This window comes from Lepus europaeus, chromosome 13, assembly GCF_033115175.1.
Source record: "Lepus europaeus isolate LE1 chromosome 13, mLepTim1.pri, whole genome shotgun sequence".
Classification (NCBI taxonomy): Eukaryota; Metazoa; Chordata; class Mammalia; order Lagomorpha; family Leporidae; genus Lepus; species Lepus europaeus.
The window spans coordinates 47,328,099-47,400,187 of NC_084839.1; positions in this window are offsets into that span (position 1 = coordinate 47,328,099).

Sequence of the window (72,089 nt, forward strand, 5' to 3'; positions counted from 1 at the left end):
ATCAGAGTTAATATGTAACATTATCATCATTATAAGCACTGGGTTTCATTCAAAAACCAGAAATCATCAATTGAGTTAGAGTGAGCATATATTTTTGTATTTTCCATTACATTATTCCCTTTAGTAATTCAAGGAATTCTGACCATAAAAATTTACATGCATTTATAAAAATATCTCTAGGACTGGTGAGAGTGGGATTGAAAATATCCATGTTAGGGATTGCTCTGTGGCTTACGGAGTTAAGCCTCTGCCTGCAGCGCTGGCATCCCATTTGGGCCCCAGTTCGTGTCCCGGCTGCTCCACTTCTGATCCAGTCTCCTGCTAATGCTCCTGAGAAAGCAGCAGAGGATGGCCCAAGTCCTTTGGCCCCTGCACCCACATGGGAGACCTGGAAGTAGCTCCTAGCTCCTAGCTCTCTCTCTCTCTATGTCGCTCCCTCACTCCCTGTAACTCTGCCTTTCAAATAAATAAATAAATCTTTAAAAGAACAACCATGTCAAGAGTTATGGCCAAGATATTTTGAAATATTCTGATTGCTCATAATTTCTTTATAAGAAAGATGAGGCCAAATGGGGACAGGCACTATATCTAACTTGCCCGATTCTGTCTCCTCAGAATCTCACACACTGTTTACCACACGGTAGGTACACACTCAAGATTTGTTTAAGAAATGTATGAAAAGGAAACATTATACAAAATCTTTAAAACAAAATATTAATATTTTAATTCTGAGTAACATACGAGTAGAAACAGTACAAAATGTTTTTCAAAACTTCATGGAAATATATGTTATGAATAAATTGCATGAATTTCATAATCTTTTCACATCAAAAACAAACTTATCTTTCAATCCCATCTTCCCATTAACTTGTTGAGGAACCCTCATATATAAATTAATTTTCCCTTATTAAATTGCTAAAAAGATATAAGGCAAGAAGATTCTGTATCAAATGACAAGGAATTTCTAGAGCTTTGTCACTTGTTTTGCTGAAATAAACTGAATTTTTGATATCAGATATCAACTTTCTTATATTAGGATAAACTTTATTATTATATCTAATAGTTTATATATCACAGAAATTCCTAGGAAAAGTATTTTCTATAACACCTTGATGGAACCAACAAAGCTATTGAGAATTTTCTGTATGATTCGGTTTTTTACATTTGATAAAGCTTCTGAAATAACAGAATTATGAAGCTTGCAATGCCCTACAATAAATTTTGTGCCCTGTGTAAAACAATACCATTAACATTAATTATGTTAGTATGAATGTCAGTTTTAAAGTTTGTATAAAAGGCAAATACAGGCTGGCGCCGTGGATCACTAGGCTAATCCTCCGCCTGTGGCGCCGGCACACCGGGTTCTAGTCCTGGTTGGGGCACCGGATTCTGTTCCGGTTGCTCCTCTTCCAGGCCAGCTCTCTGCTATGGCCCGGGAGGTCAGTGGAGGATGGCCCAAGTGCTTGGGCCCTGCACCCGCATGGGAGACCAGGAGAAGCACCTGGCTCCTGGCTTCGGATCAGCGCAGCACGCCCGCCGTAGCAGCCATTTGGGGGGTGAACCAATGGAAGGAAGACCTTTCTCTCACTAACTCTGTCAAAAATCAATCAATCAATCAATAAAAGGCAAATACATTACTATAAAAATTGATGCAATCCAAGGCCTCATAATCTTTTTTTTTTTTTTTTTTTTTGACAGGCAGAGAGAGAGAGAGACAGAGAGAAAGGTCTTCCTTTGCTGTTGGTTCACCCTCCAATGGCCGCCGTGGCCAGCGCTGCGGCCGGCGCACCGCACTGATCCGATGGCAGGAGCCAGGTGCTTCTCCTGGTCTCCCATGGGGTGCAGGACCCAAGGACTTGGGCCATCCTCCACTGCACTCCCTGGCCACAGCAGAGAGCTGGCCTGGAAGAGGAGCAACTGGGACAGAATCCGGCGTCCCGACTGGAACTAGAACCCGGTGTGCCGGCGCCGCAAGGCAGCGGCCAAGGTCTTCCTTTTTGCTGTTGGTTCATCCTCCAATGGCCACCACGGCTGGCCCGCTGCGGCTGGCGCATCGCGCAGATCCAAAGCCAGGAGCTAGGTGCCTCTGCTGGTCTCCCATGCGGGTGCAGGGCCCAAGATCTTGGGTCATCCCCCACTGCAATCCCGGGCCACAGCAAAGAGCTGGCCTGGAACTGGGGCAACTGGGACAGAATCCGGCGCCCGACAGGGACTAGAACCCAGGGTGCCGGCGCCGCAGGCGGAGGATTAGCCTATTGAGCCGCGGCGCTGGCCAAGGCCCCATAAATTTATAACACACACAAAAACTTCCTTTCAAGTCTCTACCCCAAAATCTCCCCACTAGCATTAAGATGTGAAGATATTTTTGAATATTACATATTATTATGATATTTCATATGATTTTAAAGACAAAACAACTTCATTTTAGAAACACTACCACATTTTTTATAGGAAGTTAAAAGCACCTATATCATATTTTTAGAAATAATCTCTATCAACAAAATAAGAATGTCTCTTTTTGTTTGGCACATTTTCAGAAACTGTTACCATGTTTCTCTGTCAATAGGTCCATTTTCCTACCTCCACAATTAAAAAAATAAAGTTTGGCTCAAAAGGCTAACTTGGAGTTTCTATTTCAGCTTTCTCGTTACTTTTTGGTCTGCAAATCTATGCAATGTTTGAACAAACAGTTTTCAAAAGAGCCCTGCTCTGTGTAGGTTTCAAACAAGCTGTTTTCGTCTAGTAAAGACAATAGTGGAACCCTGCAATAATGAAAGAGCCCACATGACAAAATCTGTTTCTGTGAAATCTGTGTCACAACAAGTACTTAGTAAGCAATCAAATACTTGGCTGGATTTTCTTCTTGGTCATGGGAACTTAAAAGCTTTTTTTTTTTTTTTTTTTTTTAAGAAAAACTCTCCCATCCATTACATGGTAAGGAGGAAATACAACTTTTGAAGAAATTATTTATTAGTTGTTGAAGAGACTATTATTTTGTGAACTCTTTTTATTTATTTATTTATTTGAAAGTCAGAGTTACACAGAGAGAGGAGAGGCAGAGAGAGCGAGCGGGAGGTCTTCTAAGATCCACTTGTTTACTCCCCAGTTGGCCACAACGGCCAGAGCTGCTCCGTGCCTAAGCCAGGAGCCAGCAGCTTCCTCGCAGTATTCCCACATAGGTGCATGGGCCCAAGGATTTAGGCCATCTTCTACTGCTTCCCCAGGCCATAGCAGAGAGCTGGATCAGAAGTGGAGCAGCTGGGACTTGAACCGGCGCCCATATGGGATGCCAGTACTGCAGGCGGCAGCTTTACCTGCTATGCCACAGCGCCAGCCCCCCCTTTTTAACTTTATACCAAAACCTGGATACAGTTCATCATAATATTTTTCTTTCTCCACCTTCCCATCTTATTTAGTTTTTAGTACATTATTTACTTAATTTGAAAGCTGATTAGCCAGACTTATACTTTGGAGAACTCCCACTTCAATCTGTCTAGGAAAACCTAAGTTTAGTTGAAGTTGACTACAGTACATAATAATTGATCTGACTAAATTTTGAGAGTTTCCAGCCAAACATTTTTACCCAGAAAATGTAATTGGAAGGCAACAACCTACTGGAAGTTAAGCAAATTCTCAAGCAACTGTGGCTATTCCATTCCGCACAGTACACAGGGGCAGAACTGGAGCTACAATGAAACTACTGAAGGACTCAACTCTGTTGTGAAAATTCAGTTGTTACAAAACTCGGTAGTGAAGCTAAACAATTTAATGTACTAGCTAAGAAGTAAAATTAATGTAAGATAACCATGATGAATAAAAAATAAATCTTTTCATTAAAGACAAGATCAATATTGTATCTTATTTCAAGGATTATTTACTTATTACCTAATCAACTTCTGGTTCTACCAAACCTTGACACAGCAGTAACCTGCCTTTGTTTTTATTTTGTGTATATATATATATATATATATTTTATTTTTTTAAACTTTTAATGAATATAAATTTCCAAAGTACAGCTTATGGATTACAATGGCTTCCCCCCACCCCCATAACTTCCCTCCCACCCGCAACCCTCCCCTTTCCCGCTCGCTCTCCCCTTCCATTCACATCAAGATTCATTTTCAATTCTCTTTATATACAGAAGATCAGTTTAGTATATATTAAGTAAAGATTTCAATAGTTTGCACCCACATAGCAACACAAAGTGAAAAAATACTGTTGGAGTACTAGTTATAGCATTAAATAACAGTGTACAGCACATTAAAGACAGAGATCTTACATGATATTTTTTTAAAAATTGATTAATTTTCTATGCAATTTCCAATTTAACACCAGGTTGTTTTTTTTTTTTCATTTTCAAATATCTTTATATACAGAAGATCGATTCAGTATATACTAAGTAAAGATTTCATCAGTTTGCACCCACACGTAACACAAAGTGTAAAAATACTGTTTCAGTACTAGCTATATCATTACTTCACATTGGACAACACATTAAGGACAGATCCCACGTGGGACGTAAGTACACAGTGACTCCTGTTGTTGATTTAACAATTTGACACTCTTGTTTATGGCGTCAGTAATCTCCCTAGGCTCTAGTCATGAGTTGCCAGGGCTATGGAAGCCTTTAGGGTTCGCTGACTTCGATCTTATTCCAACAGGGTCATAGTCAAAGTGGAAGTTCTCTCCTCCCTTCGGAGAAAGGTACCTCCATCTTTGATGGCCCCATTATTCCCACTGGGATCTCACTCGCAGAGATCTTTCATTGAGGTCTTCTTTTCTTTTCTTTTTTTCTTTTTTTTTTTCCAGAGTGTCTTGGCTTTCCATGCCTAAAATACTCTCATGGGCTCTTTAGCCAGATCTGAATGCCTTAAGGGCTGATTCTGAGGCCACAGTGCTATTTCTTTGAGTCTGCTGTGTATCCTGCTTCCCATGTTGGATCGTTTTTTCTCTTTTTGATTCTATCAGTTAGTATTAGCAGACACTAGTCTTGTTTGTGTGATCCCTTTGACTCTTAGACCTATCAGAGTGATCAATTGTGAACTGAAATTGATCACTTGGACTAGAGAGATGGTATTGGTACATGCCACCTTGATGGGATTGTGTTGGAATCCCCTGGCAATTTCTAACTCCACCATTTGGGGCAAGTCCGATCAATAAATGGTGCTGGGAAAATTGAATTTCTACATGCAGAAGCATGAAGCAAGACCCTTACCTTTCACCTTACACAAAAATTCACTCAACATGGATTAAAGACTTAAATCTATGACCCGACACCATCAAATTATTAGAGAGCACTGGAGAAACCCTGCAAGATACAGGTATAGGCAAAGACTTCTTGGAAAAGACCCCAGAAGCACAGGCAGTCAAAACCAAAATTAACATTTGGGATTGCATCAAATTGAGAAGTTTCTGTACTGCAAAAGAAACAGTCAGGAAAGTGAAGAGGCAACCAACAGAAAGGGAAAAAATATTTGCAAACTATGCTACAGATAAAGGGTTGATAACCAGAATCTACAAAGAAATCAAGAAACTCCACAACATCAAAACAAACAACCCACTTAAGAGATGGGCCAATGACCTCAACAGACATTTTTCGAAAGAGGAAATCCAAATGGCCAACAGACACATGAAAAAATGTTCAAGATCACTAGCAATCAGAGAAATGCAAATCAAAACCACAATGAGGTTCCATCTCACCCCGGTGAGAATGGCTCACATTCAGAAATCTACCAACAACAGATGCTGGAGAGGATGTGGGGAAAAAGGGACACTAACTCACTGTTGGTGGGAATGCAAACTGGTTAAGCCACTATGGAAGTCAGTCTGGAGAGTCCTCAGAAACCTGAATATAACCCTACCATACAACCCAGCCATCCCACTCCTTGGAATTTACCCAAAGGAAATTAATTTGGCAAATAAAAAAGCCATCTGCACATTGATGTTTATTGCAGCGCAATTCACAATAGCTAAGACCTGAAACCAACCCAAATGCCCATCAATAATAGACTGGATAAAGAAATTATGGGACATGTACTCTATAGAATATTATACAGCAGTCAAAAACAATGAAACCCGGTCATTTGCAACAAGATGGAGGAATCTGGAAAACATCATGCTGAGTGAATTAAACCAGTCCCAAAGAGACAAATATCATTTGTTTTCCCTGATTGGCAACAACTAACTGAGCACCAAAGGGGAGACCTGTTGAAGTGAAATGGACACTATAAGAAACAATGACCTGATCAGCTCTTGTCCTGACTGTTGATGTACAATGTAATACTTTATCCTTTTTAGTATTTTTGTTGTTGTTGTTGTTCTAGTACTAGTGATTGAACTCTGTAATTAACACACAATTATTCTTAGGTATTTAAATTTTAACTGAAAAGTGATCCCTGTTAAATATGAGAGTGGGAAAAAGAGAGGGAGGAGATGTTCAATTTGGGATAATTTGTATATATTTTTATCATCTCTTAATATTTATGCCCAAAGTGAGTGCCTCCCTCACCTTTTCCTGCTCCTCACTCTGCTTTGAAGCCTTTCTTTACCACTCCTCTTTCACAGAGAACAGCCAAAACAACAAATAGCTGTGTTTGGAGGTGAGTGCACATGCTTGTTTTGTTCCGCTTTGTTAGGCTTCAGGAAATGACAATGTCTATATGTAGCAGATCTCAGTAAGTAAAAGTGTAAATTACACTTACGGATATCTGATATGCTCCCTATCCTATCATTAATTAGTATGTGTAAAGGTAGCTAGGAATCTGTAATATATCATAAGTACCAGATGATTCTGCTGCAAGTTGTCCTGGGATTGTATTTGGAGAACATTTGGATAGATTCTAAAAGCTGTTCATTATTGCTTATATCTTGCCCAGCAAAGAGTGTTCTTGAGAATAACATTTTTGTAAACTATGCCTTGTTATAGTCAAAGCAATGCACTCTCCCCACAAAAACTGGCATTTGTATAGCTCTTTAAGTTTCCATGAGACTTTCACAGGCAAACTTTATATTTTTTTTAAAGATTTACTATTTTTACTTGAAAGTCAAAGTTACACAGAGAGAGGAGAGACAGAGAGAGAGAGAGAGAGAGAGAGAGAGAGAGAGAGATCTTCCATCTGCTGGTTCCCTCCCCAACTGGCCACAATGGCTGGAGCTGTGCCAATCTGAAGCCAGGAGCCAGGAGCTTCTTTGGGGTCTCTTATGCTGGTGCAGGGGCCCAAGGACTTGGGCCATCATCCCCTGCTTTCCCAGGTGCATTAGAAAGGAGCTAGATCAGAAGTGGAGCAGCCGGGACTTGAAACAGCACCCATATGGGATGCCAGCACTGCAGGCGGCAGCTTTACTGGCTATGCCACAGCACCGGCCCACCACAGGTAAACTTCAAAGCACAATTTGGAAATTTAAATTGAAACATATTTGGCATACTGAAAATGATAATAATTTGTGAATAGTGTATAGTTGATCTGTATTTTAATTCTAATTACTTTGTGAGAAACTTACCATTTCAGCTCTTTTACCATTTTTGAAGATTTATTTATTTATTTGAAAGAGCTACACAGAGAAAAGGAGAGGCAGAGAGAGAAGTCTTCCATCCATTGGTTCACTCCCCAGTTGGCCGCAAGGGCTGGAGCTGCCCTGATCCAAAGCCAGGAGCTTCTACTGGGTTTCCCACATAGGTGCAGAGGCTCAAGGCCTTGGGCCATCTTCTACTGCTTTCCTAGGCCATAACAGAGAGCTGGATTGGAAGTGGAGCAGCCAGAACTCGAAACAGCACCCATATGGGATGCTGGCACTGCAGGCTGTGGCTTTACCCACTACGCCACTGTGCCGGCCCTTCTTTTACCATTTTGAAAATTAAACTGAATTATGAATGTATTGTATACAGGAGTAGGCATTTGGCCTAAATGGTTAAAAAAAAAAAATCCTCCATCCAAATATCTGGGTTTGGTTTGCAGCTCTAGATCCTTACTCCAGCTTCCTACTAATGCTGACACTAGGAAAGAGTTGTGATGGCTTAATGGGATTCCTGCCACTCACCCACTCACCAGGGAGACTAGAATGTGCTTCTGGCTCCTGGGTTTGACATTGTCCCAGCCTTAGCTGTCGTGGGCATTTGGGGAGAGGATCAGCATATAATAGTTGTTTCTCTCCCTCTCTCTCTCTCTTGTGTAAATAAAAAGTAAATGAAAAATTTAAAGATGGAATATATTGCATGCACTTAAATAATGTATGTGTATATACTTACCAAGTATTACAATCAATAGTGTTAATATTTTCTTAAAAATTCATGAGCAAGAAATGTGGGGATTTTTAACTTCTATGTTTCATAATTTGATATTTATTACAGTTTGATAATCATGTCCTAGTAACTGCATACATTGAAATCATTTGTGGAATATACTAAAATAAAGATAACTGATCCTACTGTAATAATTGATTCACTGAAATTTTCAAAAGGTAGACTCAAAGGTCTGTATTTCATTTTTTTTTTTTTTTTGATAGGCAGAGTGGACAGTGAGAGAGAGAGAGACAGAGAGAAAGGTCTTCCTTTGCCGTTGGTTCACCCTCCAATGGCCGCCGCAGTTGGCGCGCTGCGGCGGGCGCACTGCGCTGATCCGATGGCAGGAGCCAGGGGCTTCTCCTGGTCTCCCATGGGGTGCAGGACCCAAGCACTTGGGCCATCCTCCACTGCACTTCCTGGCCACAGCAGAGAGCTGGCCTGGAAGAGGGGCAACCGGGACAGAATCCAGTGCCCCGACCGGGACTAGAACCCGGTGTGCCAGCGCCGCAAGGTGGAGGATTATCCTAGTGAGCCGCAGCGCCGGCCCAAGGTCTGTATTTCAACTACAGTCTTCAAATAATCGTGCCACATCCTACTTAAACCTTGAAAACTGTTGCATGTTATCCCTTTTATTTGAGTTTGGTGTATACATAGTTCATATATTTTTATTTCAATAGTTTGGTGGGATGATCTAATCTTCCAAGGAGTTCTGCCCTTTTCCCAACTGTCTTCCAAACGTGGAAGAACATATGACAGTTCTTCTATATCACAAATAACAAAATAAAAGAAAAAGCATGATTGATAACAAGTCATTGCTGAGCAAAAATTGTAATTTTGATTTTTCTCTAATGCTTGTGTTATGCTTTCATAGCCATGAGTTTACCATATCATCTTGAAAGTCGTCATTCAGAGCTAGACCAACAATCTGTTTGGCTGTGTATGACAGTACTCTTGACATAGAGATTAAGCTGACAGAAGGGAATAGTCTTTTTTTTTAAGATTTATTTTATTTATTTGAAAGGCAGAGTTACAGAGAGAGGGGGAGAGAGAGAGAAATCTTTCATCTGCTAGTTCACTCCCCAAATGGCCACTACGGCTGGGACTGCTGTCCCAGGCTGAAGCCAGGAGCCAGGAGCTTTATCAAGGTTTGCCATGTGGGTGCAGGGGCCCAAGGACTTGAGCTATCTTCCACTGTTTTCCAGTTGCATTAGCAGGGACTGGATTGAAAGTGAAACATCTGGGACTCAAACAGGCACCCAGAAGGAATAGTCTTATTTCTTATCATAGTAGCATCAGTTACTTACTCATTTCCTCCAAGAAAATAACAATATTTCAATTGTGGCTAATCTTTACCAATACACAATACCAAGTTCAGTAATCGCATTGTTCATTCATGCACCTATAAGTATTTATAAGCTTTGATCGTGTCCCCTTCATTCCCATTCTTTATCAGTCTGTCTACCTAATCTATCTATACATCATCTATATCCCTAGTGATTTTTATAAATTTTGTGCTCTCAATCCCTATCTTTACCAAATTAAACTTTCTCTTTCACTATTACACTTCACTTATAATTCAAGTCATTTAACATTCTTCCAAATGCCAAAGTCTCACATAGCTCAGAGTTTAAAAGCATAATCAGGGGCATTGTCACAGTGATTAAGATGCACCTGCATCCAATATTGGAATGTCTGTGTTTAAGTTTTGGCTCCTCTGCTTCGGATTCCAGCTTCCTGTTAATGCACATCATGGGAGACAGCAGCTGATGGCTCAGGTAGTCTCCTGCCCACTTAGGAGTACTAGACAAAGTTGCAGGCTCCTGGCTTTGGCCTGACCAAGTTCTGATTGCTGTTGAGTATTTGGGGAGTGAAGAAGTGGATGGAAGATCTCTCTCTCTCTCTCTCTCTCTCTCTCTCTCTCTCATTGTGTGTGTGTGTGTCATTCTACCTTTGCAATAAATAAAACTTTAAAAAGCAAAGCTCAGTTAAAAGTCAATAAACATCCTTATTTCAAAGTCATATGTCTAAGGAGTAATGTCTTTCCCTGTGTAGTTCAAGTATAGAGAAATTAGCTGGATATTACACCCACACAAAAGTCTTATTTGCGAATCATAGCCTCTGTAGTTAAGGCAACAAGAACACTAATAAAATATTTAATAGCATCCCTTGCATTTTTTTGTAGGGAGCCACATTATATTTGTACTATTAAAATTCTTGTCAGGTTACCCCCTTGAAAAAGCTTAACAGCATAGAAGTAATAAGAGGATAGTGCTAGCACACAAATCTTACGACACAAAATAAATGATGTCATTTACATGCTAGTTCCTTCCTGAATGCTGTAGGAAATTAATTGTAGCAGAAAATGGTCACCATGTGTTCATCTCACTTCCTTGATTTGGTTTTAGTGGGTGATTCCTCTGCTATTTCCCAATAGCAAGAATTTTTTTATTATTAAAAATACAACTGTTCATGAGTACCTATTAACACAAATCATTTATAAAGATAAACAAAATGTTTGGTCATTAGACATGTAAATAATACATTTAGCCAAATTCATAAATTTAACCTCTTGAGTGATCTTCTTAAACAGTTGTTCATTCTCCTAGAAAGGAATTTTAAAGGGTAATTTGAGTTCTCTGTCCCCAAAGTAAGACTTATTTTTTGTCTCTGTTTAAATCACACTTGGTTTTCGAAAACTGCTGAATCTGACTTACCCACTTTAAGAAAAAACTATAATAATAAACCTATATATTCCTGGATCCAACTTCAACAGTTACCATTTCATGGACAATCTTATTGATCTGAGCAGTTTCTGTGGTATGGTTTACCACACTCTAGGTTTTGCAAATTACATCACATACTGTAATGAAATATTCTTCTCTTTCCCCTGAATCTCATATAAATAGGAGGTTAGATCTAAGTCTTGTTTGATTGCAGTCAGGAGGTTTAGAGGATATTATGTTATAGATGGCATTATGTATTTATTCAAGTGATATGTAATATTTGGTTTTCAGGTAATGTTAGTAATCAATGATTATTGTATAGATGTACAAATTGTAAAATGGTGATGCTCCATTTTTCTCAATCCTTCTCAATTTATTAACAAATATAAAAGGAAACTTTCTTTTATCAACTGTCTGATTACTATTGGTTACAGCCCATTTAGGGAAAGCTAGACAATGCCTGGCTTTTTCTCTTTATTTTCCTTTATTCAAGATGAGTTGGTTTCTTTTCATCATGGAAATGTCACCAATGTGGTATTTTTGTTTGATTGAATTTTGTGTTTGCTATCTCCAAAAATCATGCACTTAAATATTTTAATGGAGTTTGATAGTTTCTATTATTATCTTTATTGATAATCAATTTTCATCATTTTTGGCTGGTGAGGGCTTATTTAGGTTGATTTTCCATTGCTTCCTGACAACTCCAGTATTTAAAAATTTTTTTTTTTAGTTTCTTTCTCTGTAATCTTTTTTTTTCCTTTTTTTTTTCAAATTTATTTATTTGAAAGACAGAGTTGCAGAGAGAGGTAGAGACAGAGAGAGAGGTCTTCCATCTGCTGGTTCACTCCCCAGTTGGCTGCAATGGCTGGAGCTATGCCAATCTGAAGCCAGGAGTAGGAGCTTCCTCCAGGTCTCCCACGTGGGTGCAGAGGCACAAGGACTTGGGCCATCTTGTACTGCTTCACAGGCCATAGCAGAGAGCTGGATTGGAAGAGGAGTAGCCGGGACTAGAACTGGTGCCCATATAGGATGCCTGCACTTCAGGCCCAGGCTTTAACCCACTGTGCCACAGCACCAGCCCCTCTTTGTAATCTTTTACCTAATAGTTTCATCAAGCAATGACATAAAAGGTTAATACATTATAGGTGGTGAATGGGGATATTGTAATTCTAGAATATTCTTTTTTTTAAATTTTAGAATATTCTATAGCAGCAATAGATTATATATTATATGTGTTATATAATATATATTTATAATTATTCATTTATGTGTTTTTAATTGAAAGGTAGATAGTGAGAGAAAGAGAGAGCTTCCATCATCAGGTTTACTCCCAAAAACTGAAGCAGTAGGGGCTGGGCCAGACTAACTAGTTGATTTTAAGAGGCTTGTTGTATTTTAATCCATTTGCTGTTTAACAGAATATTCCCCCAAATCTCACTTTAATCCTGAAGGAATCACTTCACATTACCCCCTAAGTCCTCCTGTTTGATTTGCATAGTCTCTAATAACTTTTTTGTTTTCCAGGGTAACCAGATCTTCCAGGCTCTTGGTGCATTCCCTGCACCACACTTGTATTTAGCCATTTCTCAAAGCCTTGTTTCATTTTAGTGGGAAATATCACTTAATGGTTGCAATCTTGGTCTAGGAATAAAAGCTCTTGACACTGTGTCCATCCGTTTCTAGGCCGATTTGTTAGACAAACATGTTTTTGGGAGAAAACATGCAACCAAGAGATTTGATATTTTTGCTTAAGATGTATATATTTATGTTTATAAAGTTTTAATTATGTTTCAGATAAACATATTTCTTATACTTACAAAGCAAGATTTCAGAACAATACTGACGTTACTAAAATATGATTCCAGAGGGTACCTTGAGATTTGTTTTGTAGTTTATTTACCTTTATACTATATTCCTCTGGGAATATAAAGTCAAGTTACTACCTTGAACAATCATTTGTAATCATTTTTTGCTATGTGTTTAAAGCACCAATGATATATTGTTAGCTTTATTTTTTCCTTTTCAGTTTTTCTTGTTCTTAGAAATTGATTTTAGCATTTTAATTTTTCAATAACTATGTATAACATTAATTTAATTATAAGTAAAGTGTATGAAAAACAGTATTTTCTGTGAAGTTTGGCTTATAATTATGATTTCTCTAACCTATTTTTCCAGTTTTGTTGGTTTATTCTTCATTTTTAAAATGATATACTGTAGCAGATTAAGCTGCTTGTGACACTGACATCCCATATCAGAGTGCTGGTTCAAGTACTGGCTGCTCCACTTCAAATACTGCTTCCTGCTAATCCACCTGGGAAAGTAGCAGAGATGGGCCATATATATGGGCCCTGCCACTAATGTGGGAGATCTTTATAGAGTTCGAGGTTCCTGGCTTCATCCTGATCCAGGTCTGGCTGTTGCAGGCATTTAGTAAGTGAGTGAACCAGCAGATGGAAGATCACTCTCTGTCTTTCCCTTTCTCTCTGTTACTCTGCTTTAAAGAAATAAAATAAACATTAAAACAATACATATAGCTCTATTATATAAAGTTTATTCATAGTTTATTTACTCCAGTAAATAAAAGTGCATATATGCTTTTTTCCATGTTAATTTGTTTTTATTTTATAATATATATATATATTCCCTATTTGTTTAATAAATGTAGTAGTTCAATAAGCAGATGAACTGTGATTTCTTCAACAAGTACTCAGTTGATGCTATTTCTTTTTTTTTTAAATGATTTATTTATTTCCTTAGAGACAGAAATACAGAAAAGAGAGAGAGAGAGAGAGAGAGAGAGATTGAGAATCTTCCATCCACCAGTTCATGCCCCAAATAGTCGCCACAGCCAGGACTAGGCCAGGCCAAAGCTAAAATCCAGGAGCTTCTTCCAGGCCTTCCATATGGGTGCAGGGGCCCAAGCACTTGGGTCATCTTCCGTTGCTTTCCCAGGCACATTAGCAGGGAGCTGGATCGAAAGTGGAGCAACTGGGACTCGAACTGTTGCCCATAGGGGATGCCAGTGCTGCAGGCAGAGAAGCTTTCTATACTACAGCGCCAGACCCAGTTGATGGCATTTCAATTATTTCCAGTCTAGCTGTTACAATAATACTATAATGTATATTGTTCAATGATCATTTGTATTTTTTCCATTTCATCTCTGAATCACCACCTGTCTTATCCACTGTTAAATCTCAACAATGGAGTTGGGAGCTGAGAATTACACATTTGAGTAAAAGAAAAGGTCTTTTATGCAGTACTATTTAGGTAGCATCCGTTTTAGCACCATCAAAATTAAACTCTTAGAAATTGAGGATTTTGCATATTTTGTGGTTAAAAGAATATCTGATTGAATTCACAAAGCCAAGACATATTTCTTTCAAAGGAGCATGTTGTCAGTGATATTATATCTCTAGCATAGAGTCAAAGGCATTATTTCTTACGGAATTACAGAAAAGACCCTATTCTCAAAAGGTATAAAGTAATTTGAAAAGAACCATACACTTTAATAAAAAATAAAAGTGTAAAGCTTCTAGAAGAAAACAAGAAAGTCTATGCAGACTTGGTTTAGTAGAGATTTCCTGGGAAGCAAAGCACAAAGCACTAAAATTTAATTTTATTAAATTTAATATCGTCTTTGGCAGACACCATTAAGAAAATGAAATCATAACCCATAGCTGGTGAGAAACTATCCATAATATATTTATGCACAAAGGCCTTGTACCTAGAAACATGTTTATATATAAAACACATTTATAACTCTATTAAAACCATGACACAGAGGTTTGAATAGATATTTCACAAAATCCAATTAGCAAATGGAAAAATGCGTCACATGATTTTTTTTCACCTGATTAATCTTCAACGAAAACACAATTAAACGAAAATGAGATAGTAGATCACCTTCATTATATTGGCTACAATATCAAGAGTTGGAGACAATGTAGAGCAAACTGGAATCCTCACACATCACTTGTGGAACTATAAAGTGGTACAACCACATTGAAAAAGTGTTTGGCAATTTCTTATATGATTAAATATACTCTTACTGTATGATTTTAGAAACTTCTGGGCATTTATCCAAAAGAAAAATGTTTATTTACAAAACCAAAACATGCCCATGTTTATAGTAACTTTATGCATAATAACCAAAACCTAGAAACAATCTAAATGTCCACAGTCAGGTGAATGATGAACAAATTAAGCATTCATGCAATGGAAAATTCATCAGCAATGAAACGAAATGAACTAGAGTCATGCACAATAACACATTTGAATTTCTAAAACATTTTTCAGGAAAAAGAAAATACTTATTAAAAAAAGTTCTGCATTTCTTTAAATCTTTTAAAAAAATCTGCTAGAAGGTATTTCATGGAAATAGTGAACAAAAGAGAGACTGGGTGGGTCAACTAAGGAAGAAACAAGGTACACTTTAGGTCAAAAACTCCTATAAAGAAACATTACATATTGATAGAGTTAATTTGTCAATAAGATAAAACAAATATAAATATACATCTCTTAAAACAGAGCCCTGAAAATACCTGAAGCAAATTTGACATATTTAGATGGACAACTAGACTGTTCAGCAATAATGTGTGAATACTTTAATCACTCCCTTTCCATGATGGATAAGATACTAGACAGGCTATTAAGAAAATAGATTATTTAAACAACAATATAAGCCAACTGTAGCTAACAAAATTATAGACAATTTCACCCAACAAATACAGAATACACAATATTCTCAAATGCAGCTGGACCATTTTCTAGGGTGAACCATACGTTAAGTCACAAAGTAAATCTCAGGGGGCCGGCACCATGGCATAGTGGATAAAACTGACATTTGTAGCGCCGGCATCCCATATGGGTGCTGGTTTGAGTTCTGGATGCTCCACTTCTTATCCAGCTCCCTGCTAATGTGCCTGGGAAAGCAGCGGAAGAGGGCCCAAGTGCATAGACCCCTGAACCTGCGTGGGAGACCCAGAAGACCCAGAAGAAGCTCCTGGTTCCTAGCTTCAGATCAGCTCATTTCTGACTATTGTGTCCATTTGGGGAGTGAACCAGCAGATAGAAGACCTCTCTGTCTCTCTGTGTGTGTCTTTCCCTCTCTCTGTGTAACTCTGACTTTCAAACAAATTAATAAATCTTTAAAAATAAATAAACAAGTTTCAGTAAATTTATTAGGACTGACATTAGAGAAAGTTTCCTTAGACAACAATGGCTAATTGGCTTTTGTGAAATATCTATTCAAACCTCTGTGTCACGGTTTTAATAGAGTTATAAATGTGTTTCATATATAAACATACAAGCATATAACATAATATAGGATTCTATTTGCCTGGGATATCCAGAATAGCTAAAAACAGAGACAGAGTACATATTGGTAGTACCTAGGATTAAGTGAAGGAGTAAATGAAGAAAAATTACATAAGAGGGTGTTTAGTTTGGAGCAATGAGAATCTTTTGGAACTATATAGATTTTACAGTGTAAATAAAGGCATATTAAATACAATCAAATCATTGACTTTAAAATGGGTAATTTCATGTAATGTGAATTCCACTTCAATAAATTGTTTAAAAGGACCTACTTCTTATAATTATGAATCCAATAATTTCTAGTCAATTCTCATGTGCTTCTAGTAATATGCTGATAATTTGGTGTCTGTAAATTTGTTCATTGAGACTCCTATATTTTTCTTAGTATTTGTTGAACATCTGTGTTTTTTCCCTGAAATTGTGATGGGTCACATTATAGAGAAAGTACAGAGAAGAGTTTACAATCTAGAGAAATAGTTTGTACAAATATGTAAACCTCTGCTTCTGTACCTTTGTAACTGTTTCAAACATGTTCTTAATCTTTATGTGTAACTACGCTACTATTTCAAAAACATGACTCATGCAATCCTAGAATAAAAGAACATAGAGACTTTTAATAAGATTTGATGTAAGATTTCACCATTTATTGTTACCTGTTATTCTAAAATACTATAATCTGAAATATTCACAGAACCCTAGAACATTTGTAACTCCCTAAATCTCACTGAGACAACATTCAAAAATAAACCTTCAGTTGGACCAGGATTCTTAACTTTGGTTATCCTTTAATGTGAGAACAAAAAAAAAAATAATTTTATCAGTGCTACTCACCAAATTTTAGTTGCTTCTGAAGGAATTTGTTTGTGGCTTGTTCATTCAATTTTTAGGTTTCTTTGCATAAATTTATATTAATATGATATCAACTTTTTCTTAATGTTATATATATTAAATGAACTCTATCCTAATTCAGTAATATCATGCTAATAGAGAGCAAATTTAGTACTTTAGCAGAAAATTTAAAGGTATTTGAATAAGAAAAGTATTTTTTCATTTCTAAAAGAGGGAGTGAAAGAAATAGTGTAACTCTCAAAACAAAACAGAACCAGAGAAAAACAAAAAGAAAAACATAGCAGAAAATCTAGTTTGCTTAAGTCTAATCTGAAGTGGCAGGATTTTAAGTATGGTAGAGATGAAAGATTTCACACAAGAAGACACTGTCACCCACAACCTAGTGGCTTAGTCTTTCCCATTATCTCCATTATTGCTATGGACAGCATCTTCCATGATGATTTACTCCCATCACTCTACCTATTTTTAACTACTATAGAATTAGTACATGAAATTTTTTATTTGACAAACATGATTCAACTTTAAAAAAAAAGGTTTATTTAAATGGGGAGCTAGTCAACACAATATTTTAAGTGCACATTTACAACCTATTTTGAAGTAGATACTATCATTATATACACAGCTTATCTTCCACACGGTACATGCTAATTAAATGAATTTTGGATAGATTATCCTCACTGTGTAGATGAAGGTGCTGAAGTTTAAAAAGACCAATTCACTTGCTCAGGGTCTATATAACTGCCCATAATATGTAGAACCAGGACTCAAGGTCATATTCATATGATGCCAATATTCTTAGCTTCAAAGTCTAAGACCTACCACATAGAAATACCACTTTTTTATTTTAAACAGAGCTGTGTAATCAATTACAGGAGAATAATATGTTCATTTCTGTAAGAGAATATGCTGCTTTTTAGCATTTACTCTAAAACTGCCAGCCTTGCAAATAGTGTCACATATCATTTGGTCTCAAAACATTTCATTTGGGCTGTGCTGTACGTGCTTCATGAAGTTGTGCCTATGTTTCCTTCAGTTGTTAAATCTGTTGAGAAGGTAAATTAATAAAGCATCACCAAGGGGCTGGTGTTGTAGTGTAGGAGTAAAGCCACCACCTGTGACACTGGCATCCTACACGGGTACTGATTTGTGTGCTGGCTGTTCCACTTCTGAACCAGCTGTCTGCTGATGGCCTGGGATTAATGGCAGCTGAAGATGACCCAGTGTCTGAGCTCCTGCCACCTATGCCAGTGACCCAATGAAGCTTCTGGCTCCTGTCCGACCTGGCACAGCCGTGACCGTGGAGGCCATTTGGGGAGTGAACCAGTGGTTGGAATATCTCTCTCACTCTGTTCCTCCTCCTCTCTTTGTAACTCTGCCTTTCCATAAATAAATATATCTTTAAAAGAAAGCATCGCTAAATGATGCCTAAAGTGAGAAATGATTAAGAATATCTGTTTATTCCTGAGTGAAAGAGAAATCCATCCTGTTGAGGCAGCTGAGCCAGAACAGGTTCCTACAGTTCCAAAGCAATGAAGTGGGGGAAGGAGGAAGAAAGGACCACTCCATGTCCAAACTCCAGGTTTCCTTCTCATGCATGGTTTCCTTAAACAAACAAACAAACAAAAGCAAAACAAAACAAAAACCAAACCAAAACATTAAAAAAAAAAACACAAAACCTAATTGCCTCTTTCTAGTAAGAAAACGTGAAGTATAAGAATATTGCAATTGTGACTATGTAGTCTTTGGAAATCTCACTAGTTCATCTAGATTTGAAGCAGCTTAAAGATAAAAGATTATAGTTAAATAGGTAGTGATGGTTCTGGAGCCAGCCACAGCTTTTCCAAGTGAACTCTGTAACAAGATGTATGGAACTCTATTCCAGTTCTTCCATGTGGGTAGCAGGGGCTCAAGTACTTGGGCCATCTTCTGCTGCTTTTCCCAGGCACATTAGCAGGGAGCTGGATTGGAAGTGGGGGGAAGTGGAGCAGCTGGGACTCAGACCAGTGCTTATCTGAGATGCCAGCATTGCAGGCAGTGGCTTAATCCTCTGTGCTCCAATACTGGTACCTACATTTTAATATTAGAATGTAAGTTGACTATATTATTCTTTTTTCATCATTGAGTCACTTAAAGTACAAAATTTAATATGGCCCAAAATAATCAAGTCATCACCCCAAAATGGTGAGCGCACTTAATTTTGATCCCTAGTCCAGGGTTTCCTTCTGTAGCTTATCTTCTCTTCATTCAGGAAGTGGAAGGAAACTGGCAGTCTTCTCTACAGCCTGTGAAAGGTAACTGGCATCCTCACAAAGCAAGTCTCTCGCGTCTTAAAATGGTAAAATTTAACACCTCCACTTGTACCTACTTCAGACTCCAGGGAAAATAACATTCTACAATGAGATATTTTGCCTTTATTTCTCATGTTCATGCTGGATTTAAAAATGTGTCCTATGTTTGTTAAAAATTTCAAGATTTCAGGCATGAAATTGTAGGAAAAAAGCTGAAAGTTTCAGATTCGTGTCTTTCACTTAGTTCTTAAAACAAGTGAATCATCAAGGAAGATATTTTTCTTTTATTCCTCTGAATTCATAAAGATATATTTATATTAATAATAAAGTCCCAAAATATTATGGTATCTATCCTTTTAAAAGCTGTTTTCATTATAAAATACAATATTTATCCCAAAATCTATAGTATACCTGAGATCCATCTTTTATCACTGAATGATAAAAGTAAAAGTTTTTTGAGCACAAAACGTAACTACTAACTAGAATGGTGCAATACTAATCAAGGCAGGGCTTACTGAAGACTCATTTTGAATATCAAACATTATGCAAGACTTTTGAATCTCCAGGGCTTGATTTCACTGACTTGTTGTAGTTTATATTGTAGAGCTAGGATAAGTAATTTTTTTTTGACAGGCAGAGTGGACAGTGAGAGAGAGAGACAGAGAGAAAGGTCCTCCTTTTTCCGTTGGTTCACCCCACAATGGCCGCTGCGGCTGGCACACCGCGCTGATCTGATGGCAGGAGCCAGGTGCTTCTCCTGGTCTCCCATGCGGGTGCAGGGCCCAAGCACTTGGGCCATCCTCCACTGCACTCCTGGGCCACAGCAGAGAGTTGGACTGGAAGAGGAACAACCGGGACAGAATCCGGTGCCCCAACCGGGACTAGAACCCGGTGTGCCGGTGCTGCAGGTGGAGGATTAGCCTATTGAGCCATGGCGCCGGCTTAGGATAAGTAATTTTAATATGCATGAAGAAGTATAACTTTATGAGACAAACCATTAAACTCATCGTTGCTTAAAACCACACACACACACGCATACACATCCTGCTATTTAAGAATATTCTGGGGGCTGGCATTGTGACATAGCCGGTAAAGCCTCTCTCTCTCTCTCTCTCTCTTTCTCTCTTTCTCTCTCTCCTTCCCTCCCTCTTCTTTCTGTGTAACTCTGACTTTCAAATAAATAAAGAAATCTTTTAAAAAAGAATATTCCAGTTAGCAAGTTCAAAATTCATTCCAGATTGCATGTCCATCAATTTTATGTGTGTGTATGTGTGTGTGTGTTTTTGGCCTGGGGTTGGGGGTAAGGGGAGACAAGAAGAGTAGGAACCTGAATTTTAAAGCACTGCTCTCAGGTAATTAAGCGGAAGATCTAGACCACATTGTAAGAATCCTTGCCTTAAGGCTTTCTCTCCTTTTCCTTATGACTGTGAAGAATGAAATCGGTAGGCCACACTCTCCTGGGGGTTATTGCTCCATTTATAGAAACTGTTAAGGTTTATCCAGTATGTGACATGGCATAGTAAGGATGAAAATATTGAATCTCTGCACCGTCATTCCAAGTCCCACATCTTTTAAAGCAAACTAATAAATTATACACAATTCGTAAGAACTCCTTGACCTGTAATATTTTAAATTCAAGATCCAAATAAAAGAAGACCTCTTTATGGCAAGCTTATTTAATAATCACAGTGATCTTTATCTGAAGGTAACCTCACAGAAATGACATTTTACTGTCATTTCCACATATTTTACTAAAATTAAATACAAACACTAATACAGAGGTTTGCATAAATATTGTATAAAATTCTTATTTTAAACTAAAAAGCTCTCTTCAGCAGCAGTGATCCAAAAGAGAGGAAAAAAAATCTGAACCCTATGTCTAGTAAAAAAAAAAAAATCCTAGAATCATTTCAGGCACAAAAACATGTCTAGCTCTTAAGAAAAAAAAAAAGTGACATTAGCCATAAGGAGGGAAGTTAAACATATTTTTTCCCAAAAATATAGCTACCCAATTATAGCAGCTGAAAGACAGAATGGCATTTCCACAACTGCTTCAATGATTGTCATTCTACGTCATGCAGAAGCTACTTACTTGAATGAGGTACAATTCCCTGTAGCTAGAGATTAGTGCTGTGCCAAAAATATCTCCACTCGATCTGCCTACTAGAACAAATCATGGATTTTCCTGCTCAGCACAATGGTTCTGGAGAAACTCCTGACACATAATCTTTTTCTCAGGCAGTTTCTTTACCTGCAGTTCATCAACTCCTTCGTTTTCTTTTGGTGTGTACTTAAATGAACAACATTAAGTAGGATTTTAACAGGTAGATAATAATTCAGAAAAAATATTCTAGTGGTAAATAACATATGGAAATAGATTTAACAGAAAACTGGGTCCTAGTTATATCCACACACACACACACACACACATTATATGTGTATATGTAGTATATGTGCAGTAAGTGTATTAGTAAATGTATTACTATTTGGAATTTTTAAATTGAGGAATGACAAACCTGTAGTAAAGTACACAGTGTGACCTAATCTTAAATATTTGGTTCAAAAGTATTTATATAATGTAAGTTTTCTGACTTGTTTCATTATATGTTAGTTTAGTGTATATTTTATTTACAGATTTTTTTTTTTATTTGAATGGCAGAGTGAAAGAGAAAGAGGGAAAGACAGAGACAGAAAGAGAGAGAGTCATTCCATTTGCCAGTTCACTCCCCAGATAGGCACCATCCAGAAGCCAGGAACTTCATCCTGGTCTCCCACATGGGTGGCACAGCTTTCCCAGGAGCACTGGCTGGATTGAAAGCAGAATACCAGCACTCTAACTGTCACTTGATATGAGATCTTAACTTACTGCACCACAATGCCACTCCAGACAAACCTCCAGTTTTGTCTGCTCTTAAACTTTATAGCAATAGAAATCACACAATTATATTCTTTTATGTTGCTTTGTTTCACTCAGAAAGATATTTTTCGCATGCACTTATGTTGGTGAGTGAACTAGAAGTTCATTTTTTATTGTCACATTTTATGAATTAATCACAATTTATTCATCTCCCTGAAGAACACTTGGTTTGCTTCCTCTTTGGCATGATTATCAACATAACTGCTATGAACTTTTTGTTTTGTGGAAAATAAATACTCATTTTTCTTTGGATTTATACTTTACAATAATGGAAGTACTTGGCCTTTGGATTTACTTTTAAACATTTTTTTTCCTGAATATAGTACAGCATTGTAGAATTCATGTTTGCTCATCCCCTCCAACAGATGCTACAGTGGGACTAAAATTGCAAATACTTTATTAGGGAGCAACCGTGGGGAGAAACTGGGAAAGGCTGAGCAAAGTGTCATGAGCAGTGTAGGTTTGAATTTCTAGTGCAAGATGAGGAATTGGGAAATTGAGTGGCTGAATCTTAGACTGTCCTGGTGTCTCAAATTCAGGCCTGCCTTAGACTTTGCCATTTTAGTCACTGGCTGGTAGTGGCCTATGGGAAGCTTGTCCTCAGCACATATGTAGCAATGGATTTCAGAACCCAGTAGATGGAGGTTTATTAGGCATATTCTCATGGCCACCAAACACTATCAAGATTTGTATGAGAATTCTAGTTTCTCCTCAACCTCACAAACATTTGCTATTATCAGTCTTTTTAATTTTAGTCATACTGGTGGGTATGAATGGAAATCTCATTGTGGTTTTAATTTGTTTCTTTCTAAAAAATATTTATTTTATTTATTTGAAAGGCAGAGTTAAAGAGAGAGAGAGAGAGAGGGAGAAAGAGAGAGAGAAAGGAAACTTCTAACTTCTATCCACTGGCTCACTCTAGTTGAAGCAGGAGCCAGGACCTTCAACCAGATCTCCCATGTAGGCGCAGGGGCCCAAGGGCCTAGTCCATCTTGGGCTGCTTTTCCCATGTGCATTAGCAGGGAGCTGGATCAGAAGCAGAGCAGCTGGGACTTGAACCAGCACCAGATGGGATGCCAGCATCATAGGCAGTGGCTCAACCTGTTAACGTACCTAATTCGTGTTTCTTAATGAGCTGAGATCTTGATTACTTTTCCAGATGTTTATTGGCAACTTTGCTTTTCTCTCTTGTGAAGTACCTATTCAAGTGTTTTGTCCTTTTCTTATTATATTCTATGCTTTTCTCTTATTGAGTCATACATTCTGTTAAGAATCATCTGTTAGTTACATATATTATCAAAAATATCTCATCCCATTTGTTTTCTCAATGATATATTTTTGATGACCAACCATTATAAATTTTGGTTTTGTATTATCTACCAATATTTTTCTTGAATGGCTTGAACTTATTGTGTCCACTTAAGCATTTTTTAATCTACATTAAGTTCATGAAGATCTTCTGTTAGCCATGTAACAATACATTTTATATTGAGATAGACAATCCATGTTAACTTTTGATAATGATATCAAGTAGTGCCTCGAGATACATTTTTTCCCTCAAGGATATACAATTGCTCCAGCACCATTTATATAAATGTTCATGTCCTTCCTATTGAACTTCATCGATATTTATTCAATAAAGACTATATATATATATATATATATATATAATTTTGAATGTTTATAAATAAAAAATTCAACCAACATAAAATGTATAAAGTAAACTATATTACACCCATTTTATAAATGAAGAAACTCCTAGATTTGTATACATGAAATGCATGAAGTTTGTATACCTTAAATAAAAGCTTCCTAGGTAAAAAAAAAAAACAAAAAAGAAACAAATAAACAAAAGAACAGTGACACTGGCATCCTTTCCTTGTTGGGATCCAGATCTCAGAAAGTATTTAGCTTTTCCCCATTCAGTATAATGTTTGATACAGGTTTGTTATATATAGCCTTTATTCTGTGGAAGTATGTTCCTTATACACTTAATTTGTTCAGAAATTTGATTGTCGCCGGCGCCGCGGCTCACTAGGCTAATCCTCCGCCTTGCGGCGCCAGCACACCGGGTTCTAGTCCCAGTCGGGGCACCGGATTCTGTCCCGGTTGCCCCTCTTCCAGGCCAGCTCTCTGCTGTGGCCAGGGAGTGCAGTGGAGGATGGCCCAAGTGCTTGGGCCCTGCACCCTACGGGAGACCAGGATTAGCACCTGGCTCCTGCCATCGGATCAGCGTGGGGCGCTGACCGCAGCGCGCCAACCGTGGCGGCCATTGGAGGGTGAACCAACGGCAAAGGAAGACCTTTCTCTCTGTCTCTCTCTCTCTCACTGTCCACTCTGCCTGTAAAAAAAATAAAAAAAAAAAAAGAAATTTGATTGTCAATGGATGTGTGGAATATTGTGGGGTACTTTTCCACATGTATTGAAATGAGTATACGTTTTTACCCTTGATTCTATTGATATGATTAATTATGCTTATTGATTTACATAAGTTTAACCATCTTTGTATTCCAGGGATACATCTCAGCTGATCATGGTGAATAAAAAAAATTAAAAATTAATAAACTGAAGTACAGGAAAGTTATATAAGAGGTTATTATTTAGCTAACAAGTAGCAAAAGCAGTATTCAAACAATCCAGTTGGAAAACTGAGTGTTTAAGCACTACTCAGTGCCAAATTTTAACTGGTCTAAATTTTAACATCTATGATAATCCATATGGAAGTTTACTTTAAGTTATCTTGAAATAGTTTATATAGTTATTTTTTAGGTAATTTGTAATTTGGGCTTTTAAATTATATGATAGTCTGTAAATAACTGAATTATAAAGGACTAATGAAAATGCTTCTCTGAATTTTAGAAGCCTGTGAAATATTCATGAATCCTCTTCAGAAAATATAAAATATATTTTAAAATAAAATTTTGAAAATATAAAATGAAGTCAATAAATGTAATATGACATAGGATGATGCATACTTTGAGAAGAGGGGAAGCAGAATATCAACCAAATTGCTTTCAAGTATTTCCAGAGAATTAGTATCACATGTGCTTGACACACAGCACACATGCAACTGTAGAGATGTGCTCACGATGTCTCCTTCCCTCCCGGATTCTGTGAGATCATGTTTTAAATCATTGGCTATACTGTATGTTTAAGTTAGTTTGGATTCAGTAATGGGAATACAAAAAATAAAATTTTCAACTCAAAGTGTAAGGTTCCCCCCACTCCCCACACACACACAGGAAAGGACTTGCACTTAGCCAGAAAAGTAAGTTCTGCTTAAAGAAGATACCTCAGGCCATTTCACAAGGAGGGAATGGTGAGTAATTCTTTTTTTCTTCTAAGATTTATTTATCTGAAGCAGTTACACAGAGAAAGACAGAGAGCAAGAGCGAGTGAGAGAGAAAAATCTTCCATCCACTGGTTCACTCCCCAAATGGCCAGAATGGCTAGGGCTGAGCCAGGATGAAGCCAGGGGCAAGGACTAAAGGCTTTATCCTGGTCTCCCAATGGGTGCAGGAGTCCCAAATACTTCGGCCATCTTCTGCTGCTTTCCAAAGTGCATTAGCAAGGAGCTGGATCAGAAGTGGAGCACCTGGGATGCAATCTGGCACACATATGTGTGTGCCATGCTGGCTGGGAGGCCAGCATCACAAGTGGCTGCTTACCCAGTATGCCGCAATGCTAGCCCTTGATAAGGAGTTAGAGTGAATGCTTATTATAACCTAAATGTAAAGTATGTATGCTTCTTACATATAATCATGTAAATGTAAAGAAGAAAATAATATATCTTTATATGCAAACCTACCACTTATTGCTATTTTGGTATATTTTCTTCTAGCAATTATAAATTTATTCTTATTTTTATGTTTCTATATCTAATCATACACATATACTTGGATACATGCACAGGCACATATGTTTCCATAGGTATAAACACAAATCTCAAACTCCCTTTTAGAAATAAAATTGATATATGCTGCATATATGTAGTTGCTAGTTAGAATTTATTTACTACTGTTTCATGAGCAATATAAATTCAACAGTAATCTTTTAAAAAAATAAGTATTTGATAGAATATTAAATGTTTCAATCTGATCATTAGTATTTGCTTTCATTGTTGCTATTGAATTCCTATGAATTCTTAGACTTTTAGACTTCTATGCATTCTAAACAGTATAAATTCATTCAAAACTTCAATGATTTAGGGAGTATTCATACTTCCTTTTTGGTACAGCAATCAAAATTAATGGAAATAAAAAAGGCCTTTGTCATGGACTTTCACAGAGTTTAGTAAGCTGTGGAACTACATGAGAACATACTACAATTCAGAAATGTATATTTTTCTAGTACAGTGATTCCCAATATGGTGTCTCTAGTCTCCCAGGGGTCCACGAAATAATAATAACTTTTTATCTATTTTCAGTATCTCAAAAGCTGAATATAAATCATATACTTATCTATAACAAAGTAAAATGCCCAAATGTCAGAAACTGTACAACTCTAGCTAGTAACAGTGATCATTTTATTGTAATCCAAAGGTTCATTTGATGGTACATCGTTTTGATTAAGAGAAAAAGAAACATACACTAATTAATTTTTCATACATTTAATATGTTTTGGATATAAAATCTTTAAAATATTGAAGATGGGCAGGAATTCTCTTGTTTTAAAAAAACTAATGTTTTTGGTGGAGAAAAAAGTCAAAAATCTATTTCAATCCATATGTCTCCATATTTTTTTGACTTTAAGAACCACTTTGAAATCAATCTTGATATCAGACACATTCACATGCAGGAAAAAAAAGTGCTTATAGCAATCATCAGATACTTTCAATTATAATTTAAATATTGATTTCAGAAATCAGGATTAAATTGGGTATGGTTGACAATAACAGTACTTTCCATGTTGTTAGTAAAATTATCTTTATTACAATTATGGCATATATCCTGAATTAGCTGATGAACTAAATATACTAAAGGTGGTAAAGCATATAATAGCTCAAGTTTAATGATAGAAAAAATGATTGTTCATAATGAACCTTCAAATTTCTTTCAGTTGGAGTTTCTCTCTGTGGGATATCATCTGAGCTCACTTCACTATGCAAAAGTAGCTTGATTAAATGCCTAGAAGGGAACAAGACAAGCGCTGGGTGTCATCAAATTGTGCTACCTAGGTTTTTACTAGGTATATCAAATGTTATATCAAATGGAAATAGCTTATGTTTCTATATTACTAGAGTTATTGGGGTGGTTAAAATGTATGTTTATTAAAATATGTACAAACTGCTTTTCTCACTTGGTGAATGAGAAACCTGACTCTCAAAGAGGAGAAAATATGTATTCCCAATTAGTTAATATCTATGTTGAAAAATAAATTTTGACAAAGTTTGCTTTAAAATGTGTTTGTGAATATCCAACACTTATTATTTTATAAGCTGATTCTGTCCAGTAAAATACTAGAGTCTTCCCTGTAGAAAAATAAGTTGAGCTATTGGAGCAAGTATGCATTCTTTTAATGATAAAGTGGAAGCAGAACACTGTTTGATTTTAACCCACTTACTTCGTATGTGGAATTTTTGATTCCCAATCAGTGTTAATCTGTGCACTCTTTGACAATATGAATACTATCTTTTTAAGGTTTTGCGTTGTACCCAAAAGCCAAGTTTCCTACTTAAGCCAAAATATCAAATCTTTAATGTTGGATTATGACTCACAAATTACGAGTCCTAGCCCCACCACTAGCTATGGAGTGGTGATTAACAAATTACAGCCATACATCTTAAGCTGTATAGTAACTGGGTCCACTTAATTTTTATCTTCATTATAAAGTTGCCACAAAATATTTGCATCTAAAGTTTTCATATTATTTATTAGTAGGAATCATCTTTGTATCTTTCATAGGTGATAGCTATAGAGACTATAACACAACTACCTATCAAAATATATGTTAATGCAAGAATATGCACTGTTTTAATATGAATAAAGGATATTCAATACAGCCAACGACATCAATCATAAAAAGACATTACATGGATTTTGAGTCAATATTTCACACTGATATTTCAGCAGTTTGAGCAGTATCATATTTATCATATTGGAAACATTCAGCACTTGAAAATCTAAGGCTCAAAAATGTCTTATTCATTTTACTCTTTTTAGTACAGTTGACTGTAGTCAATGCCACTTACATATCATTCACATCCTCCTAGTCTCATTTCAACCTCAATTATTCAGTCACTTTTACTGATGTAACTGAGTTACTCTGCACAGGACAATTTGATAGTGTGTTGTATCAAGATTTTCATCTCTGTTGATTTGGTGATTTGAAGTTCCAAGATTTTGTCCATGGCCTCACATGTGCAACCTAGAAATATAGCATTAATACATCTGCTTTCCACAACAGATTAGGCTATTTTGAGAAATAAGGGCTTCTTGTCTTTCAGAAGAGAGTCACATAGAACTGAGCCATGTGTCATACCTAATTCTGAGTAACTAGCTGTATAATATATATACTATATATCACTCTTGCCCTGTCCTCTCACAGGTATACTTTTCCACACTCTTCTAGGTACTCACTTCTTTATAAACTAGAAGCACACAAGCATCTGCTTAAAGCTCCATTTTCTGAGAAAAAAACAGCTAAAGAATGACCATTCCTCCCAGTTACCTGTTGTGCACTTTAACAGTATAATTAAAAAGAGTCCCCTTTTTTACTCAAAAGTGTCCTGGTTTATATGATGCGTACTATGGCTCTCCTGTTTCTAGTATTAACGATTAGTGTGATTATTAATGTTCAGGCAAACAAGTAATTCTATATTCCTCCTACTTTTGTGTTTAGCAGAGTAGCTAACAAATTATAAAACACAGTAAGTATTCACAAAATGAATAAAATAGTTATTTTAATTTCATTGAATAATTTTAATGGAGGGTATATCTAACAATCTAATTAATGATAAGTATCTAATAAGATAATATTTAATTAGTATATAATAATATAATTAAATAACTAATAATCAGAGTGTCTAATATTTAAACCAAGAGAGATAGAAGTGATATTATATTCAGTTCTTGCCAGGACATATTTAAGGAAAAAGTAACTGTTGAAAAGGAGAAAATTTGTTGTCACTTTTCAGGAAGGTAAACAGTAAGTGGATAAGCAACACAGCAGAATAAGAAAGTTGGAGCTTCATCATTATAATGTGTTGAATGCTGTACTGAAAAATGCTTATATAGGTTATCAGAAAAAAATAACTTTTCAGGCAGGTAGTGACAACAAACTTTTATCAATTGATTATTATTATTAATTTTTTTTTTTGACAGGCAGAGTTAGACAGTGAGAGAGAGAGAGACAGAGAGGAAGGTCTTCCTTCTGTTGTTTCACCCCCTCAAGTGGCCGCTATGGCGGGTGCATTGCGGCCGAGCCAAAGCCAGGAGCCAGGTGCTTCCTCCTGGTCTCCCATGCGGGTGCAGGGCCCAAGGACCTGGGCCATCCTCCACTGCCTTCCCGGGCCACAGCAGAGAGCTGGACTGGAAGAGGGGCAACCAGGACAGAATCTGGTGCCCCAACCAGGATTAGAACCTGGGGTGCCAGTGCCGCAGGCCAGAAGGAGGATTAGCCTAGTGAGCCATGGTGCCAGCCTATCAATTGGTTATTTTCATTTACTTTAAAGTATTAGAAAGAGAGAGAGAGAGAGAAAGAGACACAAATAAAGAAAATAAAAGAAAGAAATCTTCCATTTACTGGTTCATTCATTCCCCAAATGCCTGCAACAGCCAGGGCTGGGCCAGGCCAAAGCCAGGAGCCCAGAATTCCATCCTGCTTTCCCAAGTGGGTGGCAGGAGACCAAGCACTTGAATCACTATCTCCTGCCTCCCCGGATACTTTAGCATTTAACAAGGTGGAAGCAGAATAGACAGGACTTGAACCAGCACTCTAGTAAGAAATATGAGAATCCTGAGCAGCAGATTAATCTGCTATGCCTTAAACTGCTATGCAGAACCTGCCCGGACAGCAATTTTGGTAATGTAACTCTGATACCAGTGTGAAGAATGGAATAAATATAGAGAAATCAGAGCCTATTTTAATAACCTAGGTATGAACACCAAAGTAGTGCAAAAACAGAGCAGATGATTTAAAGAAACATTATAATTTAGACTGAGGAACTTTTAGGGTGTTGCTGAAGTGAAAACTGAGGAGAAAAAAGGAATTGAGAGGAAAGTATTTAAATTTCTGAGTTAGACAACCAGATGACTATGGGTACAATTAACCAAGTGGAGAAAACATAGGGAGAAAGAGATGTGGGAGGTTAATAACATACTTATGACATATTTTAATTTTAAAGTTCTGATGAAAAATTATAGATATTGTGTTTCATAACATGTGTCTAAATTCAAAAAAGAGATCAATACTCAAGATAAAGACTTGGGTGTCACTCATGTATGGGGGATATTGAAACTGGATACTAAATGCCTCTTCCAGGGACACTGCAAGAATAAATAGACAAGTCAAAGGACAAAACTGTGAATGATTAATTCTGAATAGGGAGAATTTCAAGGCATCAAACAAAGTTGGTAGGGAGGTCAGAAGTGATATGGAAATTGATAGGTCCATAGACACCCAAACCAAAGTTAATGGAAAGAACAATGAAGAGTTTGAATATTTTCAAAGAAATCAACTAAAAATTTTAACATAGGAAAGTGACTTAGAAGTTACTGATTATCTTTAAGTTACTGATAATCTTTTTGTGAGATTTTTCTTTGAAGTAGTATACACAGATCTCTACTGCTATGGTTGGAGTGGAACAAGTTGCAAATCTAGATTATAACTGCACTTTCTTTTTTTCTTTTTTAAGATTCTAGTTATTTATTTGAGAGGCAGAGTTACTGAGAGAGAAGGAAAGACAGAAAGAAAGGTCTTCAATCCACTGGTTTACTCCACAAATGGCTGCAATGGACAGAGCTAAGCCAGGAACCAGGAGTTTCTTCCTGGTCTCCTACAAAGGTGCCCAGGCCCAAGCCCTTGGGCCATCTTCCACTGCTTTTCCAGGCCTTAGGCAACAGCTGGATCAGAAGAGGAGCAGCGGGACTCAATCTGGCGCCCATCTGGGAAACCAGAGCCACAGGCGGAGGTTTAGCCTCCTATGCCACAGCACCGGCCCCTAAAACTGCACTTTCAAGACCTTTACATGAGACAGGGAACAACACAGTGCAGTACTTGGATAAGAACAAAGAATTAAAAGAGAGTTTAATTATTTTTTTAACATTTATTTTTATTTATTTGGAAGTCAGAGTTACACAGAGAGAAGGGGGGGGGGCAGAGAGACAGACAGATCCTCCAACTCCTGTTTCACTCCCTAATGGCCTGCACCGATCCAAAGCCAGGAGCCAGGAGCTTCTTCTGGGTCTCCACGGGGGTGCAGGGGCCCAAGAACTTGGGCCATCTTCTACTGCTATCCCAGGCCATAGCAGAGAGCTGGATAGGAAGTGGAGCAGCCGGGACTCGGACTGGTGCCCATATGGGATGCCGGCGTTTCAGGCCAGGGCATTAACCCACTGCACCACAGCGCCAGCCCCAAGAGGGTTTAATTATTGATTTAGCATGTAGACTATGGATTTATTTACTAACTGAGAATGAACAAGTGCAAGCATAGAGTCAAAGAATCAAGAGAATATAAAAAAAGCCTGCCATGTTATTAGAAGGGGAAAATAATTATTATATAATTTATTATTAAAAAGGAAAAATGGGATGGAATTAGATCAAAAGTGAAAGGATTAGCCTGAGAATGAGAAAAATCTAGTTTTTTTCTCAGATAACACTTAGAAGCAATGAAGAATGTGCATTGTTCTATAAAGATAGATTTGGTGTGAGATGAAGTAGGTGACAGTCCTGTGGATAGAGCTTTTAATCTTCACTAAATTTTTCTGTTCAGACTATTCATTTCCAAAATCTATTATGGAGTATAATGAGAAATTTGAATGCTCTTGCAAATAGTTTTACTATAAAACACTCTTGCAAGTGTTTTATTCTAAATATCTAAATATTTGAAGTCATACTTAAAATCTCTGTAAATAGACACTGTTAGAAAAGATATAATAAGACCCCTGCCCCTTATCTGCAAGAATCTAATTCAAGTAGCAAATATAACCTGGATATACTAGACAAAGGGATGATTCACATCCCAGGTGGAATGGTGCAAAATCTCAGGATATAGCTCTGAATGACATGTTATTTAAAATTCATGATTTTTTTATTTATGGAATTTTACACTTAATATTTTAGGTCACAGGTAACTATTGGTAACTCAAACCAAAGACAGTGAAACCATAGATGAGGTCTACTGTACACATTTTTATAAAACACACACTCTTACATGGATTGTACAACAAAGGTCAACACATTGAAAGCCACTAATCATTTGAATAATTTATTTTTCTTCTGTAATCTCTGTTATCAGAATAGAACTCAAAGATTGTAAGGTTAGTAATTCATTGGAAAAGTTAATATAACATATGGGCCAGTGTTGTGGTACAGCAGGTTAATTAGAAGCTTGTAATTCCAGCATCCCATATGGGAGTGCCAGTTCTGGTCCCAGGTGCTCTGCTTCCTATCTGTTCCCTATTGATGCATTTGGGAAGACAGCAGAGGATGTGCTAGGTGCTTGGAACCCTGACATCCAAGTGGGACACCTGAATGCAGTTCCTGGCTCCTGGCTTCAGCTTTGCCCAGCCCTGACTGTTGCACCATTTGTGGAGTGAACCAGCAGATGGCTCTCTGTCATACACACACACGAACACACACTCTGCCTTTTAAATAAGAGTCAATAAACAAATAACTTTTTTTACATTTAAAAAAAAATTTATTTTATCTCTTTGAGAGGCAGAATTACAGATAGAGAAAGGGAGAGACAGAGTGAAAGGTTTACATCCACTATTGGTTGATTCCCCAAGTAGCTGTAATTGCTGGAGCTGGACGGATCCAAAGCCAGGAACCAGGAGCTTCGTCCAGGTCTCCCACATGGTACAGGGGCCCACACACTTGGGCCATCTTCCAGTGCCTACCCAGGCCATTACCAGAGGGCTGGATCAGAAGAGGAACATCTGGGACACGAACCGGTGGCCATATGGGATGTTGGCGCCACAGGGGGAGGCTTAGCCTACTATGCCACAGCACTAGGACCTTCTTTTTAGAAAGCTAATATAGCATAGGACTCTTTTATTTACCTATTTATTTATTTATTTATTTGCTATATTGGATGATTAAAGAAGGAAAGAAAAGAGGATATTGAGGCTGAAGCAAGACTGAACCATAAACACCACAACATTTCTTTTTTGTCAAGCATCTTTGGTAGTCTTTTGAACAATTTGGGTTTATAACATATATGATCATAAGATATTTATTTTATGTTTTCTGTATTGTGGTTTTCTGTAAGACTGAAAAGTTATTTGTCAGTTACTTTAGAGGATTAGTATGTATGGACCTGCAATAACAAGCCAGAATTTCTGTATGTTGCTTTATTTTCTTAATATGGTACAAATTATCTTTTGGAAAAGGTCTGTATAGCCAGAGATATGTAACGTAAATAAACAAAGAAATGTCTCACATTAGATGTATAAATATTTTATTTACCCAGTGAATTTGAGGACATTGAAAAGAATGAGTGAATTGTATAAAAGGTGATGATGGAATGCAAAGACAATGATGTGTTCTATACCTACGTTTTTATACATGCTTTTCAATTAATCAAAAATTCACTATTGATAATTTAATTCAGTAAACTGAAACGTATATACATGTTTTAATATCTTACGTATATTCACATTCTCAGCCTTACTAACCTGAACTCCATCTTCTAAGATGTTTAAGGAAGATCAAAGCTATAAAAATATAAAATAGGATACTCAGTTTTCCCTGGATCAGTATAATTTATAGGCCAAGTATTACTTTTGTTTTCAGGTGTTGATTTAATGGTAAAGGAAATGATGGCTTTTAACAGTCTATGAGCACAATGATTTTGACTGTGAAATAAAGCTTGATTATTGTGATTAATTACAACACATTCATTACAAGACATGTCTTTGATTCATTATTTTAGCAACATGCTTTACTTGAAATCCTAGTAAGCATTAAGTGTGCACATCATTGAAATTTCAAGAAAGGAAGACTGTTTAGAATAACAAAATGAATGAATCCAAATGGTGGAGCCCAAGTGTAAAATCCGGTTTGTGTTTTGCTTTTTCATTAGACTTTTTAGACTCCTTTTAGTTTTGTTTTTTTTTTTTTTTTAAGTGAAAAAAGTTATCTACTGTAGCTTTCTTGTAGAATGCTCTTGTCAACAAAATAATGATGGGCTAACTTCCTGCTACCAAGATCTTTGCATATTGTACTGCCTCCTTGACCAAAAAAACTCATGAGAACAAAACATATCCAATGGTACAGTATATAAACTTGGGCTATCATATTTTATCCCAAATCCAGAGAGACTTTATTAATGCGTATGACATTCCAACCTTGTGATTTCTAAATCTGATGGCCTCATGAGTTCATTCACTATGAATTTTAGACAATCAAGAAAGAAGAAATGTTGAAATTGAATGAAGTAAAAGAATCATTAAGAGAGAAAATAGAAAATGGGAGAGCTTAATATATACATAGCACAGACTGGAAATGATTGACTGTACAATTCAGAAGCTATTTTAGAATATTACCAAAATAAAATCTTTGAAATATTTGTATGAGCACATTATGCCTTTGACATTACATATTTTTACAATTATACAATCTTTCATCATTTTTAATTTTAAAAAGAATTGTATGCTTTTTTAATGTTTTTACTTGAAATGAGAGGTTATCTCATTCCTTCTGATTGAGGAAATGTAGCACACATTTCTTTTCTATTTATCTTTGCTCATACAGCTACTTGAAAAATATCCACTATCCTAAATTAGTGATATATCTTCTCAGACTTCCCTATGGTCAGATACTTTATGTTTTTGAGAGAGGGACAGAATCAACTTTGTTCAAACCTGAACTCACCAGATTCCTCCAAATTTGTTACAACCAATCTCATGACCATGTTAAAAACAACAACAACAACAACAACAAAACAAAACAAAAAGACAGCTAATCACATTTCTTCCTTAAAATATTTTCTTAGTTTATTCTGTTATCTTCCTCATAATAGCATAATCCAAATTCAGCTCTGTAGTATTACTATCATCCACACTGGACTTCTCAGTATGATCCCTTAAATGAAGAATCTGATCATGGCTTCCAATGCTCAAAATATTTTTATCATTAAAGTAATAATTGTCATTTCCTGGGCACTTACTATATGCTGCACTATTCTCACTGCTTTGTGTGAATTAATTCAAATAATCCTTGCCACAAACTTGTGAGAGAGTTACCTCCATTTTCCAGGTAAAAAAACAGAGGCATTACAGAAGTGAAGCAAATTTTTGTAGTTCAAACAGTTGATGAACAGCAAAGTTTAGACTAAATCTCAGGCAGTTTGATTTCAGAGCTTATGTAACCTCCTCTCCACCATGCCTTTTGTAAGCAGCCTGTGTTCTACCAACCCAAATATAAATTTAATTGTGGAATGCCATTGTTACTCTATGCCTATAACCTTATACTTACTGCGTCAGTGCACCCAAATGAACTTCCTGCTCCCCGTGTTTGCATTTCTTTGCCCAAGTGCTTAATTTTGCCTCTGGAGCTTGCTTTGCTGTCTGTGTGGTAGGGTGCAAGTATCAACATGTTAACACTCATTCTCTACCAGTGGTCAAGGGGAGCCTTGGTATAAATACTGAAATGCCATTTGACTGCTTCAGTGGCATAATGCTCAGGCCTGTATTGTACATTGACTTCAGAATTCCCCAGTGGGATTAAGGGGATTACTATTAACATGAATTATAATAAATCCTTAATTATACGCCTTCCTTCCTACCCAACTTCTTCATAGTCTTAAGAGTATTTTCTGTGTTATCTATAAAAATCACCACTTTGTTACTTAAGTAGAATTTCTGGAAGAACTCAAAGCATGCAGTCTGAACTTTAGTATAAAGATTCCTATATATTTTTCTTGTGCCAAATCTAACTTTTCTCTTCAAAGCTCTAATACATATGAACACATTTAGTGTCTTGCGTTTATACTCTCTTAACCCTGATTTTACAGAGTTCAGTCCCCCACAGTGTCTACAAGAAATGTTCTTGTCAAATCTCATTTGTAATGTGAAGTTAAAATAATGCCTACCATATTAGCAAGGCTTCCCTGACTCCTGGAGAGATGCAGATTGCATTTGTCTCTGCATTTGTGTTTTGTACTGGGTTACTATGACTATTAAGTTAGAGTTTTCAGGTAGACTTGCCTGTCTCACCATGAGTCTAGGCACCTTGATGACAGAAAATGGATCACTACTTATCCATATACCCAAAACCCAGAGTAATAACTTCATAAACATTTGCCAAAAAATGAATGGATGAAGCATTTTGGTATTTATAAAATAACATTAAATTTTTTAGTAGTTTAAATTTTAAATATTATAAAATGCTTTTATTTATAATTACAGAATAATTCATTAATGACTAAAGGATTTCCTACATTCACCTGAATGTTATGACTAATGCTTGATATGATCTAGGGATTTTCAGCTATGAGTAAATGTTACAAATTTTACAAAGCTATCTACTGTACTACAGGATTTAAGTAAAATATGTTATAAGTAACTATCATTTTAAGTGGAATTTGAAACAAGTAAAAATAAGATTTTGTTGGGGCCAGCGCTGTGCCGTAGTGGTTAATGCTCTAGCCTGTGCTAGGCTAGGTTAATGCTTTGGCCTGGGAAAGCAGTAGAAGATGGCTCAAGTACTTGGGCCGCGGCTCCCATGTGGGAGACCTGGAGGAAGCTCCTGGCTCCTGACTTCAGATTGGCACAGCTCAGGCCATTGCGGCCAATTGGGGAGTGAGCCAACGGATGGAGGACCTCTCTCTCTCTCTCTCTCTCTCTCTGCCTCCCCTCTCTCTGTGTAACTCTTTCAAATAAATAAATAAATCTTTAAAAAATGAGATTTTGTTATTACACAGAAATGTAAGCTTTAATAAGTTGATCAAATTATGTTCTTTTTAAAATTTTATTATAGACTATTTAAGTGCAATATAGAAAAAAACTTAAAACATATTTTAATGGTATTTATGCTGATTATATTCTTTAGGGGTGGAGTCACCCAAAATTCTTTAGAGAGATTATTACTAGCTATTAATATTATGAGCTAAACTTGAATTCAGATGAATCTAAGTTGATTTATTACTTGTATAATTTCACATGGAATCAAATGTCATTATGAAATGTTCCTCTCCAAGAATTTACTTTGATGCAGGCCTATCTTAATTTAAAATTTAAAATTATAGAATATAATCTATTTTTAAAACTATTGTTAAGCCTATTCTAAGTTTCTATATGTAGTTGGTTTTCTCCCTCTAAGAATGAAGTCTAAAATAGTTTTGGCAGAAAGAGACATTTTGAACCAATAAATGCCCCCAGCAGTAAAAGAATCTAGTACTTTCTCTTGTGGGTTTTGCCTAACTTGGTGTCACAGCTGATATTTTAAACATAATTCTGAGCATTGAGTTTAGTTCTCTCAGTGACGCTAAGTCATACTCCCTCTTGAGTAGCTATTTGTGTGTCTGGCTTTTATATCTAACACTTTTCTTTTTCCCACTTTCCATTTGTGAAAAGAATTTTTAAGATGCATTCAAGTACAGAAATTCAAAATTATGGTTCCCAAAGCAAGTGTGACTCAGCCAGGTTGTGAATTAAAGCAATAAAGCAAATGCCTATGTTCAACTTTTATTTTTATTCATTTCAAAAACATTATTCCCCGGAATGGTCCCATGAGACAGACACCTCATAGTGATTTGCTTCAGTAAACTTCTTACCCATCTGGCGATCTCTAGAATGAAAATGGAACTGGCACAAGTGATAGAATTCCAGTTAACATAGAAGATGCCAGTTTCCTCCTTCCCTATGGCAGAAACCCTTTAGTTTGGAATGCTTTCTACACCCTCCAACCTTCATGTATCCAATCCCTACTCTCAGTCTTTCAGATCTCAGCCTAGTGAACTTCCTAGCCTGTCAATCAATATTCCCATTTTACATGGATGCAAATAAAATCAATATAGCTATTTTATAACACTTTTTATAATTTGCATTAAATAGTAAGGTATTTACTTTTAATTTACCACCAAGTGTTACTTCTACCCTAACAGAAATTTATACCCCTCCATCACCATGGTATCTGATACAGTCCCTGGATCTTTATAGGCGTTCAATAAGCTTGAATTAACGAACGAGGCTCCTCTTGTTATCAACTTGTGCAGTCACTAGGATTTGCTGATAGCATTCTGGTAATCCCTTTTGTGCCAATCAAGTGAGTCTTCCCTTATCTTTTTGTTTAAAGATAGGATCTCCCTATAGCTCTACTTCAATATCATTCCTAAGTATATTTCTACTGATGCACCAAAAATAAAAATGTAGCATTCCAGATGGACTCAGATTCTAACCTTACCTAACCTTTCCTAAGCCCAGAAATAGTATCTCATAAATAAGTTGTTACCAAATGGATAAATAAAATTAATGAATCAAAAGCATTCATTAGAGTACTTCATTGTACTGATTCTGATGTAATAAACATTTTATAAATTATCATTTTATCAATCAATAACTAGAGAAATCAGGAACATATTGTATTCTGCAGACTCATTTCTAACCTTCCATTGGTTTAAGTAGCATAATATATTCTGCTATATCAGTTTAATACCCTGGGATCTCCAAATGCAAAATCTCTGCTTTTTTCAAAAAGTCTCTGAGGAATGATTTTTGGAAGTCAGAGACGTTCAGCTTTTAATGTGATGGGATCAATGTGTCAAATCAACTGGCATTTATTCTGAGTGTTTCTCTGAATATCAGCTGAGTTTTGGATTTGGGCATACAGAACTGTACAACATTGTTGCTGATTTCCAGGAATGCACAATGATGAAGCCTACATAGAAGAATATTACAGGGACACATATGTCATATGTCAAGAAGTGGAAGTGACCAACTCCTTCCCATGTTCAGAGAACTGAATGATTCTGTATAGAGCAGTCACAGAATGCTTCATAAAGGAGTTATATTTTAATTACAATTAGAAGAATACAGATTTTTTCAACTTTTATTTAATAACTATAAATTTCCAGAGTACAACTTTTGAATTATAGGGGCTTTTCCCCCTATAATCTCCCTCCCACCCACAACCATCCCATCTCCCACTCCCTCTCCCATCCCATTCTTCATTACGATTCATTTTCAATTATCTTTATATACAGAAGATCAACTTAGTATATGCTAAGTAAAGATTTCAACAACTGCACCCACAAAGACACACAAAGTATAGAGTACTGAGTAGTAGTTTTACTGTTAATTTGCATAGTACAACATATTAAGGACAGAGATCCTACATGGGAAGCAGGTGCACAGTGACTCCCGTTGTTGATTTAACAATTGACATGAAGAATACAGATTAAGAGTGTGTCAGATGAGGCAAACTGCATGAGTGAAACTTGAGTTAGTCTGTATCCACACAGCAGCATCCACAAGGATAGAAGGCCTAGACTTCCAGGAATAGAGAGTCCCTACCTGCACTTCCAGGAACGAAAAGTCCTTGTCAAGGTCCCCACTGGTGCCTAAAGGTCAACTAATGAGGATCAGACCTTCCTCAACCTTTAACCCCCACGCCCTGTATCTATAAAAGGAGCCCTCCCAACCTCTGACGCGATTCCCAACCCCACCGCCACCCTGTTGGGACCCGGGAATCTAGCCCTGGAGTGGAATCCCAATATAAGCCTGTATATTGATTCATCTGGCTGGGAAGATTTGTTATTTGCCACACACCTTGCATAACTCTTCTGCTTTGCTGATATAAATGTAGGGGAAACTAATTTCAGTTTCAGTGGCTCATCTCAATTCTCCTGAAAATTTTCTTGAGAGTCTTAGTCTCCACAACTTCTGACATCTGAATGTATTAACAAACCTTATAATCATGTGTCTACTTCTTCTTGCTGAGTAGTGGTGATGTTGGGGAGAGGCTTATAAAGAGAATAGCAGAAAAAAAAAGTTGGGCATTTCAATATAAAACATTTTATGTGATTATATGTTTTCTGTGTCTCCTGGCTTGATGAATGGGGAAATAAGTATAAAAAGTAATTTTATTTGAGAATTAAGTATGACCTGCAGTATAATTTTCTAACAAATATCATGAAATATGTTTTTCTTTTTGCCAATCCTGAGAACTATGAAAGGAATTTTATCTTTATCAATTCCTTGAATAATTAGGAAAGCTTTTATAATTATGATATGAGATAATACCAGCCTATGTGCAGACAAGATGACATGAAATACCTTGACATCAGTTGCAGAAGCATCACATAATTCCATTAGGAGCATTTAGATGGCCATAGCACCATCTGGATATCTCTTGTTAAGAAGTCCTTTTTTCACTGATTAATGTACTTTATTCATGGATGAAGATTTAGTTGATGAAAACAATGCTACAGTAACTTTCAGCTTATTCGTTTATCTTCCAGAAAACATCAATACTTCTTTCTTCAATGCATCATGGAAAGACTTTTAAACTTAATCTTAGGCTTTTAAATTTCTAACACTGAGTAGCTATTTATGCATAGCACAATTTCACTTTTTCTTTCTAAAATGAATGCTTCTCTCCAACCATGGTAGGGAGAAAAATCGGATTTTAGCATGAAAAGCACAGAAACAAAAGTTCTATCTCCCAATAAAAAGGCTGTCTGAAGTGAATGATATTAATCAGAAGGTGCATCTACAAAGAAGCATTCAATTAAAGGAAACCAAGCAGCTTCTGTGAATATAGAGTGATATCCCTTTCAAATCTGGGCTCCAAATCTAGTACCTTTAAATGGTTATTTGCATTTTAATTACTTGAAAAACAGTAGGATATTAGTGAAATTCCTCAGAAGGCAAATAGTCAAAAGACTTCATTTAAGGTCTGTAGTTAGTTATTCTCATTGTAATGCCACATAGCACTTCTTTGTAATAGGATGCTTGTAGAAAGCAGCCTCTATTTGTAATTCTATGGCACGTTGTAGTGTTGTTAACAGTGTGTTTACCACAGCTTAAGGGTGCTTGAGACAGAGACTATGGTCTCCTTTCTTTCTAGTGGCATAAAGGATTATAACTACACAAGCATGTAAATAGTATCCATAACCCCATGAATTAACAATTCTCTATATTTCTTCCTATCTTGACAATTTATGTCAATCACAAAATGAGCAATGTTTTCATTAGTTGAATAAAATTGCACTTTTAGTATCCAAGTTACTGTCAAGGACTCTTTTAGACCAAAATAAGTTAACATAGAAATGTACTCTATAACCTCTCTAGTACCTACAAAAAATGGAATAATATTTTCAAGTTGTTTATTATATATATATATACACACACACACACACACACACGCACGCACATACACTTTTGAGTCCATGTGCACAAGTGTCTTAAATGTCAACTGGAGCAGCTAACATCTGGAAACACTTTACTTCCACTATAAAAATCAATATGGTACTTAGGAAAAATACTGCAGAAAATACTTATTTTGTAGATTGCTATCATAAATACCAAATTGGGGAAGAAAGAGAAGTTTGTAAAATATTAGTTACTTGCATAAATAAAGTGTGAAGAAGTTTTTGTGTGATACACTTTATTGTTTTAATACATTTTCTTATGCAGTGTCCCATTGCCCTTCTTATTTGCTGAGCATCATCAGATTGCTGTGATGAATAATTTATTGACATTTCCTTTCCTCTTTCGATAAGGAAAGAAAGTATCAAATGCAATAAGACATTTGGACAGCAGTAACAACAGGCAGTCATGCATAATACACTTTCTCTTCAGAATCAGAAATCACATTTATAGGTTTAAAAGTTTGTAGTCACAGATATTTACATGTTCATCTATATGTGTTTGTTTCCATATCCATTGAGAAAACTGACACAACTTAAACATAAAGTTCAACAACATGGAAAAAGAGCAAAGTAATTAGATTTACCCTTCTCCTGCTCCATAGTAAACTACAAGTCTCATTACCTTTGTACTGAAATACTATGAACTACTTATAAAAATTAATAGTTAATAACATTGAGTACTTGCTGTATGGCAGAGGCTGATGCAAGTACTATTGTGTTAGCTAATTTCTTCCTTATGACCATGCAATAATATAGGTACTGTTATTATATTCCCATCTTATAAATGAGAAAATTGAGGCAAAGAAAGCTTACAAGATTATTCCAAAATTGCCGAAGCGATTTTTTGCAGTGTGCATTTGAACCCATATAATATGTGTCATATCCAGTTTCTTTTAACTATTTTATGTTACTTTTTGGTTGGATGAATGCTTGAAAGATAAAATATTTTGGATCAAGGGGCAGCTGGTTCAGCCTCCACTTCGGACATCAGTATTCCATATCAGAGTACAGGTTGGAGACCCAGCAATTCTGTTTCTGATCCAGGTTCTTGTTAATGCATTCTGGGAGGCAGCAAATGAAGGTTCAAATTATTAGGACCCTGCCACCCACGTGGGATACCTGGATGGGGGTCCCTATCTCCCGGTTTTGGCCTGGCCCAGCCATGGCTGTTAGACATTAGGAAATGATTCAGTGGATAGAAAGTCTGTCTGTCTGTCTGTCTGTCTCTCTCTCTGCCTTTCAAGTATATGAAAATCAATAAGTAAATATTTTAAAAAGAAAATCTAATGTATTTTCTGAAAGTACATGATATTTAGGACCTCTTTTCTCCAATTTTGAGTTGGTTATTTATTAAGTGCCTATGTTTTAGTACTGAAACCCACAATACAATCCCTTCAAGATTGCATGTACCAATGCCATCTCACTAGTCCAAGTGATCAATTTCAGTTCACAATTGATCACACTGATAGGTCTAAGAGTCAAAGGGATCATACAAACCAGACTAGTGTCTGTGAATATTAACTGATAAAATAAAAAAGGGAGAGAAGATCCAACATGGGAAGCGGGATACACAGTAGACTCATAGAATGGCAGATGTCCTAAGCAGCACTCTGGCCTCAGAATCAGCCCATAAGGCATTTGGAGCTGGCTGAAGAGCCCATGAAAGTATTTTAGACAAGGAAAGCCAAGACACTCTGGCAAAAAAAAAAAAAAAACAAAAAACACCTAAGTGAAAGATTTCTGCGAGTGAGATCCCAGTGGAAAGAACGAGCCATCAAAGAAGGAGGTACCTTTCTCTGAAGGGAGGAAAGAACTTCCACTTTGACTATGACCTTGTCTAAATAAGATCGGAGTTGGCAAACTCAAAAGGCTTCCATAGCCTTGGAAACTCATTACTAGAGCCTCGGGTGATTACTGACGTCATAAACAAGAGTGTCAAATTGTTAAGTCAACAACAGGAGTGACTGTGTACTTATTCCTCATGTGGGATCTATGTCCTTAATGTGTTGTTCAATGTGAATTAATGCTATAACTAGTACTGAAACAGTACTTTACACTTTATGTTCTGTGTGGTACAAACTGATGAAATCTTTACTTAATATATACTAAATTGATCTTCTGTATATAAAGAGAATTGAAAGTGAATCTTGATGTGAATGGAAGGGGAGAGGGAGCAGGAGATGGGAGAGGTGCAGATGGGAGGGAAGTTATGGGGGGGCAAAAGCCATTGTAATCCATAAACTGTACTTTGGAAAATTACATTTACTAAATAAAAGTGTTTATAATAAAAATAAAGTAAAAAAAAAAAACCCACAAATAGTCTTCATGTTGCTTGAAAGCACTTGTCATATCCTCTAGTTGTAGTTTTTAGGATGCCCCCAAATAGAAAATATAACACCATATAGAGAGTAGATTCTGAAGGAATGACCTATTATTATTTAAAAATTCACAATGTTGGACCTCATCTTCACCACTTCATCTGACATATTTTGTTTCATAATGTTCAGTATTAGAAAAAGATGTATTAGCTTTAGATTTTTCAGCTTCATTGCTGCAAGGGTAAAAGCCCTCCATAATATCCCTGAAAATGCATCATCTACTCTCAGCAGGAACTTCTTTATTGACAGGGGAGCATGGATTTCTGCCCAAGTGTTACATAAAGTGCATTAAAAAGAAAGACTCCTTAGGATGCTCGTTTGCTTTCAGGTCCATCCCTTGTCCCTCCCTTGCTCTGCTCTGCACATCAGGAGCTGAGCCTCCAGCTGCACTGACTGGCAGGAGACTGAGGAAAAGAAAACCTGGTGATTTGGGATAACATACACTGGAATTGGCCCTCCCTATGCTTGTAGATCACCACATCTGAGATCTGTTGACATTAATTTCTTCCGGTACCCCAATTGCCCCAAGAGTGTTCATATATACTCTTGCTTATCTCTGCATTGTTGCATCATCACTTATTTGGCATTCTGTCTCTTTTATCCAATATGCTGTTAGTTGTCTCCACTAATTTTCTTTTGTTTAAAACACAGTGGTTTTATTTTCTTTGGTAGATACATAGCAGTTTGTAACTAGGCAAAGTTTGCATCATGCGGATGTGGTTCTGTTATCGTTCCTGGTTTTCAATATTTTTTGCTTTATGTTGTTATTTGTTCAGTACCAACAACAGAGCTTCATTCTTCTGTAATAGGAAATATGTGTTTACAGTCCCATGACCTCCTTTTCCCCCATTGCTTACATCCACTGTTTCACCAACAAATGTATGTTCTAAGCAGAAAAATAAAAGACAAAACTAGTCCATGAGAGTTTTGTAGTTCTAATTTGTTAACCATAAGTATGTTTTTGCTGACTATGAAAGACTCACAAACAATATGCTTTCAGGTCAACTACTTCTTATAAAAACATGTCCCACACAGGAGCTGCTTTATCTCCTTGGTTATTCTGTGATTATCATCTATGGAAAAGTAAAGATCTACATCTAAAAATCTCATGTGCCCAACTAGAAAGCAGCAAAGAGCGATTCCTTTACCTTTCCAAAACAGTGACCACGAATGCCACAGACTGTGCTGTCAACTATCAGTATGCCAGGAGAGAAATGTCCAGAGCAAGTTCCATATACTTTAAGCTTTGCATAATTACAATGCAAAACCTGATTTCTAGTGTATTCCTTCAGGACCCACAAAATGCTTGCTCAAATAATTTCTGACATAGAAAAATTGAAATGTAGAGGTTCTGTTTTCCCAACTGGAAAAAAAATGTGTTCTGTTGTCATTAGTGATGGAACAAGGACATAAGCCTTAGATCCTATATTGTTCCCTAGCCCATCCATTGCATTATTCCCTAGGTATGGAAGCCAGTGGGCCAAACCTGAAGAATCATTGTTGAGAAGCTCATCTCCACCTACTGACCCCTCACCTAACCCCTAGCCCAATTAAGGTATAAAAGGGCCCAGCCTGCTGGGGTTGAGGCCTCTGCCAAGTGTCCAGTCTGTGAGCACAATGGCAGTTGGTCGACTTCTGCGAGTTTATTTTCTCTGAATAAATTTGGTCTGGCTGTTAATTTGTATTCTGCCTCTTCTCTGTTCTACGCCTCTTTTCCTAACATTGTGGTGCCCTGTGTGAAGAGGCATCAGACTTCACTCCTTTCTTAAAAATCACCCCTTCCTCCCTTACTGCCATTAGCAGATTCTGAATGGTAAAGGAGGCTTCGTGGTGGATGCTATCCTTGATGTTTCTTTCCTGGAAAGAGCTAACATATCTTAATTCAATAGTCAAAGATATTTCTGAAAACATGTTTTATGTACTATTCTAGGTATTACTGGGTCTAAAAATTGATACACAACAAATTCCATATGGTCAAAGATAAAACTATAATACCTATGGGGGATTGCTGTTGCAGATCATTGAGCCATTGCTTGAGACACTGGCATCCTTGAGTACCTGATTTGAGTCCTAGCTCCTCCACACTTCTGATCCAGGTTCCTGCTGATATGCCTGGAAAGCAGTAGGTAATGTCCCCCGAATTGTAGTTCCTATCACCCATGTGAGCAACCTGGATGCAATTCCTAGCCCCTGGCTTCAAGTTGCCTTAGCCTTGGATGTTGCAGGAATTTAGGGAATGAATCAGTGGATGGGCAATCTCTGTCTCTCTATCTCTTTCTCTGTCTCTGTTTTCTGTCTTTTTCGTGTGTGTGTGTGTATGTGTTCTCTTCTGTGCCATTCTGCTTTTCAAATACATAAATAAACCTTTAAAATAATAAACTAAAATTCAGAAGTACTTAGTTGTGTGGTTATAATATATATTAGGTCATATTTAGAAAAATCATTATAAAAATTATTGTAAAACCAGTAAGCATTCATCAAGCACTTTCCTTTTTGGATCACACTGATTTGACTTCATTAAGCCTGATGATAGAAATGACACTTGAATCAGTCATAACGAGTAGATCAGCTATGGACTTGAATGGACATTGCAGATAGAGCTCAAGTAAGAACAAGAAATGAAAATCCACTGTCAAAGTGGATTGTGTATTTATTTCACAGCTGAGTTATTCACACTTTCCCAAAGGTTTATTATTATTACTTTTTTAAGTACTAAAAAGATATCATTGGTACATATAGAAGAAAAATACAAAAATATACCACTTAAGCAATAAATATCATCAGGATCATTTTGTTTGATAATTCCATAAGAATTATTTCTAGTTTCTTTATTTAATATTATACCAGAATGAATTCATATATGATTATTTTTTACTTTGGAACATAAAAAATTATATGATTTCTGTTGTTAAAATAATTTCAGTTTTGAGCATTGGTAGCCTTTTTGAGTTGGTTCCTGTTTTCTTTGACATAAGCATAATCCTTTTGCTATGTGAATACTTCCTTTCTTCATATACTATTGAAAGATGAGGGCTCATCTTGTGTTTTTCCTGCCACATTCCTAGATTGTTTCTCAAAGATCTTTATTTAAATTTACTGGAGAATACTAATCAAAAGCCAAGATCAGGGGGCTCCAAGATGACAGAATAGGGAGGGAGCTCACTGATAGTCCAGGAAAAGATAGTTTAATAAAAGTGGGGATAGTGTAGTCTCAGGGAAGAGTTAAGGAAAAAACTGCAGAGGAAACTCTTCCAGAATAAGAAGGACACGGTAGATCTACATGGAGGACATGAGCACCTGTGGATCAGGAATCCAGCTGCCAAGAGTCTTCTCTTCCATACCAGTGCTGGAAAGAGAGGTGAGGCGAAACCGCACTATCATGAGACACTGCCGGAAAAGCAGCAGGAAGAGCCTAGAGGAAACCAGGCTTGAAGCCCCATGGGGGAAAGTATACCAGCCTAACTAGAGGAGAGAAAAAAATAAAAGGGATGGTACGGAAATGATTCTCTCCCTCCACACACCTTATAAAGATATGCAAGACAATAGAGCAGGCACCATTTTGGACATATGTAATAGCTGCCCCAGCTCGGGACAGTGCCCACCCTCAGTCAAGCAGAAAAGCCTGACTCTGGTGGGGAGAAATAACAGGAGACTAAGACCTAGTGAATGTGTGGAGCTTGTGAACGGGAACTGTGAAAAAAAAAAAAAAACTGAGGGTGTGTGGGAGAACTCACAATGTGACGGAGATGTGAGTAGTCCTGGTGGGAGACGCCACAAACTTGGGTGGACTTGGCTACCTGGTGAGAGACATTGCAGGGGAATCTGAGCTTACACTGAGGACTGCACAGATCCCTTGTGTGGTCCTTGAGACAGAGCAGATGAATATTATACCACTGGGGCTAGCGCTCAGGCACTGATTGCCATCGAGGAGAAAAACTCAGAATTACTTTCCTTCTGAATTAAAAAGAGAGAGAGAGAGAGAGAGAGAGAGAGAGAGAGAGAGAGAGAGAAGTTTTACCATGCCAAATCTGGGTGTGTCACCTTTGGCACACCCTTAACCCTGAAGAACTGAACAGAGCTCTCTGGCCACACCCACCACAAGCCTCTAGAAATTCACCAAAAGCAGATAGTCCACTTAATCTAGAGTTATAGTATAATGAGAAAAGCCATCACAGTGAAGAAAAAAAAAAAGAAGGAGAAGAAACCAAAGAATATTTCCACAATGCCAAACAACAAATGCAAAAACTGAGGAAACAAGAACAAGGAATACATTATGACGTAGAACCCCCAATAAACGTGACCAAAAGAGAGCCTCACCACAACACATTTAATCAAACTCACCACAGTGAAACATAAAGAAAAGATTGTAAAATGTGCAAGAGAAAAATGTTAGATTAGTCTGAGAGGATCTCCAATTAGACTCACAGCAGACTTCACATCAGAAACCCTACAGGCTAGGAGAGAATGGCAAGATATACCCCAGGTACTAAGAGAAAAACACTGCCAGCCCAGAATATTATATCCTGCAAAACTCTCATTTGCGAATGAAGGTGAAATAAAGACCTTCCATAGCAAACAGAAACTGAAAGAATTTGTCACCACTTGTCCAGCCTGGCAAAAGATGCTTAAAGATGTGTTACACAGAAACACAGAAACACGGCCATCAATATGAAAGAAGGTAAAGAAAGAAAATCTCTCAGTAAAAGATCACAGGAAGTTCAAAGCATATATTAGAAATATCTTTGGAAAAATGGCAGGGCAAAGTCACTACTAATCAATAGTCACATTGAATGTTAATGGCCTCAACTCTCCAATTAAAAGACACAGACTGGCTGAATGGATTAAGGAACAAAACCCATCTATTTGCTATTTACAAGAAACACATCTTTGCAACAAAGATGCATACAGACTGAAAGTGAAAGGCTGGAAAAAGATATTTCATGCCAACAGAAATGAAAAAAGAGTGGGCATAGCCATCTTGATATCAGACAAAATAAACTTTAACACAAAAACTGTGTCCCAGGGTCCACCCATTAGCAGTAGACTGGATCAGAAATGGAGCCTGGACTGAAACACAAGTACTTTGATATCGAAAGCAAGCATTCTAACTGCTGTTCTAGACAGACAGCCAAATGCCCACCCCATAAGATCTTTTATGATTCATTTTTCTTGCTCATTTAGGATAATTTAGTTTTTGCCATTCTGAATGACTCATGTTTTTTGAATAGGGAAGTTAGTCACTCCTCTCTTAGTATTCACACAGCACCTGAAAGATACATTTAGTCCAGAATTTTCACCACCGAATCTAACAATTTTTTTACGTTTCTCTCTCCCTAACTTGAGAATGAGTTCCTCCACAGCAGATGTCTGACACTATTCACCCTGTATCTCCAGCACTATGGACACGTCCAGGTGTGAAGTAAGACCTGGGTCATTGCTGGTCAGAAGAAAAAGGGCATCAGTGAAGCAGCCACTTAATGCTGAAAGCTGGTGGAAGAAATTCAAGACAAAGGTTAAGATAAGGTTTTGGTCTCCATGACTATTAAGGACAAACTCTCTGTCAATGCAATTCAGTAAGGCAAGTGAATGAACATTTACTACAATTCTACTGTGATCTTATAATTGTGAGAATACGAAAAAGGAGTGCAATGTGTTAGTCCTTCACACACAGTATTATTACTTTTTGCCTCTTAAAAAGAAAAGTCATACAGACTATGACAGGGTTTGATAATAGGTGCTTATTAAGATATACGAAAATAGAGATGATTTTGTTTTGGGAGATAGTACCTGGATAAAAGAATGTTTCGATTTTTAAGTTTGATGAAATTTTATTTCCCTGAATAAGATAAAGAAACTGAGCCAATTAGAATTAATTATATTCAGTTAGAATACAATGAGGGAAGAACATAATGAAATAAAAAAAAAAAAGTTTTTCAGCTCTTCTGTAACAACCGTAGAGAGGAGAGTCAGGGAGAACAAGGCCCACTTACATAGATGGGAACTGGTCAGGGTTTGTTTGGTTCCAGGCTGTGGTTGTTGCAACTGACTTAATTCTCATCCTCTTGGAATGACAGTGGCGTCTGTATATATTATTCTAACTAACCTCCTGTCTGACCCCTTCTCTCCAAATATGGAACCACTTGCATATATCTCAACTGAGAAGGTTCGTGGAGACTGTTTGACTTACACTGTTCTATGTTCACAAAGATAATAGACTTTAAATATGTGAATGACCAGAATGAGTGACCAAATCTGTTAATAAACATACTTATAGTCCTGTAGAATTGAAATAGCCTGCTTTTAAATATGAATCACTTGAGACACCATTTGAATAAAAGACACACGAGATACCAAATAAATACTCATGGGAAAGATCATGTTTAGACCGAGGTACTCAGCATGCTTTTTACAAAACAAGTCAATTTTAAACTTAGTCTGCAAGAGTGAATTTGATTACAACAAGTGAAAAAGGAAATTTTTTCTAACAGGGAAACTGAAGAGATCATGCAAGTATTTGTGTTGGGTCAGTGCTATAGGCTAGTTTAGGTGTAGTAAGTGGATCTGTAAAAAAGAATGCATCCAAACACTTAAAATATCATTGGAAAGTATAAGCAGTATAGAGTTGAAAATATAACTTGAAAATAGTGGGAAGGTACTATGGCACAGCAGGTTAAATTGCTGTGTGAGATGCCCACATCTCATTGCAGAGTGCCTTGGATTGAATCTCACTTTCTCTTCTGATCCAACTTCCTGCCAATGTGCAACCTGGGAGGCAGCAAGTGATGTCTCAAGTACTTGGATCACCGCTATAATGGGAGACTGAGATTGAATTCCTGGCTCCTAGCTTCAGCCTGGCCCAGCCCTGGCTGTTGAGAGTATTTGGGGAGTGAACTAACAGATGGAAGATCTCCCTCTCTGCCTTCGAAATAAATAAAATGAAATAAATTGTATATACATGTATATACACATATATATATGTGTATATACATGTATATACATATACACATGTAAAATAAAATATATGTTTATATATGTATATATACACACATATAAACACATATAAAAACTTTATATATATAAAATGTATAACCTAATGAGCAAACATACAGACAGATGATGTCTCCTGATCTCATTGACTATGCTACAGACTAAGAAATTGGATGAGGTGCTCTCTGAATGATCGCCTCACTGACGATCTCTTAGTTTTAAAAGTTTGTCTTGTTTATGGTTTTGACTCTTGTTTTCTTTAAACTGTTGTGCCACAGCGCTGGCCCCAACTCTTGTTTTCCTATTTATTGGACATCAGCATTAGACTAACAAAAATAAAACTACAAAAAGTGAGGTCAGAAAGCCTTTGTGGGCCAGATCAGACTGAATCCTATCAGTCTTCTCTCAGTATCTTCTCAAAAACTATACAGGTTGACAAAGGGCAAAGATCTTGCACATTTGTTAATGTTTACCTCGAAGGCAGTCTCCCCTAAGTCCATGGTTTACAAGAAAATGCTACTTTCTCTAACACCTGCTCAAATGATTTCATTGTTCTTCCATTTGACAGCTTCCCCAGCTGTGGTTTTATAAAGAAATAAATGTTTCCATCTTTCTGGATATACTCAGCACATTTAGATTAACTATTTATTACTAAGGTTATAAAACATAGGAGAAATAAATAAAGCATTCATTCCAGACTGTAATGTGAAAATGATTTTTAAAAAATTCACTGCAGCATTTAAATTCTAATAACCACTTTTAAAATTGTACAGTCCTTCGTATGTGGGAGGACTCTGTTGTATATCAGGGTGCATGTGTGTTGTTGGTTAAAGTCCTGGTAAATATAATTATGAATGCATCAAAGGCAATTAAGCTACGTGATTTTGATTAGGTATATTGTCAAACTGTATTAGCAGTTGGCAGTATGGAGGGAAATCCTCCAACAGCTCAAGGTTTAATTTACAGTACAACATTATTGCTATTCTCAGAAGCTGACAAATCATTTTGAATAAAGCATTATATTTCTTTGCATAAAACTTTTTTTTGATACAAAATGAGTTTTAACTAACATTGTACACAAAGACTAAGGCTGGCAGGCACATGTGTATGAGTTTTATAATTATTCTCATTATTATTTGCATAAACACAGAACATGCCCACCTAGAGCCATGCCTTCCCATGATCCCAGTACCTTGGCATCATTCTGAAAATCAGTTTCCACCTTTGTAGCACTCCGATTTCCTTTAGGCCATAATAACACCTGTCCTTGGTCTAGGCAATTGCATAGCCAGCAGGTGGAAGAACATTTAGCAGAGTGCTTGGCTCAAAATAGGCACTTGATGTCTCTCTGTGTTGGGCTAGTGGGGGACTCAGAAGGTAAACAGATTCTGACCTAGAATTCAAACTCAAAGTAGGTTTCTCATTCTCACCAATGCCAGTTTTCTGACTCTCTGAGGATCTATGATTTGTTCTCTGATGGCCTGACAATAGCCAGCTTTTGTACTACTGCCTGCTCCCTGGTAAATCCTCTCCCTGGCTACACTGTGCTCTACAATTTCCTTTTCTCCTTGATGTCATTCAGGCCTTTGAATACAACCTGCTCCTGCACCACCCAGCTCAGTGAGTACACCCTCTCCACAATAGCCTGGCTGCACCCCTTTCCCTGAGCACTTTTACTTGTGATCGCTTTCTGTCTGTGACTTTGTTTACTCCCTGATTCCAGACTTCTCCCTAATGATGCCTTGCTCCTTAGCACACCTTGCCCTTGATGGCTGACTGACTTCACTCAGGTCCCTGACTACAGCCAATTGACTGACTACACACTGCTTCCATAGTATAATCTGCTTCCTAGTGACACTGCTCTGTAAGTACGTGCAGCTCCCCAGCTACCTCGAGCTCCCCGACTACACCTGGATGCCTTACTACATTATGCTCTCTGCAACCCCACTCCTGACTAGACCGAGCTTCCTGGCTACACCTGACTCCTGACTATACTCTGTTCTGTGATGGCACTCAGCTCCATGATGAGAACTGGCTCCTGCTGTGTGATGATGCTCTGATCCCTGCCTATTCTGTGTCCCTGGCCACGGCCCTCTCATGCCTGTCCACACCCTGAGCACAACTGAATCTGCTTTTACTCTGCTCCGTTGTACTCCCCTGGTTCCTGTTCCATGAACACACCCTGCTCCTCACTACAGTCTGCTTCCTTGGCACTCTGTTTCCTGACTGTGTCAACAACATCCCACTGCCTTCCTGGTTTTCTCCACCTAGGTTTACATTTTGGCTCCGTCAGCTGACCTGGCCTCCTGTAGTTTCCACAGCACACCTGCTTCCTAATAGCACTCTGTACTACCTTCAACTTCCTAATTCACCTGCAAACTCCAATCTCTTGTGCTTTTCTGTAACATATGTAATATATATGCAATTTTCACTTTATCCAGAGCAGTGGTAAACAGCCAAAAGTGCTGTTGCATGCTCACATCCCATATCAGAGAGCCTGAGATCATGTCTTGCTTTCACTCCTGCTTTAGAATCAGCTTCCTACATAGAAACACAAAGTGAAACATACTGTTTGAGTACTAGTTATAGCATTAAATCACAATGTACAGCACATTAAGGACAGAGATCCCACATGAGGAGCAAGTGCACAGTGACTCCTGTTGTTGACCCAACAAATTGACAATCTAGTTTATGGCACCAGTAACCACCCTAGGCTGTTGTCATGAGTTGCCAAGGCTTTGGAAGCCTTCCGAGTTCACTGACTCTGATCATATTTAGACAAGGTCATAAAAGACAGACAGGGTGAGGATAGTAACCAATGATCCTAAGAGTGGCATTAACCAGGTCTGAACAATTATACAGCATTAAGTGGGGAAGAGGACCATCAGTACACACAGGTTGGGAGTAGAGCCATTGGAGGTAGAGTAGAGGTTATGATTACAAAGGAATGAGGCCCAAGTGCACTAGACAGGGTCTAGAACAAAGGACAGAGTCTTTGTGTTTCTATGTGGGTGCAAACTGTTGAAATCTTTATACTAAATTGATCTTCTGTATATAAAGAGAATTGAAAATGAATCTTGATGTGAATGGAAGGGGAGAGGGTGCGGGAGAGGGGAGGGTTGCGGGTGGGAGGGAAGTTATGGGGGGGGGAAGCCATTGTAATCCATAAGCTGTACATTGGAAAATTATATTCATTAGATAAAAGTTAAAAAAAACAAAAGAATCAGCTTCCTGATAATGCATTTGGGAAGCAGCAGAATGATGGCTCAAGTGCAGACGATGCACATGAGCGATCCAGATGGATTTCCTGGCTCCTGGCTTTGGCTTGCCTCAGCCCCTGCTGTTGCAGTCCTATGGGGACTGGACGAGTGGATGGAAGTCTTCTCTCTCTCTCTCTCTCTCTCTCTCTCTCTCTATCTCTATCTCTGTCACTATCTGTGTCTTTCTTTCTCTGACTTTCAAAGAAACTAAGCATAAGTAGTGAACATGTAAAAAACACCCTCTTAAGAGAGTCATGCGGTGGGTAGGATTTTACCCTAGTTTGCCAGTTCCTGATCTTGAGTATTTTTAAGCCCTGTAATGGACTTCAGACATCTTCACCCCCAACTTCTGTCATTTTAATTAACAATTAGCATTTCTTTTTAAAACGTGAGTGTATAGATGGGTCAATAATCTACATAGATTTAAGAGAGGAAAAAATGAGATCTTATAATCATCTCATAAAGCATCAGGAAAATAAAATTACACTACAGTTACTTTTCCAATAAATCCCCTTGTTTTTTAGAATAAAATTAACTTCATTTTGGAAGAATTGTTTTCCCTGAAGTCAGTAAAGCATACACTTGAAGCATCCAGCATTCTGTATGTGAGGCCTTCCTGTGTGTTCCCACGGACACACATATCCAGAGTTATTTTGATGCCTCTAGATGGGCTGCATCAGCCTCACAATGTCCTCGCCCCACCCCTCCAGAACACCTGTAATTCCACCGATGCTTTAGATTTCTTTCTTTCTTTCTTTCTTTTTTTTTTTTTTTTTTTTTTTGACAGGCAGAGTTAGACAGTGAGAGAGAGACAGAGAGAAAGGTCTTCCTTCCATTGGTTCACTCCCCTAATGGCCACTACGGCTGGCGCTGTGCTAATCCAAAGCCAGGAGCCGGTCTCCCATGCAGGTGCAGGGACCCATGCACTTGGGCCATCCTCCACTGCCCTCCTGGGCCACAGCAGAGAGCTGGACTGGAAGAGGTGCAACCGGGACTATTACCCGGTGTCCCAACCGGGGCTAGAACCTGGGGTGCCGGTGCTGCAAGTGGAGGATTAGCCAAGTGAGCCATGGCACCGACTGATGTTTTATATTTCAATAATATTTTAGACTCCACAAAAACACCACTAATCCATGAACGTTGCGATTCTTGATAGGAATGTAATTCACATGCCATATAGATAGAAGATTCTCACAAATTGGACACTAACAGAACGTCTGTACACTTGATGTTTGATGGGACATGTGGAAAAAAAACTGAGCAGGGTTTACATCAAATGCATCTTTTCAAAAAACTACTGAATTTAAACTCTAGTTCCATAGGTCCTAGTATAAAATTATAAATAATTTATTCAATTCTCTCAGAGTAATAAGTGGGACTGGGAAGCAACTCTTACACTAAGGCAATACATAAATTTGGTGTTCATATAATGATTTCTATGTTCTCTGGGTATAGTTTAGAAATTTTTTTTTCTTTTTAATTAGATTGGTTCACACATAATCATTATGCAACCTTTGAGAACTGACAGTACTAACCCAAATACAGAAGAGAAAAATTGACCCTTAGCAAATTTAGGTGGTTGCCACTAGTCTATTTTATTCTTTACTAGTGGGATCATGATTTTTTCTTAAGAAAAATAAGTACCTCTGAGAATAGGTCATCTAAATCGTACCTAATTGCTTTCTAGGGAAGAACATCTGTCAAAGTGCTAGATTTTTGGGCCAAGGGCTCCTCAATCCCAGTTCTTCTAGAGTGACCTAGAAAATTAAGTTTTTCTCCTGAGGGTCAGCTTGGCACAGAAAAACTCTCAATTTGAAAACAAAAACAAAACATTACTTTTTGTTTACTCTTTGATGTTAGAAAGAAATTTACGGGTAAAGCCTGTTATTTGACAATCTGAAAATAAAACTTAGACGCACTGTTTATGATGCATCTTGGTAGTAGGCATTGGGTGGTTTGGCTCTTGCACATCCCCAGTGCCACGTTGAGCCTCCTCTTTTACCCTCTCTATCCATGGAAGCTGAGAGAGTCTCTGATCCTCAAGTCCTGTATGCTTTCTAGTACCCATTCTAGTTCATTTCTGTCCACTTAATGGAAAACTATCATTCCCTTTTTTAAATTTTTTTTTGACAGGCAAAGTGGACAGTGAGAGAGAGAGACAGAGAGAAAGGTCTTCCTTTGCCGTTGGTTCACTCTCCAATGGCCACTGTGGCCGGCACACCGCGCTGATCCGATGGCAGGAGCCAGGTACTTATCCTGGTCTCCCATGGGGTGCAGGGCCCAAGCACTTGGGCCATCCTCCACTACATTCCCGGGCCATAGCAGAGAGCTTGCCTGGAAGAGGGGCAAGCGGGACAGAATCCGGCGCCCCAACCGGGACTAGAACCTGGTGTGCCGGTGCCACTAGGTGGAGGATTAGCCTAGTGAGCTGTGGCACCAGCCTATCATTCCCTTTTAATGATATTAATGCTTTGTCTCTCGGTGAGAGAGACAGAGAGAGTTATAGACAGTGAGAGAGAGACAGAGAGAAAGGTCTTCCTTCCGTTGGTTCACCTCCCAAATGGCTGCCACGGCTGGCACTGCGCTGATCCAAAGCCAGGAGCCAGGTGCTTCCTCCTGGTCTCCCATGCGGGTGCAGGGCCCAAGCACTTGGGCCATCCTCCACTGCCTTCCCAGGCCACAGCAGAGAGCTGGACTGGAAGAGGAGCAACCGGGACAGAATCTGGCGCCCCAACCGGGACTAGAACCTGGGGTGCCAGCGCCGCAGGGGGAGGATTAGCCTAGTGAGCCATGATGCCAGCCTGCAAGTTATTTTCTTAAGAAGAATTTATACCACCTCACACTATATTTAAGGTCAGCATTTCTATGACCACATTGCAGCAGATGTTATGATTATTTTAATGTCAATTTGAAAGCATTTCCCCAATTTCTTCCTTCTTCAATGAAATATGACAGAATTTCAAAAAGTTCATGTCAATGGAAATAAAAGTTAAGTTTATTTTAGTGCAAACATTTTTGAAATCTCTGCAATTTTTTTATAATACACATTATCCATTAACTTGTTTAAAATCTATGTAAGCTCTGTGGAGTCAGGAAATGTGTTTTTTTGTTCACTGCTCATTTCCCATGTCTAGCACATACTGAACTTTCAATTTTGACTGAGTTACACTCTTATACAGATACAAGTAAATAATACCATATCTACTCCTGAAAGAATCCTGACAAAGAAACAATAGGAAAGAGCAGAATAGTGCTACCATCCCAATTAAAGTTTGAAGACAGACAAGGGGAAGTAACCCAATAGAGTACTGTTTTAGGGAGAGGAGTTTAATCCACTGTTAAGTGGTCACTTGAGACACCCACATCCCATGTCAGAGTATCTTGCTTTGAGTCCTGACTACACTTCCTATCTGGTTTTCTGCTAATGAGCATCTTGGGAGGGAACAAATGATGGCTCAAGTACTTGGATCCTTGTGGGAGACCCAGATGGAGTTTCTAGCTTCTGGTTTAGGCCTGTTGCAGCCCTGGCTGTTGTGGGCATTTGGAGAGTGAATCAGCAGATGGACAATCTCTCTCTTTCTCTGACTCTCTTCCTTTCAAATAAATTAAAAATAAATAATTTCTTTTCAGGAGATTGCTTTGCAGGCTTAAGAAAATACACAATACTATTATTACTTCACTTTGCATCTTAAGTAGAAGAAAAGAGGTCTCGTTTTGTGTACACAGACTGCACTAGCAGAATGGGAATGAGAACGTGATTGGCAGGTATCAATCTGAGTGGCTAAGTGATGGCTATCTCCCATGGGAAGCACTGGAAAAGAATGGAGGAGACAATAACTGAGAAGGCCAAGTTGAAGGCCAACCTGTCTTGTCCAAGGACTCTTGAGCACAGGTGTGGGAGTTTTGCATGTCACGGTTTAAGGAGGGGCTCCATTCCCATATATTTGCAGTAACCTGTCCCAGTGAGATTTTAGATAGTCTTTTGCTTGAATGATTAAGAGATAATAACAATCTCTTATTATTTGAGCGGAACACATTTTCTTCTTGAACAAAATAGGAGTGCCATAACAAAGAAAGGAAGGAGAGAGTAGATATTGAGTAGGTGAATGAGTATGTCTGGCAATCTCAGGGTGACATTTCGAAAGCACTGATCCTGCTTCCTGAGAGGAAGCAGAATAGAATAACCGTCCAACATTCCCTGGATGTATTTTATTATCCAGCTAAAAGTAAGCATGCTCTGTCATTTTACCGTGTGCAACTTCAAATCATTTATTTTAAAAGTATTAAAGAGTGGATGGAGGTAAAAGGAATAACGACAAAAGGAAGAGTCTCTAAATAAGAAGGTTGAAAGGGATCATAAAATAAAAATTTATAAGAATCAGTGGTTAGACCAAAAGAATAATGTTTAATTTTCAAAACAGTGGAAGAACTATCCATGTGTAGGTGGAGAGGAAGCATGCATTCAGAAGCTGGCCCAGTAATTATGTGTAATATTAGGCTATTTTATTAGGACATACAAAGACTAGATTAACTGAAAAATATCTCAGTATATCAACAGGAATATCACTATATTTTATAGAGTGGGCCTGTTCTACGCAAAGGTTTCAGTGTCTTACTTGGGATTGCAATCCATTTAAGAGGTGCATGCACATTTGCTTTTATTAGAGATGGATCCAAAAGGGAGTGAACTTAGAATCTTTTATTTCATCTAAATGATTCAATTATTCATATTTCTCAGGCAGTAAGTCTCCACTATAAGCAATGAGTTAAGCTCTTTCATATGTAATAACTTTTTCAACTAACCAGAACTTTTCTCATAAATTTCCTCTTTTGGAAATTTATTCCCACTTTTGAGTGCCTTATGATACAACTAAAGAATTCAACTCAATAATTAATTTGAAAACATTTCTATACAGCTCTTACATGCTTTGTAAACTAATTTTTTCCAGATTCTTTTTTCCCTTATTGCTACATTTTCTGTATCATTTTTTGCTAAGAAGTAACTAAAGAGGAAATTGGAATTTAGTATGAACTAGGGGAACTATTCGGAATTTCTGAGTTTCCACTTGCTTCTCTGCCACACTGAGATAAGTGGGGTCTCACTGATTTGTGATTTGAGAAATAATCATATGTAAAATATCTACCAGAATCTGGCACATTAGAAAGTTAATTTCTCAAACTCATTTCTCCTCTGCCTGCTACCTTCATTTTCTTTCCTCCCCTTTCTTGTATATAAAAAACATCAAATCATTCCTCTTAATTTTGGTAGACTCCATCTCTTGGTAGTTTCTTGGCTTTTTTCACAAAGTTGTATCCTGAGCACTGTTATTAAATTCAACTGTGACCTGAGGGTTAAATTTTAAAAAGTGATTAGGAATCACGAATAGTCTACTGTGGGAATTAAAGCTCTCACAAATGTTAAATCTGCAGGAATCCATTAAAACCAATCTGGCTGAAAATGACTTCATGGCAGGAAGCTGAAGAATCCTCAGGAGGATTTTCTTTCCCATAGATAAACTGGTTGGGTCACTGTTAGCCTCATTGTGTTGCAAACATAGAGAAAGGGTTATGTTCTGCATAGGGGCGATCCCTGTAGGGATGCTAAATGGAAATGTGCAGTTACCATTCCCAAAGACAAAGGGAATATTTAGGGTTCAAATATCTAACATCTCCTCAACCAGCCGCCCAGTGTTTAAAGCAGGGGTATATAAATCATTTAGTCTCAGCAGGATAAGCTCATTAGAAATATAGCATTTGTTCACCTAATGCTCTTCTGCCCATGTAAGTCTCATTATCTGATTGCTTGAAGACTTAAAATTTCAAGAAAGTGACCACAAAAATCAGTATGCAAATACACACACACACAATGCTTGAATCATATCTCTACCTTGTGCAGTTTCAGAAAATTGTCAATATATGACAGGATCCATTGTCTCCCTATTTAACCTTTTTCTTTTTAATCAATGAAAACAGAGTCCATTTTATAACATCCATTCATTTAATCAGTGAACAATTATCAAATATATTCAATGCTTCAGGAATTATGATAGGTAATAGAAATGAAGTGTTGAGAAAAATATTAGGAGATTTGAAATATTTTTAGAAAATGAAAGTAAAAGAGTGGCTTATTTTGGTGCAAAAATTTTGAAATCCATAGTTTTTTTTTTAAATAATGCATTTTCATGAGCTTTTTGAAGATCCTATGTAAGCCTGAATTCCAAATTGTTTTGCATAAAATAAACTTATCTTTTTTATTTTCCATGAATTTTTGAAGTATCTTCTTAGATACATTATTGCCTATAATTAAACCTATTATCTAGTAGCAGATAAAAATATTAAACAAATAACTAAATGAAGTAGTCATTATGTTGTCTGTCCAGCAGACTGCTAGATTGAGTCTTTGTCACACACATACACACACACACACACACACACACTAGGAATCTTCAAAAAGTTCATGGAAAAATGAATTGAAAGATATTAGGCATTTTCCATCTGCATAGTTCTTAGCTTATTTCCACCCATCAAAAGTATTGATTAGCTCAATCTTTTTGTAGTGTATATAAGGAAATCAACATTTTGAGATTTGATTATTGTTTTTAGTCTTGTGTATATTTTTGAGGAACAGTGGTTTTTCTATTTACTATTTGTTGAATTCTTTACTTAGTAGAAGTTTAAGACTGTGATTATGATAAAAATTGAACATATGTTATTGTAGGGGCCGGTGCTGTGGCGCAGCAGGTTAATGCCCTGGCCTGAAGCACCGGCATCCCACATGGGTGCCGGTTCGTGACCTGCCTGTTCCACATCCGATCCAGTTCTCTACTATGGCCTGGGAAAGCAGTAGAAGGTGGCCCAAGTCCTTGGGCCCCTGCACCCACATGGGAGACCCAGAAGAGGCTTCTGGCTCCTGGCTTCAGATTGGCATAGCTCCAGCCATTGCAGCCATCTGGGGAGTGAACCAGCAGACGGAAGACCTCTTTTTCTCTGCCTCTCCTCTATCTATGTAACTTTGACTTTCAAATAAATAGATAAATCTTTTTAAAAAAGTATGTTATTGTAAAATTTGAAAGAAAAATAAAAAAATGTGGAGGGAGGGTGAGAGCAAGGGAGGGATGGAGGGTAGGGTGGAAAAGTATCATTATGTTCTTAGCAGCATCTTTTTTTATTTTATTTGGGCCCAAGCACTTGGGCCATCCTCAACTGCACTCCTGAGCCACAGCAGAGAGCTGGCCTGGAAGAGGAGCACCTGGGACAGAATCCGGTGCCCCGACCGGGACTAGAACCCGGTGTGCTGGCGCTGCAGGCAGAGGATTAGCCTAGTGAGCCGTGGCGCCGGCCTCATTATGTTCTTAAAAGAGTATATATGAAATATATCAAATTTGTTCACTTTATATGAATAAAAAAGTTAAAAAAATTAAAAATATGCTAGCCACCAGCCAGACATGACTACTGATTATTGCAAAATGGTCACTCCTTGGATGTGGGCATTTGGCTTAGTGGTTAAGATGTCAGTGGAGATGTCCACACATATCAGAGTGCATGGGCTAGAGTCCAGTTTCCTAATTCTAGGTTTCTGCTATTGTGCAGCCAGGCAGGTAGCACTGACAGCTCATGCAATCATTCCTGCCACTATGTGCAAGAGTGGGATCGAATCTCCAGCTCCCAGGTTTGGCCTGGTACAGCCCCAGCTGTTGCAGACATTTGCAGAATCAAAAAGCAGATTAGAGCTTTCTTTCCATCTGTGTCTCTCTCCTCTTTGTCCCTCTGCCTCTGAGTAAGGGAGGGAGAGAAGCAGAGAGAGGGAGGGAGAGAGAGAGAGAGAGAGGGAGAGAGAGAGAGAGGAGAGAAAGATGGAGGGAGAGAAGAGAGAGGGAGAGGAACTTAATCCAAATTGTAATACATTGTTGATTGGGTATAAAATACAAAGTATATATTCATCAACACATTTTTTATAATGACTGTATGTTGAAATATTTAGAGATGTTAGATTAAATAAAATACACTATTAAAAGGTATAGAAAAGAAGAAAATCTTGTGTATACACTTTTCTGGCAATTGTTTTTACCTAGTTGGGTTGTGGCTATGTGTTTCAGACTGGAATAATCAGACTACTCCATTTCTGTAACTGCAGTGATTGGTCCAAGGCTGGTCATGTGGCCCAAATAGATCCAGATAGATTCTTCCTCTGGGTATTTTTATCTGGCATAAGAAAGATTCTATGAATTTCTGGAAGTCAGGATGCCAAATGAGGAAAGTGGATTTGAAGTAAATTAGAACTAAGACAAGCAGAGGCAAGCACAAAGTAACTACAAACAGCAAAGAGAGGAGTGGATTCCTACTGCTTGCATCCCTCTGCCATGACCAAAAGCTCCTGGAGCTGATCTGATGTCTGTATTTTTTAATTAATTTTTGGAAGACAATCAGGTATTATGCAATGCTCACAGTCTATAATTTCAATTTAATTATATTTCTGTCACTTGTAATTGAAAGTATTCTTATTAAGGAGAAATAAATAAAAGTTAATGATTATAAATTATGGTGCACACTTTAAGGAGAATAAAAGATCCAGAAGACCATAAGACATTTTATCGAAGGGGACAGGGAAAACAACTGTAGAAAGTACATTTGAGTTGAAATCTGAAGGATGCATCTGTATTAGCTAAGAATTAGAAGGGAAAACAAGCCAAGGGCTCTGGTAGCCCGGAGGAGATGGGCAGTGTGCTTGAGTCCTTGAGCAAAGGTTAGGCTGCCTGAGACACTGGTCTTCAGACACTAACGAGCAAACCTGGAAGCACATGCACACAGTCCCGTAGGCCATGTCTTCTCTAGACCAGGCATAGAAACGTTAAACATTTCCTCACCCATGAATCACAAACTTGATGTGAGGGCGATTTTAGCTGGTCTTCCTGGGAAGCTAAATGATCCTATATTATGAAGTAAATATAAATGAAATAAAGCATGATTGAAAATAATAGTGCAAAATGGATTTTTGTCCTGCATATATGAGGGTACTTCAATAGATTGATAAAAACTTGAAATAAAAATGAATTCATTTAGATAGCAAAACAATTGAAAATCATACTTATGAAGGTCTTCAAAAATGTGCAATATGTAAAACCTAAGAATGGATTTCAACATTTTTAGATACCTTTTAATTCAACTTTCACCAACTAATTTAAAATACCCTTTATGGGTATCAGAACTGAAAAAAAAAGCCCTTATGTCCCACAAAACCTCATTAGGGTAGGATATTTCACTTATTAGAAAAATGAGAATTATCTTGAATTAATTTAGTTTGAAAATATAAACAACTGAGCAGCATCTATGGTATCCCTGAAGACATTTATGGATCCAACATTTCACAACATTAAAGCATTCTTTTCAAAGATTGGAAGAAAGGGGGCCAGTGCTGTGGCATACTGGGTTAAGCTAAGCTGTTGCTTGTGATGCTGGCATCCCATGAGAGAGTGCTGGTTTGAGTCCCAACAGCTCTCATTCTGATCCAGCTCCTTGTTAAAGTGCCTACGAAGGCAGCAGGTAATGATCCAACTACTTGGGCCCCTGCCGCCCACTTGAGAGACTCAGATGGCAATCATTACTCCTGGCTCTGGTCTGGCCCAGGCCTGGCTTTTGCTGCCATGGGGTTAGTCAACCAGAGGACTGAAGATCCCTCTCTATCTCTGTCTCTGCCTTTTTCTCTATAGCTCTGCCTTTCAAATACAGAAATATGCTTTAAAAAAGATTAGAAGAAAGAAGAAAGGGAAAAAGAGGAAATTGAGTGCTTTATTTAAAATGCTTAAATATCAGTTCAATGCATAAAGATTTTTCTCTTTAAATTCTGGGGACATATAGATGGACTCCTACATCAGAAGAATAGACATCACTGGTAATTTAATGGTAAGAGATATATCTAAAAAGAAAATTAGACATTAGCCAGTAACATTATGTAAAGTTTTAAGACAAAAATCACAAATGCAGGTCTACTTTTTACATTTTATTGCCTAGAAAAAGTCATCATTGCTTATAAAAATATGGCTCCATATAATGGCACCAGTCATTTTAAAAATAATCTACCAATAACTTACAGAAATAAGATTTAAGAAATTATAGCAATGATATTTCATTAGAAGGTGTAGTGATGTGCGTCATTGTAAGGAACAAGAAATTTTTCTCATTCTACTTTAGCCTGTTTCCATCAGTGGGAAATGACTATCTCAGGCTTAAGACTAGCTGCATGTTAAATTAAGGAATCCCTTCAATTATTACTGTTATCCATATTCCTAACACAGCTTATTAACTGCATATTTCTAGGTTCAATGTCTATATTTAGTACTGTAATCTTCTTTATTAACCATTTCTTTTAGTAAAGTAAATGAACATGTCACTAAACAATAGTTGTTAGGATCATTCCATTTCATTCTCCTAAATTATTTATGAAATGAATTTTAAGCCATGTAAGGAATGGAAGGATCTATGAAACCTAATTTCTTTAGTGCAAACAAACAAACAAAAACAGAGAAAGAAAGAAAGAAAAACATGGGCAAATCCTGCTGCTATAAATGAAGGTGTTTTGCTTTGTTGGAAGTCCTTGTGAATATTTGTAAGTACTACTAATTCAAAATGCTCATTAGCATTGAAGGCTTTAATTAAATTCTTAGTACCTTGTGCTGGGCACCACTTCAGGTTACAACCCTGAGTTATTTGTAGTTGAAGACAGCTAATCTTCTATGTGGTCTACAAGTCTCTCTCCCTCTCCCTCTCCCCTCCCCTCTCCCCATTCCCCGCTCCCTCTCTCTTTCTGTGTCTATCTCTCTCCAGATTTATTTATTACTTAAAGGCAGAATTTACAAAAAGAGAAGGGGAGAGACACAGAGCGAAAGGGCTCTTCTATCTGCTGGTTCATTCCCCAAATGGCCACAATGGCCAGATATGGGCCAAGCTGAAGCCATGATCTAGGAGTTTCTTGTAGATTTCCCACATGGGTGGCAGGGGCCCAAGGACTTGAGCCATCTTCCATTACTCCCCAGACACATTAGCAGGAAGTTGGATCAGAAGTGGAGCAGCCAGGACTCAAATCAGTGCCCATATAGAATGCAGGTGTTATAGCCAGTGGCTTAAACTGCTACAAGACTTTAAATTCTCATGCCTCTGTATATCTCTCCAGTCTCATTTTTACCAAAATTTTCCTCAGTTATCAACTACTTTCAAATTCTCAAATACCAACCCTAAGCCTCTTTTAGTTTTAGGGCTTCTGGAATACTGTTTCTAGCCTATCATTTTTCTCTCTGCTCTTTTTTTGCTTAGCTCCTGTTCCAAATGCACAACAAACACTGTCATTTACAGGAAGCTGTATTTGATCATACCAGGGTGGTTAGCTCACCTTTCTATTTAACCTCCTGCAATTTGTGCTTATTTACAACATAGCCTTTGTCCTATAATTGGACATTTTTTGGTAAATCCGGTGCACATAATGCCTATAATCAGCAACCACTAAAATTTATTGAATAAATAGAACAATAAATGATGACTAAGTGAAAACACTATTCAACAAACATGGGATCACCCATTCCTTGATAAAATTACAAAAGTAGTTTGAATACCCTAGCAACAAAATCATGCAGAATAACTCTGTCTTCAAGTTTTCCAATTTAGTTTTACTAAACTAGATGTTTCTATTTGTATTTCCATTTGTTATCTCTTAAATCCCTGTTTCATAAATCCTTTGAACATGATTTTATTGACACTAGACTATATTTATCTGACCCACAACATCCATATTTGTCTAGCACTCAATTTTGTCCAAAACATGCAATCCTAAAATGGCATTGTACCCACAGCTGATAATGTTGTCTACATGATGCCAATCTAGACCAACTGAGCAATTCTAAGATATGGCCAGCCATCTCATACTTTCTCAAATAATGTATGTTATATATTATTAGCAACAGATCAAATTTAGAATGTTAGACTTTCGATTGGAGGAAGCATCCAGGTCATCCAGTCTGGGTAGAACAATTCAAGTGCATCTGGTAATCTGCTTCCACTGGCAAGGCTGCTTTCAGCCTCATAATCCTAAAACACAGCCTGACTTGGTGCCAAGGTGTGAAATAGACTGAACAGTGTGTGTGCATGTTTAATATGGGCAGGCACATTCAACTCTCTTCTCCCTCCAGGTTGACTTTATTTAAATTACTCCAGATAAACTGATGTTTATTCTGCTTTCCAGTTCTCCACAACATCCAATAACTGAACTACTATAGTACATTTCTGCTTCTTGATATCATCAACATTTACTAAATTGTCTAGATACCATTTGTTTAACCTCTTTTTCTGTTTCCACCCTGATGGCTTTTGCTTGTTTTAGTTCTCTATTTGCTATTTGCCAATTGAATTGGTAAGGAGAATTTGGTAAACTAAACCCTCTTCTGATTTGTAGAATCAAACACCAGTCTGAGTTTCTGTCTGTGAAAATTTGGAAAATGACTACTTAAAAATAATTATAAGCTGTGGCACCATGGCTCAATATGCTAATCCTCCGCCTGCGGCACTGGCACACCAGATTCTAGTGCCAGTTGGGGCGCCGGATTCTATCCCGGTTGCTCCTCTTTCTGTCCAGCTCTCTACTGTGGCCCGGGAGTGCAGTGGAGGATGGCCCAAGTGCTTGGGCCCTGCACCCCATGGGAGACCAGGAGAAGCACCTGGCTCCTGCCATCAGATCAGCGCGGTGCACTGGCTGCAGCAGCCACTGGGAGGTGAACCAATGGAAAAAGGAGGACCTTTCTCTCTGTCTCTCTCTCTCACTGTCCACTCTACCTGTCAAAAAATTTTAAAAAAATAAAAAAATTTATAAGCATAATAAGATTATAATTATAAAAATAATTATGTGGAAATACATACTACTTTACCCTTCAAATTTTATTATGGATCATTGAAAACTGATTTAATGATTATGATTTCACTTAGAATAATGCAAATTTCTGTTAGACACTTATAAGATTAAGAGTTATGAAATGTCAAAAACATAGCCTTTTAACTAGCACAAAATGATGCTATATGACTTTAATCAATCAATTAGTGCACCAATGCTTTATAGCATTACAACTAATAAGGTGAAGGAAATTTTTCTTCTAAACAGGTAACAGAAATTAGACATTGAAGAGTCACCTTTACAAGCTTTGGGACTGGAAATTCACTTAAACTATTTAAATATTGGTTTTCCTGGCCATAAAGTGGAGAGAAAATAATACGATGCACATAGGATGTGAGAATTAATTGTAATATATGAAGCTCTTACCAACAGTCACACCTCAGATAAACTTCATTGGCTATGATACTTGCACTACAGGAAATTATCAGAAGTCCTTAACAGTGCCTAGAACATTGGTTTTATATACAATAACTATTATCATTACTGCAGTGATAAAGAAGTATTTATTAAATGTGCATTACTAGCTTATCTGCATTATAACTGCTTAATCATCTTTAAGAAGTATTCATGAGAAATAGTCCAGAGATTTCAAAATCAGAGTTTTAGGAAATTAGATCTAGGATTTTGAATTTTTAAAATACATCCCAAATGATTTTCTATATCTTTTATCTGAGCATTAATATCCTGAAGAATACAACTCTGCTTCAATAATATTAATAAAATGCATATTATTCCATGGTGATTGTCACATTTGAATTTTCTACTTACTTTTGTGAGATTATGCTTACATTTTATATAGCCTCAAAATGTTCCAATTAATATGCTCAGGAAACTACATTGTAGACTAATGTTCTCTGTGCTGATAAATTGTAACATGGGAATTTAATAAATAACATTGTAATGAATTATTTTTAAAAATTGTTATACAATTGTTACAATAATTTAACCTGTACTGTGTTCAAGCAGTGTTAACTTAAAAAAACAAAAAACAAAAAACAAACTTTTGATTGCATTTGGAGGCTTGTAATATATTTCTAAGGTGCACTTTTAACCTGTATTCTCTGTACAACTGGTCCAGGTACTCTAACTAAAGTACAAACACCTCAGCATATTTTCTGCTAAACATGTTAGATTGTTCTTTTCTGAAACCCTGTAGGTATCAATTTAACTGTGGTGCCATTTGGAATTGCTAATCTCTATCTATCTTGTGGCAGGGAAGTCTTTGTCACCTCATTGGGTAGAAGGGCTCAAAAGAGAGAATTGCACAAAACTACCCTACATTTTATAGACTCTTCCATAGTGAAATTTAGAAACCAATTATCCATTAGTACATCTGCACTAGTGTTGGAAAAAAATAAACAGTTAACATTAATGAAATTGTAGGCATTGATTAATCATTCCTTTTGGAGTCATATTTGGTTTTAATAACTGAGAAGAAGTCGACTCTCACCCAATTTAATAAGGGGCTCCTCCCATGCTGGTTTTACTGTTATTATTATTAATTTTCAGGCCAGTGATTGTTTGCACCAGCTAACTCCAGCTTCAACTGGCTGAAGCCTCAAAGGCAATTGCATCTAGACGTGCTCAGCTGAATGTACAATTAGCCTCTTGTGTGAAAACTGCAGTGCACAGAGCATATGTTAATACAAAGAAATCTGGATGTTTCTCTCTTAATGCTCATCAAGCCTTAAAGGTTAGCAAGGAGTTTAGGAAGTTTCTAACTCCATTCCTTCCTCTCCAATTAGCTTCAGTTCTGAGATATCCAAGGGGATCTAGTGTATTAATTTTAAAGATCTTCTAAGGGAAATGGGATTTTATGAAGCCATACCCAGATCAAGCTCATCTCAATCTATTTTCCGCAAAGCAGAATGATTCAAGAGGTTAAGTGCTCCAGGTCTTAGTCATGCAAAGATATTACTACTGATTTCTGTACAAAGATGCTTTGATCTAAAAGCCACCTTTGCGGTTACCTTACATACATCAGTTAAACTTGCATTGAAGGTGGGTGTTTGGCCTAGTAAAGACACTTGCTTGTGAGACTGCATCTCATATTAGAGTGACTGTGTTTAAGTACCAGCTCTGGTCCTAATTCTAGCTTCCTGACAATGCACACCCTGAAAGGAAGCAGTTGATGGCAAAAGTGCTTGTGTCCCTACCATCAGTATGGGAGATCTGATTGAGTTTCTGGTTCCTGGGTTCAGCCTCGCCCACCCCTGGCTGTTGTGAGCATTTGGGGAAGGAATCAGAAGATTGGAGATCTCTTTCTGTCTGCTTTTCCAAAAAATAAAATAAAACAAATAAATTCACTTTAGTGAATATTTATGTTACACTCCTTATTCTATAGCTGAGTATTTTTGGATTTTGAGATCCAAAGAGAATGAAATTTGTCCAAAGTCTTATAAATATAAAATTCCCGCAGCACTGATTCTTTACCGCATTTTAAATGGGTGCTGTTACTTTTTACATATCACTGTTTTAGTTTCTTCATAGAATGTTATCACTACTTGATATTACCTATTGATTTATTTACTATCTATAATATCCTGCACATCAATGAAATCTCTATGACAATAAAAATCGTGTCCATTTTGTCTACTGCTGACTCACTCTACATGACACAGTATCTACCTGGCTTGTTAACATTCAATAAATATTTGCAGAATGAACAAACTTGTGCCTTGCCCCTGCACAATGCCCATCACTTAATAAAATTTCATAAACTAGTACTAAGAAGATGGATTAAATTGAATTTTACTTCTATGAATTAATCACTCTTTCCTCACTTCTTGGGGATTCAGCTCCTCTTTGCCCTTCTTATTGGCAATTTTCTTGGAATTCAATAGATTTTTTTAAAAGATTTATTTATTTATTTGAAAGTCAGAGTTATACACAGAGAGAAGGAAAGGCAGAGAGAGAGAGAGAGAGAGAGAGAGAGAGAGAGAGAGAGAGAGAGAAGAGGGAGAGAGAAAGTCTTCCATCCACTGTTTCATTGCCCTAATTGGCCTCAACATCTGGAGCTGCACCAATCCGAAGCCAGGAGCCAGGCGCTTCCTCTGGGTCTCCCACATGGGTGAATGGACCCAAGGATTTGGGCTCTCTTCTACTGATTTCCCAGGCCATAACAGACAGCTGGATGGGAAGTGGAGCAGCCGGGACTCAAACCAGCGCCCATATGGGATGCTGGCACTGTAGGAGGCGGCTTTACCCATTATGCCTCAGCACTGGCCCCGATTTCAAGTCAATTGACATCTACTGTAATATCTAGCAACACTATTTCCAGATATTTATTCAGAAATTTAAAATCAGGGGGCCTGTGTTGTGATGTAGCAGCTTAAGCCTCCGCCTGCAATGATAGCATCCCATATAGGCACCGGTTCAAGACCTGACTGCTACACCTCTGGTCCAGCTCCATGCTAATTCTCCTGAAAGCAGCCCTGGAAAAGAAGGGAAGATGGCCCAAGCCCTTGGGCCTCTGAACCCATGTAGGAGACCTGGAAGAAGCTCCTGGCTCCTGGCTTCAGACTGGCTCAGCTCTGGCCTTTGTGGCCATTTGGGGAGTGAACTAGTGGATGGAAGACCTTTCTCTTTGTTTCTCCCTCTCTTTTTCTGTAATTCTCTCAGATAAATCAATAAAATCTTAAAAAAATTTAAAAGCACATGTTGCAGAGATATTCACACTCCTGTGTTCACAGAAGCACTATTCATGGTAGCTATGATGTGGAAACAAACAAAATATCCACTGACAGATGCAGAGATAAAGCAAATGTGATGTAAACATACAATGGAATATTATTAAGCCTTTTGAAAGAAGGAAATTCTGCAATATGCAACAACATGATGAACCTTGAAAACATTATGCTAATTAAATAAAACAGTCACAGAGGACATGATTCCACTTACATGAGGTATATGAAATATTAAACTCCTGGACTCAGAGTGTTGAATGCTGATTATCAGAGACTGGGGAAGTGGGAGGGAAGATGAGAAATTGGCAATCAGTGGACATGAATTTCAGGCATGCAAGATGACTAATTTCTAAGAGCTATGCTCTACAACATTGTGCTTACACTTAACAATGTTATATTGTATACTTATGCACTTATTAACAAGGTGGACTTCATGTTAAATATTCTGACTATGATAAAGTTAGAATTAAAATTGTTTTAAACAAAGTATTCTATGACAAAGTTAAAATTAAAAGAAAAGCACCAAAGAAAGAAAGCTGGCTGGGCCAAAGGTTGTGGTCAGGAAAATCAGAGGAATAGTTTAGGGATGAGGCAGACAGGAATGATAATGTAAAGCCTAGGATGAAAGTTACATAGGGATGAATGCCATTGAAAAAAGGGAGGGCCTATGGCAAAGAGTAGCTCTTTTGCAGAAAAGATGGAGATTTTGCAACCATTTCATAATCCTATAGAAAGTATAGACACTTTGACCTGTGGAAATGCTACATTCACATTCATTCACACAGGATGGAAATAATTCTGATCTTCTTGGACCTTCAGGATCTTGTATCTATAGGTTACTGAATAGCTCTCTAACTCAGTCCACCGTGGTTATGGTGGAAATCAGACTAAAGAGGAAGACTGTGGAGTTCTTGTTGAAGGCAAAGCAGTGATGAGGTA